Source organism: Solanum dulcamara, chromosome 1, assembly GCF_947179165.1.
Source record: "Solanum dulcamara chromosome 1, daSolDulc1.2, whole genome shotgun sequence".
NCBI lineage: Eukaryota > Viridiplantae > Streptophyta > Magnoliopsida > Solanales > Solanaceae > Solanum > Solanum dulcamara.
This window is the reverse complement of record NC_077237.1, coordinates 31,227,820-31,299,908: the sequence shown is the minus strand read 5'-3', so window position 1 is coordinate 31,299,908 and position 72,089 is coordinate 31,227,820. Positions and strand designations below refer to the sequence as shown.

Here is a 72,089-nt window from a genome sequence, read left to right as displayed (position 1 = left end):
AAAATTGGTCATATCTGTCACGACCTAACCCCGTATACATAACTGTCAAATATAGCTAAATTAAACTATGCGTAATGTGATACTCCACCCAAAAACCCCAATGGGTCAAAACCCTTTTTTTTCATATACATGTAGCCTCCTTCATTCGTACCATATCATGAAAGGGCACACAAGCCGACAAGGCTGTCATAACATAAAAACATTTACAATACGTCGTATAAGCACAACTGAAAAAAAATTACAAATAACCCACATACACATGTCTACAGACTTCTAAGAGTATTAACTATATCATATGGCGGGATAGGGACCCCGTCGTACCTCTAAATAAAACAACATATATATATATATATATATATATATATATTAAAACATCAGCACCAAAAGCTAGGCTCCGAAACAGTGGAGCACTTCCGACATAGTTGAGCGGAAATCCTAAGCTGGCGGATCCCTAAAATGTATATCTATACCTGCGGGCATGAAACGCAGCCCCCCAAAGAAAAGGGGGTTAGTACGATACATGTACTGAGTATATAAAGCATAAAACAGCATAAATGAGATTTTAGTTGTAATAGGGATGCAAGAGACAAATATAATAGTTAACGAATCACTATACCTGCACCGTGTGAAATGAGGGCATGTATATCTTCCTCACATACTATACCCGGCCTATTAGAGGACTCGGGGTTACAAATGTGTCGCTATGTTTTCATACGCATGCCTATATACTGTATCCGGCCTTTCAACGAGGGACTCGGTAAAGTTATCATTTTATCGTGTATTATGCCTGGCCCTTCATGGGATGCGGTGAATAAGCATTTCATCATTTATCATGCCCGGCCCTTCATAGGATGCGGTGAATAAGTATTTCATCATATATCATGCCCGGCCCTTCATGGGATGCAGTGAATTTATCATGCCCGGCCCTTCATGGGACGTGGTGAATTTATCATGCCCGGCCCTTCATGGGACGTGGTGAATTTATCATGCCCGTCCCTTCATGAGACACGATGAATTTATCATGCCCGGTCCTTCATGGGACGCTGTGAATTTATCATGCCCATCCCTTCATGGGATGTAGTGAATTTATCATGCCCTTCTGAGACTCGGTATAATGATCGTCATGAACTATCATTTGAGGATCAAAATGATCATCATCTCAAGTATCCTCTAAATATCATTAGGGGCCATATCGACGGAGTCTCAGGAGTCATAGACTTTTATTAAGATAATACCAAACGTCTTACGCAATCAGAGACACTTGTCATTATAATGTTCTTAGGCACAGGAGCTCATACATTCAATTAATATTCATCATATAGGGACTAGAGGGTAGTAGTTCAACTACTTCAAGGCTACAAGTCATGAGTTATATCCAGAATCTATAAATGGAGCTATCTTCAAATCCATGTTCTATAGTACCTATAGTCCAGTTTTTCTAGAAGTAGGAAAAGACAAGCTTTGCATGTACCATTTTCTATCACATGGGAGATTTGAAAAATGACTCAACTTGTTACAGGAGTTCTAATCAATAAGAAGTGAACAAGAGCCTTAACTCACACTCAGAGTTTTAAGAGTGGAATAACTTCCAACTTCGTATACATAATACTTACATCTAAGTTATGCCAAAAGAGAGGAAGAATAACTTTACATACACTACTTTTCAGCATATAGAAGACTTAAGGAATAGAAGCTTAACTACTTTAAGAGTCTTAACATTCAGAAGTGAACACAAATAATAAATCATGAATCATGTTCAGAGCTCATGAATAGAATTACCCCAGGCTTCATACACATATCATTTGTCACTTAAATCTAAGACATGCCCAAAAGAAAAGAGAGACATGCTTTACATACCTCTTATTGACTTCTCTTAACCACGTTCACATCGTCGCCCTCCAAACCTATTTAACATGGAAGAAATGCAAGTATCAACAACCCTTGGCCTTCCAGCACCTTAGGCTACACATGAGTATTCATAAAACTCAACCCCTTGTTTTCCTTCTCGACTAGTTCCTTAACTAGTTAAGGAGTTAACGGAAATTGGGCAGCATCTCCCCTATAATATGCCCTATCCGAATTTCCAATTACACTCCTAATAAATACAGCCAACCAAAAACAATAACCTGCAGAATATATATATGCAATTCACATCAACATTATACAACATAAACTCTAAACGACTCGCTCGAAACCACGATGCCAAAATAGGGTTTCTAGTTTCCATTTTGCAATACTTTCAACCACACAAATTGGAGGGTCTGCTGGATGAAACCAGCAGCACCCACACCTCTTTTAGAACATTTTCCAGCACATTAACACACCACCACATGATCAGCAGCATCCCCCACACGCACAACGCCTTATTTCGACTATAATTTAACTATAGTGACTCTAGTTTAGTTTGTTTCGGACGCCAACCTCCCTATGAAATATTCGCACTTCTAGCCACATTCAAGTTACATAATACACTCCATAACCACCCCATAAAGTCCAAATTGAAAGAAGAAATCTTACCTTACCCGAAATTGGCCAAATCTCGCCAAAATTGTGCCTCGGAACTTCTCTAGCGCGATTTAAACACTGTGGCTGCTTGCTATCCATTTTGTGCTGCACCAAGCCATGAATTTATACTAATAATACCTATATATCATCTTGTTATATGCTATATAATTAATTTACAAAATGAAATCGGGACTTACCATTTTTTCTCTCCTAGCCGTCACTCCTTTCTCTCTAAGCTTTAGGGTTTGTTTTCTCTTTGTTGCTGCTGTAGTTTGGATAAAGAACTGAGTTAGGAGTCATACATTACATATGTATAGGTGACCTTAGGAGGTGACACGTGTCATCCCCTAAAGGTGACATGTGTCTAGCCCCTATTGGGCCACCGTATACATGCGTCCATTGAGGGGCTAACACATGGCAGTGGGGTCTACCTCCCCCAAGCAGGTGGGTCACCTGCTTGCTTGAGGTTCTGTCATGTGTCACCTTTCTAGGCTGCCACGTGTCCTTTTCTTCTCTTCCTCGTGGGTTCATAATCTCATCTTATTTTAAGAGCCTATGTAATTTATGCTTCGTAAGCTTGGTACATCCTCAAGTAGCTTAGGTATGTAAGACTTCCAAGTTAGTAGCTTACGTAGGTAAATCGAGTCATATGGCTCATTATTTGGCCTCCAATTTCTTCCGGATTCTTATGACTCTTTTTCCAACCTTCTCTACTATGGGGTATCACATTCTCCATTCCTTAGAGTCGTTTGATAGTATCGTAGATCATCTGGCTCACATGCTAACTTCTAAGAAGCTTAAAAGACATTCCAAGCTTAAGAATGTGGGGTGTAACAATATCAAGCTCTACAAGATCAACGGAGGTGACTTTATGAAAAATTGAAACTGGATAATTTCTATAAACTCTTTTATCCATAACTGACTCACCTATGGGAGAATAAATGGAAAAAGGCTCCATCAATATTTTGGGGCTAATATATCAAATCTCATGGCCACATAAGGAGTAACAAAAGACAAATTTGCACCCGGATCAAGTAAGGCATAAACATCATAGTGAAAGACCCGTAACATACCGGTAATAACATTGGGGTTTTCCTCCACCTCTTGCCTATCATGAAGAGCATAAAATCGGTTGTTGCATTGACCACCCTTTGGTTGAGCTTGGCACCGTGTTGAACTTGGCCTCCATGAGCAACTTGGCCTTAAGGACGACCATCCGTAACCCTATACTTCTTAGCATGATGACCCACCTTGCCACATAAATAGCACACATTCAAACCCGCTAGACATTCTCCCTTGTGATTCTTTCCACACTTCTTGCATGCGGGGGTAGATTGGCCAATTGGGGCACCTCTTTGAAAAGGATCCTAATCGGAATCCCATAGAGGCATCCACCACGAGAGCCATAATGGTCCGTAGTACTCACCATGGTTCATGGTGGCCCCACGTGGTCCTCACCTTTGGAACCATTTGGCTGGGCAGGGACCACGATAGCCCTTCATGGCTAGTGATCCTCTTCACGGCCCGTAGGGGTCTCGTGAAGGCCACCTGGTGCCAAAATCTCTATTTTTTTCAGGAATTTCATCTTTTATTCCTTGTTTTCTATCTTTCCAACTTTTTAGGCCTTACAATATCTTCCGCTTGGGAACATTCATCCTCAAATGGGAATCAAGCTAGTATGAATGGAATAGGGAAGGAATATAAATGCCCAACAAGAAGGCAAAACATCTCAATAATGCATAAAACATGAAATCTTTAACCTAAAGCTAAAATATGTCTTTAAAACTCATTTCATGAACATGAATGCATATGAAACCATGAGAACAACTAAAACATAAGATTTGGCTTCTCATGTAGCACCCTCAACCTCTAGGCTCATCCACAACACTTTAACTGAAGTTATTTCTTTGTTTCTCAACTTTCTAACTTACCGGACCAAGATTTCAATCAGAACCTCTTCATAAGAAAGACTCTCTTTAACCTCAATGTTTTCCAATGGAAAAATGGATCTAGGATCACCAACAAACTTCCTCAACAAAGACACGTGGAATGTCAGAGGCACTAATGCCAAATTAGAAGGCAAATCCAACTCATAAGCCACCTTTTCAATCGGCCTTCAAATCTGATATGGGCCAACATAGAGAGGACTTAGCTTTCCATTCTTACCAAAAAGCATCACACCCTTCATGGGTGAAATTTTCAAGTAAATTCAATCATCAACCTCAAATTCAAGATCCCTTCTTCTCACATTTGAATAGGACTTTTGTCGGCTTCGGAATATTTTTAATCTCTCTCTAATGAGTCTAACTTTCTCCATACCCTCAAACACCAACTCGTGTCCTATTAAAGCAACTTCACCTACCTCAAACCAACCGATAGGGGATCTATATCGCCTACTATACAAGGCCTGAAATGGAGCCATCTCAATGCTAAAATGATAACTGTTGTTATAAGTAAACTCTACCAATGGTAGATGATCATCCTAATTTCCTTTAAAATCAATAACATATGCTCTCAATATATCCTCTACTATGTGAATGGTGCGCTCGGCTTGACTATCCATCTGGGTGAAAATTTATACTAAGCTTCACTTGAGCACCAAGACCCTTTTGGAAGAACTCTAAAATTGAGATGTAAACCGAGTACCTCGATGCAAGATGATATATAATGGAACACCATGAAGCTTAACCAACTCCTGATATACAATTTAGCATAGTTTTTGGCTGAATATGAAGTCTTAATAGGAAGAAAAAGATCCGACTTAGTCATGCGATCAACAATCACCCAAATAGAGTCATGTTGCCTACGAAAAGGAGGCAAACCAGTGATGAAGTCCATATTCAAGGTTTCCCACTTCCTAGTAAAAATCTCAATGTCTTGAGCAAAACCACTCAGTTTTTTATGCTCAACTTTCACTTATTGACAATTGGGACACTTACCCACGAATTCTGTAATATCCCTTCTCATTCCACTCCAATAATACACTTCCTAAATTTGGATAGATTATTATGGAATCGAGATGAATAGAATACCGCGAACTATGAGCTTTGGACAATATCATATCCTTCAAGCCATCAACATTCGAAATATACAATCGTCTCTAATATCACAAAACACCATCTCCCCCTTGGAAGAAAGCCTCAATGGCCTTTTTAGCAATCACTTTCTTTAATTAAACCAAAGTGGGATCACCATTTTGCTTTGCCTTAACATCCACAAAAAGAGAAGATTATGAACCATTTTGCATAATAACACCACCATCCTCGGAATCAACCAATCAAATACCAAAATAGGCTAATCTTGCACATCTTGAACTAGCTCTTTCTTTTCATCATCAATATGAGCAACATTGTTCATAGACAATCTATTAAGAGCGACGGCAACCATATTTGCCTTACCCAAATGGTATAGCAAACTTATATCATAGCCTTCAACAATTCAAACCATCTCTTTTGTCGAAGGTTCAAGTCCTTTTAAGTGAACAGATATTGCAAACTCTTGTGATCGGTGAAAACATCCACATGGACACCATAGAGATAGTATCTCCACAACTTCAAAGCAAATACCACCACCGCATATTCCAAGTCATGAGTTGGGTAATTCTTTTTATGAACCTTGAGCTGCCTAAAAGTATAAGCTATCACCTTACCATTATGCATTAGCACATAATCAAGACCAAATCGTGAAGAATCATAATACACAACGAACCCATCAAAACCTTCTCGTAAAGTCAATAATGGAGCGGAGGTAAGCTTATCCTTCAACTCTTGGAAGCTTTTCTCACATGTCTTAGACTATTGGAATTTCACCTTATTTTGAGTCAAAGTAGGCAAGGGCGATGAAATAGAAGAGAAACGTTCCACAAACCATATATATTAACCTGCTAATCCCAAGAAACTCTAAATATTGAAAAGTGTCAATGGACTAGGCTAATTCTTAACTGTCTTGGTCTTCTTTGCATCAACCATAATTCCTTCTCTAGAAATAATATGACCAAGGAAAGCAATTAACAACAACAACAACAACCCAGTGAAATCCCACATCGTGGGGTCTGGGGAGGGTAGAGTGTACGCAGACCTGACTCCTACCAATGTAGGATGGCTGTTTCCGAAAGACCCTCGGCTCAATAAAAGCATAGAAAAAGGTCAGACAAGAATATTAGAGTAAATAAGTAGATGACGAAAATGGTCCAAACAATAGTATAATCAAAGCACAAAAACAGTAGATATTATTATTGGATAATAACATAAATACCATAAATAACATACATCAGAGTACAAGAAATCATAGTGCGTTAATACGCCTACGAATAGGGGAGAATAAAACCACTATGTACTAGCCTTCTACCCTAATGTGTGTCCTCCACACCCTCCTATCTAGGGTCATGTCCTCGGTAAGTCGTAAATGCGCCATGTCCTGTCTGATCACCTCTCCCCAATATTTCTTCGGCCTACCCCTACCTCTTCTGAAACCATCCATGGCCAGCCTCTCACATCTCCGCACTGGTGCATCTGGGACTCTCCTCTTCACATGTCCAAACCATCTCAGTCGCATTTCCCGCATCTTGTCTTCCATCGAGGCCACTCCTACCTTTTCTCGAATAGCCTCAGTTCTAATCTTGTCACTCCTGGTATGCCCACACATCCATCTTAACATTCTCATCTCGGCAACCTTAACCAAAATTCACATTTACTAAAATTTTCATACAACAGGCAGTCCTTGAGAATTTGGAACACAATCCCAAAATGATTGGCATGCTCTTCCTCACTCCGAGAGAAGATCAACATATCATCAATGAACACAATCACAAACATATCTAAGTATTGCTTGAACACCCTATTCATCAAATCCATAAAAGCTGAATGGGCATTCATTGATCTAAACGATATAACCAAAAATTCAAAGTGACCATACCTAGTTCTAAAAGTTATCTTCAAAAAGTCACACTCCCTTACTCGGAGTTGATGATAACCGATCGAAGATCAATCTTTGAAAAGTAGCGTGCTCCTTAAAGTTGATCAAACAAGTCATCAATACTTTGAATGGGATAGTTATTCTTAATTATGACCTTGTTCAACTACCAATAATCAATACACATACGAAGAGAACCATTTTTCTTTCTGATAAAGAGAATCGGAGCATCTCATAGAGAGATACTCGGTCTAATGAAACTCTTGTCTAGCAAATACTTTAACTGATTCTTCAACTCTTTTAATTCTGTCGGATCTATTTGATAAGGACGAATAGAGATAGGCTGAGTATCAGGGAGAAGATCGATACCGAAATCTATTTCTCTTTTGGGAGGACTACTTGAAAGATCATTGGGGGAAACTTCCGGAAATTCATTAGAAACTGAAACTGACTCAAGAGTAGGAGTTTTGGAGTTAGTATCTCTAACCTGAACTAGATGATAAATGCACCCTTTGGAAATCATTTTTCGAGCTTTAAGGCATGAGATAAATTGACCCTTAAACACAGAATTACTACCCTTCCATTCTAGGACTGGCTCATTTGGAAACTAAAATTTAACCACATGGGTTGTACAACATATAGAGGCATAGCATGCATGAAGTTAATCCATACCAAGAATAACATCAAAATCGATCATATGAAGCTCTACTAGATCTACAAAGGTGACTTTATGAAAAACTAAATCTGGACAATTTCTATAAACTCTTTTAGCCACAACTAAATCACCAATCGGAGTATAGAACGAAAAAGGCTCTAGCAAAACCTCGGGACTAACAATGAATCTAATAGCAAGATAAGGATTAACAAATGATAGAATAGCACCCGGATCTAACAATAAATAAATATCAAAGTCAAAGACTTTCAACATATAAATCACAACATCAGGGGAATCCTCTAATTCATGGCGAGTATAAAGGCTATAAAATCTATTTTGCACTGACTGCCACTAAAGTAGTAGCACACTGATCCGCACGATCGGTATCTTGAGTCTGAACTTGGGGCCTAGCCCCACTCGCGAAAGTATGCATTAGTACTTTGAATGTACTAAGTATGTGAGCATGCTATATAATGAAGAACATCAAGAAAATTATAAGCAATATGCGTAAGTGAGTGCATGCATGAGAAAAACATCATATCCAACCTTAAAACCTTTATTTTGTGGGAAGATGGTCGTAACCAATATTTAAGACTATGTGAGCTATTACATGGAATCCAACATAACCCCCTACATTGGTAGGGGGAGTCTACTTGCCGGGTAGAACTCCGTCAACTTTAATTATTTCCTTAACTTTAAGTTTAATGGCAAATCGTGGATCCACTAGCCTAAATAGCCTACAAGGGCCCCTATGTTGGCGCATAGTTAATGCAACATGAGACCTTACTTAAGGACCCCTTAGGTCGAGTCCCCATCTATATGTTGTATTTGGTGCTAGGTCAATCCCACAAAATACATTTAGATATCATTATAGCATAAGCATTTAAAACAATTTATTTAATTCAAATGTGAGAATTGTCCTTTTACATTGAAACCTCTCTTTGGTTAAAAACTCTTTCATTATTCAATCATTTAATCATAAGGCTCCCATCATAGACATTTACTTCATAACTTTTATTGGAGTCAAAAGCTTTCATTTCAACTTCACCTTAATATAAGGAAACAAGGTGGGTTTATTTCAGAAACCTTCAAATGTATTTAAAGAATTCTTGCATGCATGAGAGTGATGGAAACGCAACAAAATATACACATCTTAAACAACCCAACATATATACACTTCAAAACACTTTCAAACCTTCATATATGCACATTAACAAATCATCCATTTCATGCAATTGAGAATTAATATACATCAATATATGTAAATAAACTTAAAATATATTATAATCTATGCATTTTGAGTCATTATGTAAAAGCCTATGAGAATTCATTATTTGGAATTTGAAATATCAAGTTGGAAAAATATTTGGGCTCCATGGGTGGAAGAACCCATGGATGAAACCCACATACCTTGAGGGGAAATCCCTAATAAATACTTGAGGAGGATTGGAGACTTGGAGAGGTCTTGAGATGAAACCCTAATCTTGCCTTGGAATTCTTGGGAGAGCTTGAGAAGAGAGGATTTGTAAGTCTTGAGCCTAGGTGTGTAGAATGTGGTCTTAAAAGGGTTTAGGGGCTTAGATGGGTGGATTCTACCCTCAAAATGACACCACTTTGAATTAAAATGCAGGAAAAGACCAAACTGACCCTTTTAAAATTTGACTGGAACTGGCTTCACGGGGACCCTTATCGATCTGTGGTGCTCACCATGGTCTTTGGTGGGGTCCCGTGGTAAGGTACTTGGAAAAATATTTGGAAAGGGACTGCAGGGTAGTATCTAAAGTTTCATCATAGAACACCTTCACGGTCCGTCGATGTCACGACGGGCCGTGAAAGATGGTCGTGGTGCAAGTCTTGCAGGAGGCCTAAAGAGTGACCACCACGGGGATGCACCATGGTCTGTGGAGTGTTCCATGAGAAGTCATCTGTGGATCTTTCCTTGGGAAAATTCCTTAGGGTCTTGGGAGGGGTCACGATGGAGGGCTTTAGCGTCCGTGATTCTCATCACGGTCCGTGATGCTTACCACGACCCGTGATGGATTCTATGGTCAGCTCTTGGTGCTAATTCATCTTTTGCTCCTTGGTTTAGGACCTTTCACATTTTTGGGGTATTACAGACATACTCCATAAGTAACCTTTAAATGGGCTAGGTGGATCCACTAGTTTTGTCATATTGGCATATGTAAACCTACACGAGCAACGTAGTTTGAGACTAAAGGTTGCTATTAGGATTTTCTTTAGATAACTAACTACGTTACCGGACCGAACCCCACCAAAAATGCCTCTTGGTGCTTAGTCAAATCCCTACTGAACTCATAAAAAATGATCATAAACATCATAGGGAAAGATAATAACTACTTATCAGTCCATCTTTATAAAACATCATAAGAATAGCTCATCTAGAATCAACATAGTAAAAGCATAAGATTAGCTCCTCTAACATATAACTCATGCAATGTGGGAGTACGCCTTCCATTATTACATATTTTTTTATCATAAACATCTTTAAGGACTTAACTTGCCCTATCTTTAACTTTGCTTGAAACATCATAGAATCATCATTCATAAACATGTTTGCATAAAACATCTTTAACTCATAGCATAAACCCTTCATAGAATATAGTTTGAAAATCATGATCATATCTCATAAATCATACTTGAAACTAGCATATATCATAGATCATTGAAATTCAACTTGGAATCATGCAATATGATGTGAATTATTCATAATTTCACTAATAACATTCAATATTATCATAATTGAGAAGACCTAATGAAAATCATGCAATTATGGCTTTTAATTAAAGAAATCATAAGAGAAATTAAGAAGAAATCTTTGAGATTCCATGGGTGAAATGAACCCATTGATGAAGTCCAACATACCTTGACCTTGATAAGCCCTAAGTTGAAAAGAATGAAAGCTTAACCTTGAAGAAATTCCCTTGAATTGCTTGTGGAAGAAGAAGACCTTAGAGAGGAAACTTGGGAGAGAAGGTTTTGTGATTTTAGGGATTATGGAGAGAATGAGAGGGTTAGAAGGCTTTAGAGTAGTTAATAGGTAGGAACTTAGTCCCTAAAATCGTCCTCATTCATTAAAAAGATATAGGGAAAGAACTGAAATAACCCTCATTAAAACTAAATCTGAAACTCATAACGACCCTTTACCACAGACCGTTAAAGGCACCACAGTCTATAGTCCCCTCTGTAGTGAGGGACTTAGGATTTGTAGAAAAGAATTTTGGAAGGCTGCCCACCATGAGACCCACCACGGCCCGTTATGGGCACCACAATCTGTGGTGGTCCTTTGTGTTGGTTGATTTGGACTTGTATTTTTGGGTTGCAGGGATGATTTTAGGACTTCCTCCATGGAGACCTTCACGGTCTGTGAAGGTCATCACAGTCCGTTAACATGGATCATGAAAATGATCCTGATAGGAGGCCTGTAGAGGCATCCACCATGAGAGTCATAATTGTTCGTGGTACGCACCATGACTCGTGGTGGCCCTTCGTGGTCCTCACCTTAGGAACCATTTGGTTGGGCATGGACCACGGTGGCCCTTCACGGCCTGTAGTGGGCCTCGTGAAGGCCATCTAGTGATTGAAAGGACTTTTGTCCACAAAAGTATGAGTCAAGAAGTACCTGAAGGATCAAATAAGCCGGGGAACTGCTCCCGTATCTCTGCTCGGTCTCCCAGACACACTCCTCGACTGGACGGCGCCTCCAATGGACCTTAACAACAGGAATGGCTCTCGATCGCAGTTGTCTGACATATCTGGCTAAAATGGCCACTGGCTCTTCTACAAAGGTCAGACTATCATCCAACTCAACTAAATTATACTGGAGCACATGCAACTTATCTGGAATATACTGGCGCTACATCGATACATGGAAAATGGGGTGGTTAGCTGAATGTGCTGGAGGTAAAGCTAACTCATAGGCAACCTCGCCAACTGTCCTCAATATCTTAAAAGGCCTTCGATATCTGGGGATGAGCTTTTTTCGCCTCCCAAATCTCATCACGCCCTTCATGGCGATACTCGGAGAAATACACGGTCACCAACTACTAACCTTAACGGTCGACGCCTGTGATTCGCATAACTTTAATATCTACTCTGAGCCATCCTGAGTCTATCCTGAATCACCCTCACCTGATTCAAGGCCTCCTGAAGCAATTTTGTACCATGCGGCTTAGGCTCCGTAGACTCAAACCAACCAACCGGAGATCCTCAAATTATCAACCACATTTGAAAGTTTCTTTTAAAAATTAAAAAAATAGTTAATATTGAAAAAAATATTGAATAAAGTTTCATATACTCAGTAAAAGATATAAAAAAGAAGAGAAAAGCATTTGAAATAAAAAGATGCAAAATGAAGACAAACCAAACCAACTACACCTTAATGCGTCGGAACCTATTTTCTCCACGTTCTTGACACACGCAAAACAAAAAAAAATGATTTAATTTAAATTGAATTGCAATATATACTTTTGGATCTTTTTATTTTCTTAAATTTGTATTTATAATTAAAATAAATATCCTGGATGGTTGCAGTTATTAAATTTAAAATTGTTTACAAATTCTACGATTTTGAGTTTTGACATTGTCTTAATCGGTTGAGGTTTTGAATATAAAACTTAATATAACTTTTATTTACAGTTTTAGAGTTTTAGGTTTTAAATTTTCTGTTTTCTTTCTTTTTCTTTCTCTCTATATATACAAAATATGTTGTGTCCTTTCTTTATATGTTTGATCATCAATGGTTATCAAGTTATCTTTAAATAAGAATCAATTAGAAATTTTGGTTAATTTCTTTTGAAATTTATCATTCATTGCTTTCAGGTAATAAATTATTATTTTTCTTCAGTGAATTTATCTCTTCTCTTCGTTTCTATAAAAAAATATTGAAAGGAGAAAATTTTCATCATACATGCATTAGAATATTGTTTCAATCACATAGATTTCAGAAGCCATGCTGATAAATCATGTTTTTTTTGTTTTTGACTTTTCTTTATAACGATTCATTATTTTTTCTATAGAAAAATATATATATATGAAGTTTTTTGATAATTATTTTAGAATTTTGATCAGATACTTATTGAACAACTATCCTCTTGATTGCTAATTTTTTACCAAAGACATTTCATTAGTGAAAATTTATAATAACTTGAATTAAGTTAGTAAAAAAAAATTATTTTGCTAAAGATGTTAATTATTTATTTTGAGATACAGAGGACAATGACCATTTTACTCTGATGATCCAAGTCATGCAAGTTTCTTGCCTGATTGAAGTCATATTGCATTTTATCTATTTTTTATATTCGTATTAAATCTACTTGATTTTTTACATGTAACAACTCTTAGTTTTATATACTTTATAGAAGTAATGAATGAAGAAGTTAAATTTGCATTTAATTAAAAGTGTGAACTTTTATAAATTTTACTATGTGATTCATCTGTTGCTCTTGTTGTATCTCGAATCTCTATAGACATCAAGTTCTTAGTCTTTAAAATTATTTAACATATAAAAATATTGTGAAGGTTTATACTTTGAATTAGTTATTATAAATAAATTAATTTATAGATGAAAATAATTAAAGACTTTATTGGTAAATTTAAAGAAGGTAGGAATGGGAGAAGTTGAAAAATAAAATATAAATTTATTTTAAGAGCTAAGAAATTAATAATTATTTTTATATTAAGATAAATATAATGTAAATTATAATAGTACACACAAATATTAAATCAAGTAGAAAGCAAAGTCACTTGACAATGTAAAAACAAAAGAATTACTAATTTAAAAACCCCACATAAGGAATAATAAAGAAAAATAAAATACAAAAAAGCATGAAACAATAGAAAAAAAAAGTGATTGACTATTATAATCTTAAGCCTATATTGGATTAAACAGAGAGTAAGTATAGTAGTGTAGGGTATGTTTATATGCTCTCTTTCTTAGTTGTTTGATGTGAAACTATTTTTTTATAATTGAAGGGGAAGAAACTGACACAGAAATGGAGGAATTCTAAGAATTTTATGGCAGTGGACCATATACATCACCTTTCAATATTTTGAGACATGAATTACTACTTTGATAATTGTTTCGTCGATTTAGTGACTTTGAACGACATTTACGATTTTCATTTTTTATTATTTAGCCTTTTATAGTTTACTTTTAAAGCAACTACAAATGGTCACTTTTTATATGATTTATTAGCTGAATATATATATCAAATTCAATTGCTATTTAAATTTGATTGGCGTTCTTAACCTATATTGACTTCATATTCTTTTGACGATTTTAAAAAGTGGTTCGTTTTGCAAGAATAATTTTTTTTGTAAAACTACCAATTTTGATAATTTTATAATCATAATGATGGTTATTTATTTAATTTAGAGGAAATAGCGGTTTCAGTCCGTATGTTATTGCTTAATTTCAGTTTTAGTTCATGTGTTATTTTACTATGCATATTTAACTTTCATTTATTTGAAATGTGTGGCTTTAGTCCTTCAAGTTAACAAAAAAGTTAACTATTTAACAAAATAATTATTTGATAATATGTAAAATAAAATAAAGAGTTGGTGATTTTAAATGCTTGGAAAATTATGTCTATAAAATTAAAATTATAGTTTTTTCATTAGCTCCACTTTATTCAAATGCTTTATGCTCTGATTTTTGTTCCTTAGCAATTCATTCTTCCTCTCTTTTTCAATGGTTACTAATCAAGGTCAAATACAATTACATTTGAGGGTTTAGTAGGTGGACAGACTCCTTAAGGTTATCACTGGTTGTCATGACTCGACCTAGGGCCTCGTAACACGACGATTCGAGTCCTGAAGGATCAACCAAACCTCTTAGCATAACATACATAGCATACATAAGGTAAATGAAACAAATAAACAAGATCAAAGATATAAAAGCATAATCTCGACATAGACATAAGTCTCCCAACAATGCAGAATAAGAGACGAAATAGACTCCAATGAACATCTAGCATGCCTCTACTAGTCTAGATGGGGACATAAGACAATCTCCTAACTCACCCAATATGAAAGATAAAAGAAGTAATAAACTCATACGAAATGAAATGCCCCATCCTGGAACATGAATACTCACCAACAATACAAAAGTGTTAGCTCTAGCCACGAATGGGAGGAGGATGAACATTATGCCGGGCCCTACATTATGATACAATTTAGGCAAAAAATATGTGTTAGTAAATGAAATGCCTTAAGTATGTGAGAAAATACATGAACAATAAACATAGGATATAGGCAATATGAATCATAGGATGCAAGACCAAAATCATTAAAACATGAGTAAAGTCATAAAAATATTAAAACATTTATCTCATTGGTCAATGCATCAAAACATCATAATCATCATAAGTACTTACATATGTGGGAGATAACCGTAACCGACATTAAGACCATGTGAGCTATTACATGGAATCTAATGATCCCCACATCGAGAAGGGGGGAGACTACTTGCCAAGGTAAGCTCCGTTCAATTAATATCATCATGTGATATATATGGATCCACTAGCTAGGCCATATTGGTAAACCTACGGTGACAACGTAGTTTAAGAGACTAGAGGTTGCTACTAGGGCTTAGGTTGAGCCCCCACCTCAAAGTCCACTCGGTACTAAATCCCCACCACGGATCCACACCACGAGCCGTGGTGAGGCATACGGCCTATGATGGCCTTCGGGGTCATCACCTGGTGCCTAAAACTGCACTTTTTTCAGGAAATTAATCTTTCGTTCCTCGTTTTCTGTCTTTCCAACTTCCAGGGTCTTACAATGGTGTCTTAACAACTTTCACTCTTTAAAAAAATAACATTTAATTTTTATTTAATTTAATATTTTATCCACATAATTTTTCAAGCATTTAGAATCACCAATCCTTCAATTTATTTTATTTTATATATTTCAAAATAATCATTTTATTAAATAATTAACTTTTGTTAACTCCAAGGACCAAAATTGTACAATTCAAATAATTGAAGGTTAAATGTGCCTAGTCAAATAACACATGGACTAAAACTGAAATTATGCAATAACACAAGGACTAAAATCGCTATTTTCTCTTTAATTTAATTTGAGTTCTTATAAACGTTAGAATTTATAAATCTTAGTTATTGACTTCTTATTTACAGTTTTAAAATTCAAATTTTAATAATTACCTCATCTCTATCTATTTTTATGGGATAAAATTTCTGATAACCTTAAGCACAAACAAAAAGTAAATTCTCACTAAAGATTTTTTGCTTAGTTAAAAATAAAAACATATATTCTTCTAAAAAAAGAAATATTGAATTCATGAAAAGAACAAGCAAATATTAAGATAATATAGAAGAACTTATTTTGAGAGATTTTCAAATATTCTTTAAATTATAGTATCTTTATTTTTTAATCATTTTATACTTTCAAATTGTTTGTATCTAATTATGATATTTGGAGAACATCGAAAAGTTATTTGATGTTGTTCTTCAATTTTTTTTATTAGATATATTGTATTGCAAAATAAGATAATAGTTAGGTATTTGATGATTTAATATGATCTAACACATTAAGCAAATACAATCCCAATTATAATTTAATTTAATATTGTCCGCACATTGCGTAGGTACTATACTAGTTATTAATTAACGTGATACATAGATGTAAAACATCTAGGACTCGTTTGGTAGAATGTATAAAAATAATGCTAAATAGAATGCATTAGTAATGCTTGTATTAATTATACTTGCATTAATTATAGATATAATATTTTTTATGCATTATTTGGTTTAGTGTATTAAAAATAACATGCATTGCATAAAAATATTTATTTATAAAAATATCCTCAACAATTATGGTGGAAAAGATGTAAAAAGGATTTTGAGAGATAATTAAGTTTTTAATCATGCTAATACATGCATTAAATCCCTTTACATTATTAATACCTAGAAATTTATGATAATAATAATACACACTTTAATATACAACAACGTGTTATACAGAATATGAAAAGCGTACTAAATAAAGTAATACTGATACACTTAATTAATGCACACATTAATTCTAATAATTCACTCTACCAAATGATCCATACATTTTTTTATAGGTATACTTGGGCCTTCACTAATTATGTGACGACTTTTTAGGAAAAAGATGTTCCTCCTACGAAAACAACCCACTTTAACTAGTAAAACATCAAATATGTGTTAAATCATAAATGTATGTTTATAGGCATAGAGCTTAATTTTCCCCGAAGAAAAAGGGGGAAGTTAAAGAAAAGAAGAGAAGGGAAAAAGTAGTTACATGCGGAGAAGAGAACAGGAGAGGAAAATCCAAATGATTCATAGCTTCTATGGCGATTTGTTGAGCTATTAGAAATTGATCTCACTTTTCCCTCTCTGTCTCTTCTCAAATCGCTTTTTTATGACCCTAGTTTTGTCATGATTGATCCGTTTTTGAGGTGAATTGTGTATTGAGAAGAATTTCTCAACTTTTGAAGTTCTAAAACCCCTTCAGGTACGTTTAGTTTTTGTTTCTTAAATTCTTGTGGTTTTCTCTGTTTCTTTTCATTTTTAAAGCCTATATTTTCCATGCTTATTTATTTTTAATTTTTCTCTTCTTATTACAAGTTGGAAAATATGGGTGATTGCTATCGTTTTTTCCAGAAGAAGAGTTAGCTCTATGTTTCTTGTACGTGTGTGTTTTTTCTGAAGCATTAACAAAAATCTAACCTTTTGACTAATTCTATGTATCTATTCAATCAGTAAAAGATTTTTGATTTCTGCAACCTGTTATATAGATAAAAAGGTTGGTTAGCATAGCTATTCATTGACATGAAAAATTCAAAGTTGACCAGAAAAATGCCAACTTCTTGATCAAATTTTGGTGTTTCTGTTCAATATTGGTAAGCAGGTAGTTTAAATTGACTGGAGTTGAGCTAATCAGACAAAATGGGAGTACCAGCATTTTATAGGTGGTTGGCTGATCGATACCCACTCTCGATTGTGGACATGGTAGAGGAAGAACCTAAAGAGGATCTTCCGGTGGATGTTTCAAAGCCAAACCCTAATGGCATGGAATTTGATAACTTGTACTTGGACATGAATGGTATCATTCATCCTTGTTTTCATCCCGAGGGAAAGGTGAACAAGTCTTTCTTTTTGAAAGTTCTCCTATGAATTTATTTGGTATTTGATATACCTAATTCTTTTACGCTCATGCACAATGCATGTGAGAATTTGTTTTTTACAGTTGTTTGGAAAATAGTTTGACTTATATAGCTTTTCTATGTTAAAAGAATGTTATTCTTGTCTGACTGTAATTTATTTAACTTAGTCATAACTTCTAATGGAGGATAATGAGTTTCTATATTATAATATTAGTCATAGGATCTACATTAGAAGCTATGACTAAGCTAGAAAAGAATGTTATTTGGACAACTATGCCTGTCATTACAAGAGCACTCTCCTTGTGCTGTACTTTTCACAACTAATTAAGATCTTTTAATTGAGGAAATTTTGGACCAGGAAACTGTCATCCAGGTTTAATATTCTTTTCTCCTGCCTAAGTATGTAGGGTTTAGGATAGGAGAAATAACAAAAGGACCTTCTTGTTCCTCTTTCCTTTTAGAGGACTTTCATTTTAATTGGAAGATTATTGGCAAATGTCACTAAAATTCAAAGGACCTCACTGGCTCACTTTAAGTACACAATCATTCTTTAAGGTGGAAATTTTCTAGCTGAAAGTCAAAATATTTTCTTGGAATGTAAGGTGGGTGGGTGGGTGGGAATGGGGAAGATAAAAAGGGGGTAGTCAGGAGACTATTTCAACAATGGGGGCTGATATTTATGTTCTGGTGGAGACATCCACCAAAACTGGCAGGAACATAGGTGAATGTATTCAAACAATTAAGGAAAAATAGATGGATGGGGGAATTTCATGCTATAGGCAGAAGTGATGGTATTGTAGTAATGTGGGATATGAGGGTGTGGAAAGGAGAACTGGTGACAACAACAAACCAAATGGCAGCCTGCAAGTTTGAAGGCATTAATCAGGCATTCACCAGGTTTCTTTCAGTTGTGTGCCTCTTGTGATCTAATTATTAGAAGAGAACTTTGGCAAGAATTCATCAACATCAAAGAAGAGTGCAGTGGGCCTTGGGTAGCTTGTGGGGATTTCAAGGCCACAAGATATCCAAATGAAAGATCAGAAGGCACATTATTAATTACAAGGACAATGATTGAATTTCTCTGAGCGGATCAATGAGATGGAGTTCATTGACCCTCCTTTATTTGGGTGGTCCTTTACACAGAGAAGAGGGGACAATCCCATGTCAGCCTCCAAAATTGATATGTTCTTATTCTCTTCCCAATGGGATGATACCTTCACCCAGATTAAACAGTGCCTCTTTCCCAGAATAGGTTCATACCACAATCCATATACTTGAATTTGGCGATTTAAATTTGAGGAAGTCTTACTTCAAGTTTGAACAATGGTGGTTTAGGGTGGAAGAATTCTCAGATAAAGTTAAAGAATGGTGGGCATATTTCAATATAACTGGTACCTGCTCTTATGTCCTAGCTTCCAAGCTGAGAATGCTCAAGTGGAAGCTAAAGGAATGGAAACTAGAGTATAAAAACAATTGGAGCCAGAGGAAGGAGGAAATGTAAGAGCCTATTTGGATTGACTTATTTGAAGTGCTTTTAAGCTAAAAGAACTTTTAAGCATGTTTGGAGTGTTTGGGTAAACTAAAAAAAGTGCTTATAAGCACTTGCTTTTAAGTTAAAATGATAAAAATAGGCCAAAAGTCACAAGTCAGAGTTTCTAACTTATGACTTTTGGCTAAGTCAAAAATCAAAAGCCAATCCAAACAGAGTCTACATCAATTATCAGATTAAAAGACTCAGGACTTGAGATTAGAGGATGAGTTACTCCAAAAACTACATCTTTCCATGGAGTTTGTAGATGTCCCAAAAAATGAGGAATTAACTTGGAGGCACAGATCCAGAGTGCCTTGGCTCAAACATGGAGATAAAATACTAAGTGCTTTCATAGGATTACTACAACCCACAAAAGATTTAACACTATCGACAAGCTGGTGGTGGAAGGGGTTGCAGTAGCAAATCTAGAAGCAGTGAAAGGAATTATAATCAATGACTACCAAAATCTTTATAGAGAAACAAAACAGTGGAGGCCTGTTTTTAGTGTACATGGGGTGGGAAGCATCACACAAGAGGAAAAGGAATGGTTGCAGAGATAGTTTGATGAATAAGAAGTTTTGAATTGCATAAAATCATGTGCCAATGAGCTAGGGCTGTGTATCGGTCATTTCAATTTTGAAGTATATCGGTTTGACTTCTTGGCTATCGGTTTATACATATTCTAAACCGTTATAATACCATGAAGATATGGGTATATCGGTTTTTGATTGTTATCGGTTCAGTTATTAGTTTAACTGCTTAGATTTAACACAAAAAAATCATTGGACTTTGTAGAATAGCTGAGAGTTTGAGACAGTAAAAAATGAAAGTATGAAACTAAACCATGCCTTTATATACCGAATGGTGTAAATATAATTTATTAATTTACTATCAGGTTACTAGTTAACCAGTTAAGAATAAACCTCAAACCATTAAAAACTGACAACCCGATATAAAAAAAATTAAAACCGTTACCGAAACTGCTAAACCAATAACCTATTACCAATAAGCCAGTAACTTTTTTTTCAGTTCAAGTTATTGATTTTAATTCGATTTTGAACAACCCTACAATGTGTCCCTAGACTAGATGGTTTTCCTATGAGCTTTTTTCAAAACTTTTGGGAGACTGAAGACAGATTTCATGAATTCAGTGAGACAATTTCATGAGATAACTCAACGTGCCCTCAAAAGACAAAAGAAGTTCCTAGAACAACACACATATACACAATGAACAAATGGGACAAGAGACTAAAGGGAAGAGAAAACGCTCACACTCAAAGGATTTTCCATGCCACAGATGCAAATGCCATAGGCTTGTCCTTATTTTTGGATGCCACTATTTTGGATTGTTCGGTTGAGATCACATAAAGACTTTTCTAAGCTTGTAATGTAGGGTTGGGGATGTATTGGATATATATTTGGATATTAGTGACTATGCGCTCCTTGAACGCTATATCATATTCCCCAACCTTCTTTTGCTACTTCTTTTTTTCCCCTTTCTTTTTGCTTTCTACAACCCTGGTACGGTATTTTTCTGTTACTTTTCTACTCTTTTTTTAAAATTCTTTTTCAGTTTCATTTCTACACTTTCTATCTATATGCATTTTTTTCTACCACACCAGGTCATGGTCTAGACACAACTACTATCCTCCCCCAACTTAGATTTAGAACCCCAGTTATCACCGATTTCGCAGCGTACCCCCACATAGGCTTTTACACCTCATTATCATTACGTGTGTCAAAGGAGGAAAGGGTGCAAAATAGGATATTCCTTCTTCTGTACTGTACCAGCTGAGATAATAGAACTGATCGGTGAGTGACACTTACCACTTCATTTTTCACAGCTTTCCTCTTGGCCATCAAATCCTTAAGGTACTTTGTAAAACCTAGCATTTTGTGGAAAGACATCCAATGAATGGAATATTCAGGGATTGCTTCAGAATATCAAAATATACTTTTCGAACTTGGCTTCATTTGCCTTCTTGATCTATCTCTGAGGGAAATGGGGGAGAGGGTTTCAGAATCGGTGGTAGAGGGTTTAGAGCCTCTATCACCTTTTCCTCAGCTTTCTCATTGCTCACATCTCGAGCCTTTACCTTCATCACAACAACCTATTTTTCAGCAACTACCGATGTTCTTAACCTGTGCATCGTCCTATACTACAGTAGCTTCAGCTTTGGCCCCTGTTTCACTCTCTTGTTGGAGCAACTTACCACTTTGAGTAGTTATCGCCGTATAATGAGATGTGGAAGCTTCCCTGACCGAGGGCATTGTAATGAAAAGGGGGATAACCTTATGCTCTAGGTGTTTCCTATGTGGGGAAACCTTAGAAACTGTAAACCATATATTTCTACACCGCAAATATACTCAGCAGCTTTGGAGGATTTTCTTGAGCCTTAAAGGCATAGCCTGGACTATGCCTAGGAGAGTTACTGAGGCTGTATATAGCTGGGAGGAGGCAAGTTCCCTTGCAAAAGACAAAATTAGATGGAGAATTATCCCTGCTTCAATTTGGTGGGCAGTCTGGAAAGAAAGGAATTTCAGGTGTTTTGAAGGCATAGAAAATACTGTGCAGGAAGTTAAACTAAACTGCATTTTGTTGTTTAGTTTTTGGTGTAATTACTTATACTCAAAAGACGCTGCCTCTATAGTTTATGTTTTAGACTCAATATAGAAATAGAGTAACGGAGTTTGGAGTGTATTTGTATGTAAGGTTTGAGTACAACCCATGTACTCTTGTGATATAATACAAAGTTAAAAAAAAATGATTTTCCCAAATACACAAGAGTTATTATGAAGAACGATCAGTTTATGCCACATAAATTCAACTTATTCCTAAGCAAATTTATTAAACGAGGGTTAACACCTCGAGTTCTTGCTATTTACTTCTTCCAAATCCTAATTCACTTTTCCAAGTAAAGTTAGGGTAATTGGCCTATGTTAATGTTTGCAACCACTAACCAACAATTAAGAACAAGAAGTAAACAAATATCGAAACCCCCAAATCATGTATTAGCTCAAAAAATCCATGAGCACAACACCCATATTGGGTTCACAAACTTAGTATTAGATTTAACTACTCATAATTCTGAAATAAACGCAAAGTAATAAAGAATTCATAATTTTCTTAACAATGATGAAGAGAACAATCACAAGAAAATTAGTATTCTCTCCTTGAAAAACAACAAGACAAAGTATACTCAATACTCTTAACTCATTTTTATCAATTCTGCGGAAGATACTGTACAAAAACACTACAAAAGTATTTATATTGGACCACAAACTCGGAATCAAATTTTGACAGAATTACCTGCCGGCACCATTTATGGACCGTGAAACAGAAATACGGTCCATAAATCTTCAGCCCTCCATAAATGGCTTGATACTTGTCCCAGACAGTCCACCGTAAATCCATCTATGGCTCGTGAATTTGACATACGGTCCATAGATGGCGACTGTAGATGGTCGACTAGATGTTCTTTGCCAGTGTGGGGTTCCTTCTCAATGACTTACGGACCGTGGAATTGACATACAGTCCATGAGCTATGTCGTGGCTTGTCTTCCCAGGGTTGTCGTCTTTTATTTTACGGATCGTGGATTGACATACGGTCCGTATCTTCGAATGTGCTTGAGCCTCTCTAATTTTTGAGCTTCTGGATGCATACTGCCCGTAAGGGAGTTTAACGGCACTTTAACACTTCAACTCCAAGGCTTTGGGTTCGTCTACTGTTGCATGTACGGCCTGTACGTCAAATGTATGGTCTGTAGCATGCCCAATATGGGGTCCTTTGCTCTGTTTTCCTTGTTTTGACCAATTTTCCTCCTAGTACGTACAACTCAACATTTTAACATTAGAAACACATAAAAACGAGCTAAACGTCAATAAAAACTCATCTAAAAGACATCAAATGTGTCGTAATTCTACGACAAATCATTAATCAGCTGCTTAAGTGAACTGGATTCAAGTTAATGCTATACACTACTGTATGAGATAAAATATAACCAATAATGTCTGCAGGGTAGACAAAGCAGCTTAAAGTAAATGATTTATGTGAAAGCTCACAGTGGAACAAAGAATTTCTTGGAATTGAAGTAAGACAAGACAGGATCTTAGATGAGATTCAGCAGCAATGTTATAGTGAAACTTATCTTGATTTGTGTAAAACTCAAAATAGGATGGAGGAATTTAAGGCATTTACCTGGTCATTTGTCTGTGGTATCTGTAAACAAATAACTTTTGACATATCGGCGATCTATGAAGTACTTAATCCAAAAATAGTTTTTGATGAATGTAATTAAGGTTGTGTTGGATGATGATGAATCACGTCATTTCATGCTTGACATGGGCAAACTTACATCCGAAATAAGAAAAGAATGCAAGATGTCCAATCAAATTACTATATAGATTGGTCATTACTACCTTAAATCTGGACTTCACTACTTTTTTTTTTTGATTGAGAAATAAAAATAAAAATAATTTCTTGTTCCAATTACGATGTATATCTCCCTATATCTCTACTGTTTTAACTTTAGTTGGGCACTACCTTTGTATCAAATTTTTTTCTCCACCTTGCAGCCTGCACCAGCTACGTATGATGATGTATTCAAATCAATTTTTGGCTATATTGACCATCTTTTCTCATTAGTGCGTCCAAGAAAACTCCTCTATATGGCTATTGGTACGTTGTGGTCGTTGATGTCGCATATCTTTACAACTTCAATCTTTAAAGTCTTAACTTCAATATGTATTTCTTAGATGGAGTGGCTCCTAGAGCTAAGATGAATCAGCAGAGAACCAGGCGTTTCAGAGCTGCTAAAGATGCTGCTGAATCTGTATAATTTTTCCTTTTATGCATGTGGTTTAACATTGTAAATGTATGCATTTCATTCAATTTTTTATGACAGGAAGCTGAAGAAAAAAGGTTAAGAGAAGAGTTTGAGATGGAGGCTGCTATTTTAGTGCCTACAGGAAAGCCTGAGACATCTGATTCAAATGTTATTACTCCTGGTACTCCATTTATGGCAGTACTATCAGTAGCTCTTCAATATTATATACACTCGAGGTTGAATAAAAATGCTGGCTGGCGGTTTACCAAGGTTGTTCCTGTTTAATCTACTAAAGTTAGCTTGCTTTAGTATGATCTTTTAGAGTCGGAGGATTCCTTCTGTGGAGTAATCCTTTCTGGTTCTTTTAGAAATGCAATTCTGGTTTTCAGGATATCCTGTCTCTCCTAACTTATTTACTGGGCTGCATCGGGTGATTATTTGTAGGTTATACTTTCTGATGCCAATGTTCCTGGCGAGGGTGAACACAAAATTATGTCCTACATCCGCTTGCAACGTAACCTTCCTGGCTTCAACCCCAATACCCGCCATTGTCTCTATGGTCTAGTGAGTGAAAGTGTTACATTATTGGTTGATATCTTCTTAAATTCTGTTAATCCTTTTTATTTTTTTTTCGGTACAAGAAATTGACATGTTTTTGACAGAATCTAGGTTCATCCTTGCTATTTTGCTTTCAACCAGTGTTGCCTCCTTTTTTTAATTTTGTCTTGATCATCTGACGTCTTAATTTCTTCATAATTATCCAATTGACTTTGTTTAGGATGCGGATCTTATTATGCTGTCTCTAGCTACTCATGAAGTCCATTTTTCAATATTGAGAGAGGTCAGTAGGTACTACTACCAAGTGGCTGCGCTTTCAAATTAATTCATTCTTCAAAAACTGAAAGTCTGATCTTCTGTTCAGGTGATTACTCCACCAGGTCAGCAGGAGAAGTGTTTTGCCTGTGGTCAGGTTGGACATCTTGCAGCTAGTTGTCCTGGTACAAATGGAAACCATGGCAAAGATGGAATGGCTGTGAATTACACACCTATTCACAAGAAGAAATATCAGGTCAAAAATTGATGCCTCTTCTATAATTTCCGATTTGAAGTATCATATCGTCTAATACTTGGTCCATCTTGTTGATACCTCTTTTTACCATTCGCAGTTTCTCAACATCTGGGTACTGCGAGAGTATTTGCAATATGATTTGGAGATTTACAATCCTCCATTTCAGATAGACTTTGAAAGGGTGGTGGATGATTTTGTTTTTTTGTGTTTTTTTGTTGGAAATGATTTTCTTCCCCATATGCCAACACTGGAGATTCGAGAGGTATGCAGTTATCCTGATATAAGCCTTTTCTTCTAGGTTAAGTTTCTGGTAATAATGAGCTTTCTCTATATGGATATTGTACTCTGATTGTCACATTTCTGGTGATAATGAGCTTTCCCTTTATGGATATTGTACTCTGATTGTTAAAGAATCTTGGGCATGTGAAAATTCTTTTTCTGTCGAATTATTACAACTGCTATTCCTTCCTTCTGTCCAATTGCTATGCAGCTGTTGGTCATTCTACTTATTTGGTTTCTGGTAATAATGAGCTTTCTCTATATGGATATTGTACTCTGATTGTCACATTTCTGGTGATAATTAGCTTTCCCTTTATGGATATTGTACTCTGATTGTTAAAGAATCTTGGGCATGTGAAAATTCTTTTTCTGTCGAATTATTACAACTGCTATTCCTTCCTTCTGTCCAATTGCTATGCAGCTGCTGGTCATTCTACTTATTTGGTTAATGTTTCCTTTATCTTGTAAACTTTTCTAGGGTGCCATCAATCTGCTGATGTTCATATATAGAAGGGACTTTACAACAATGGGTGGTTATCTTACGGATGCGGGTGAGGTAATTTTCTTTCTTACAATGCAACACTTCAAATTTCTCTCAAGGCTCAAGTTATATGTGATGTAGTGCAGCATGCTTGTATAATATAGATGTTTTCATTGTTCAGTTAGATGAACTTTTTGTTGTTATACCTACTTTTCTAGTGCACGTACTTTCTGATAGTTTGATTATTTCAGAAAATTTAGTTCATTTTATTTTCTTCATGAGTCCGCACCCTTTGCATAATCTGTAGTATGTTTATTATCTGCATTGTGAAATGTCCATGGTTAACTGGTTAAAGTGATGCCTGGGGAAAAAGAAACTTGGGTTAATTTCGGGGAAAAAGAAATGTCCATGTAATGATGGTTTTAAGAACATGCTCTATTAGCCAAGTCTAATAATTGTAAGCACGCATGACAAATATATGAACAAAGAAATTGATTTTTTTTTTACAATAAAGTAAAATATCAATTGTTTGGTGTCGCCTCTTCAAAAGAGGCTCATTGGCAATGAAAAGTATGCCTTGCGTGTTGATGACGACACTAAAGCGCACATTAAGTGAGGCGACGTGCTCAACACGATCTTGCTTCTGGGCTTAAGCACGCTTTAAGTGCACCTTTGACAATGCTGCTATTGTATGTAAAACAATTTTTTATTTATTTTTATCAATTGTTTCATTCTCAATTTTTTAATTTCTTTTTGGGATCAAGAATTGTATGTTAAACAACTAAAAGACGTTACAGGACAACTCAGGTAATATATCGGATAGTTCTTATGTTGCATCTGCTTCTAAGGGCCCGTTTGACCATGTGAGATGAAATCATGATATGAAATCATATGAGATGAAGTTGAAGTTTTGTTTGGACATGCAATTTAGATTTTTAAGTTGTATTTTTTGCTCATAAACATAAAACTCCCATAAGTTGTGAAAACTATCAAAGTTCCCCCAATTCTTCCTACAATCTTATCGAATAAGCAAAAGTTCATAACAAAAGTATAATACACTATCATAAAGTTATTTTGAAAAAAATACAACATTTATTGATCGAACTTTAGTTTAATAAAAAGGTAAAATTGAACATGAGTTGTAGTGTACTACTCTTTAATATAACATTGTGATAGTGTACAACATAATATTTATCTACCAACAAAAATAACATTTTTGTAAAGGATTTCTCAAGAGATATGTGGCGGAAATGAGATAGCTGTGTAAACAAATTATATTTACTAAAGAGACATGTGATTGAAATGATATCAACTATAAATTTGGTTTACATATGAAATAAATTGTTGGTAGATATAAAATTGTGGTTTTTTTTTTACAAAATATAAATTTGTGGGTTAATTTTTGTATTTGAAAAATGTGAAATCATGGTATAAAATTCTCAAATCAAGCTTTTTGGGGAATTTGGGATTTCATCTCATGAATTCAAATCATGAGGTGAAATCGCATGTCCCAACTCTGATTTCATCTCATGATTTCAAATCACGAGGTGAAATCACATGTCCAAACGCCTACTAAATTTCACCACTTTGATTCCAGGAATTCGCTTCATTTATATGACATGGTTACTTGAATATTAAAGTTAATATATATAAGATTTTATTATGTAATCATACAATACACGACTAGCTTTGAGAGTGTGTTTCCTTTTCGCTTTATCTAGATAAGTTTAGTTTCTCTGGGTTGACAAGGTGAGAAATCCTATATTTTGGTTGAGTAATATGACCATCCATTCACAGATTTTTTTGGATAGAGTAGAACATTTTATTCAGGCGGCAGCAGTTTATGAAGATCAAATCTTCCAAAAGAGAGCTCGGATGCAGCAGGTGATCTTTTCAATTCCTTTTTTAAAATTGTGGCACAGACCATGACATAAAATTCAATGAAGAAGAAACTTTTAGCCTGTTTCTGATTCTGCAACCATGCTTATAGTGCTATAAGATATTTATTTGTCAGGCATATCAAATATTGTTTTTCCATTTTAGTTATGCTCCTTTTTATTAGAAATCCGGATGGGTTTTTATGAGTTGCTTTCCTGATTTCTTACTAGTCCCACACCTTCTTTATGCTGAATCTTGGATTGTACTTGCATGCAAGTGACACGAGTTACTTTACCAAGTTTCTCTGTTGCAGTAGTCTGCTTTGTTTTTTTATTGGGCTCTAAAAGTCGTGTCTTTGGTAGAAAAGCATGATTATTGTTTAACATGATGTACGGCTGCTTTAGTCATCATTTTCATTGTTATCCTGATCATTGTTGTTGTTGTTGGCATTCTTGTTGTTTCATTATTGTTATTATATGTAATTTTATATTATTATGATTCTTTTTCTCATTGCAGTCAATAGAAAATAATGAAAGGGCGAGAAATGACGTTAATGCTCAGCCACATCCTCCGGCAGAAGACAAGGTGATTTGTTTCTGATACTAGAGAAAAGTTTATTGAAGTGATTAAGTGACAGTCTGTGTCCATTCAATTTTGGATGTCAGTACTTTGTTCCTAAATGAATAACGGAGTCCAGCAAATGAGCTCCACACTTTCTAATTATGGGTTGAACATCAATTCCAGGTTTTCCCAAAAGTGAAGATTATACATGTTTATAGCTATATTAAAGTACTGTAGATTTTTTTCTTTCTCTTCGCCACCGTTCACCGGCACCGATAAGAGTAAAGCGATCGATTGCAGAGCTAGCGGAAAATTTTGTTGATTTTCCGGCAGTCCATTCTCTGATTTTCAGGATAAGGTAAAGAAGTAAATCCCAGAATGGCACAGGGACGACAGATAAAGAAGATTGTTACACCGGAGGTAGTACAGTCTAGGACGAGCAGTGTCGATTTCGGGGAAGTTACTGCACGGGAGGATAAGCTACCTATGGAACAGTGGCCACCTCTAGCTAAAGAGGTGACACCTAAAACCAATGGAACAGTAACAGCCTCCATTAATTTGGAGCACAGTACTGCAACGAAGAAGGATCTAGATGTCAAGGAAGGGGATAATGCTGGGGTAATGCCCAAATTACGCAGAGGAAACTGGAGCTTAATGATGAACCTAAGCACAAATGGGATAATTTCTTTGATACTAACAGATTGTCGGCTAAGAGTATGGGTCTCAGCTATGTGGCTTCGATTATGAAGAATGGGGAGAACGTAGTTGTATTGAACAAAGAGGAGGTAGATAAGGCTATGGAGGAGTGGAAACAGGCCTTGATTCTATATGTAGTTGGGGATTCCCCTACCATAGCTGCTGTGGAAAGATACATAGCTCTCCAAGTGAATACTCTGCTACCATTATGATGGGTACTTCTTGGTTCGATTTGCTAATTTGGATGGTAGGAATGAGGTACTCTACTCAGGACCTCATCTGTTGAGCAATCGGCCTATTATTGTGAAGGTTTGGAGCCCTGAATTTGATTTTAACAAATTACTGCTGACAGTGCCAATTTGGGTGAAATTCCCCAATCTTCCTTTAAATTGCTGGAGTATGAATTCATTAAGTCGGATTAGTAGTGGGATTGGTGTTCCTCTATATGCAGATGAATGTATTACTAAAGTAGATCGAATATCCTTTGCTCGAGTTCTTATTGAAATGGATGTTGCTAGAGAATTACCTAAGAAGTTGAAGGTGGAGGATCCTAATGGCAGGGTATTTGAGCAAGCAGTGCAGTATGAATGGTTGCCGGAGTATTGTGCTAAATGTATGTAGGTGGGTCATAAATGTCATGCGAAGGAAGGGATCAGACCTCCAGCACAACCTAGAAGGGTGAATAAATGGCTGCATAAGAATTATATAAGCAAAAAGCGGGAGGTGGAGATACAAGCGGCTAAGGAGCCAACAGAAATACCTCAAGAGGAAGTATGGAAACAAGTGCCATCAAAATCGGCAGCCAAAGCTACCGCTAAGCAACAGACTCCTCACTCAGTACTGATGCAGAATGGCTGTGATACGCTGAATGTGTATGAGCATGGTAGTACAGGTGTTGGAGATGGACAGCATATGCACAAGGAGAGTGTGGGTGATGGACTACCTACCAGTTTACTATGCAGTTAGTCACTTGGAACAATAGAGGAATCAATAAACTTCATAAGAAGAAGGAGCTAAAACTGTTAATGAAGGAGAATAATGTTAGTATTATAGCTATATTAGAACATAATGTAAAGGAAGGTATAGCAAATAAAGTGATTCAAAAAATTATTTCAGGTTGGAGATATGAGGAGAATTATGTTCACTGCTAAGGGTAGGATCTGGGTGCTATGGGATCTTCAGTATGTAGAATGTGCTGTGGGAAGTAAGTGTGATCAATACATACAAGCTAGAGTGAGAGTCAAAAGTAGTGTCCTGAAATTTATGTTTGTTGCAGTTTATGGGCTACACACAATTCATGATAGGCTGAAACTTTGGGAGGACCTGAGGGACTTGGCTGCTAATACTCAGGGACCTATGCTGTGTACGGGGGATTATAATGCAATACTACAAGCAGAAGATAGACCACAAGGTAGTCCAGTGAAGGATATGGAAGTGAAAGATTTCAATGACTTTATGATAGATGCTGGGATGAATGATTTGAAAACAGTTGGGGGATCATACACTTGGTCTAATGGACACACTTGTAGTAGGATTGATAGGGCTATAGTAAATGCTGGTTGGATGATTCATATGCCAGCTATGGAGGATAATATTCTAAGACCAGGGATGTCTGATCATGCCCCTCTGAGAAAATACTTACAAAGCCTTCAGATTTTTTAATTGCATTGCAGATCATCCAAAATTCCTACAACTGGTCAAGCAAGCTTGGCAAGGACATACTAAAGGAGACATGAAGACAGTCTGGTAGAAGCTCAAAAGGTGAAAACTGCACTTAACAGTGCTGAATAATATTGAGTTTAGAGGGGTGAAGGATAAGATTCAGCACATTAGAGAGCAACTTTAACAAATACAAACAGATATGATTGACCATAATATGGTGCATGCTAATGGGACAAGAAAGGGTATTGAGACAGCAATTGGAGAGGTGGAGTTCGGTTGAGGAAAGTGCTATGAGGCAAAAGTCCAGGGTGTGATGGCTGAATCTAGTTGATGCTAATACAGGATACTTCTTTGGTCATATGAAAAATAGATTAGCCCAGAATACTATAGCTAGTCTTACTACAACTGCAGGCATCACTGTACACTCTCAGGAAGCTATTGAGAGGGAGGCAATCGATTTTTATTAGGGATTACTTAGACAGGCTACTACTTGCTTACAAGTATGGATACCAATATAATGAGGAGGGGTGGAATACTAAATAGAGCTCAGTAGCTTCAGCTAGCAGCTCCAGTGACAAGGAAAGAAGTGGAAGTGGTTCTACAGGGTATCAGTGCTCAAAAAACTCCAGGGAAATATGGATTAAATGTTGAGTTTTTCAAAAGAGCATGGCCAGTGGTGGGAGGGAGATCACACATGCGGTCTTAATTTTCTTTGACACTGGTGAGATGTACCAGCCTATCAATTGTACTGCTGTAACACTCATATCTAAGGTGGAGAATCCAGCTAGAATTAGTGAATGCATGCCAATCTCATGTTGCTCAACAATATACAAAGTTATATCTAAAGTAATCACGACTAGGTTTAAACTGGTCATGGAGACTGGTGGATTCTACTCAATCAACATTTGTACCAGGGAGAATGAGTCATGAAATTGTGAAAGGATATGGGAGATAGGGGATTTTTAAGAGATGTATGGTGAAGGTTGAGATGAAAAAAACATATGATTCTCTGGAATGGACATTCTTGGAGCAGATACTGGTTGAGCTTAAAATGCCTACTAAAGTCATCCACTGGATAATGCAGTGTGTTACAACAGTCACTTATTTCATTCAGATCAATGGACATAGTACAACACCATTTAAAGCAAGGAGAGGGGTAAGACAAGGGGATCCTATGTCCCCCTATCTATTTGTGTTAGCTATGGACTATTTGACAAGAATTTTGAAGAGCTTGCAGGCAAATCCTGCTTACCATTAACATCCTAGATGCAAAAATTAGAGGATAGTTCAACTGAGCTTTGCTGATGATTTATTGATGTTCTACAGAGGAAATATCAAGTCAGTGAAATGCCAATGCTTTATGATATTTTCTAAGTCTTCAGGTCTGGTTGCAAATATAGATAACAGTAGTGTCTATTTTGATGGAGTTAAGCAACAACTACAAGAAGAGATATTGGAGGAATTGCAATTTGTTAAAGTGGAGCTTCCTTTTAGATATCTGGGAGTTCCTTTGAGTACTTAAACGATATCCATAGTCCAATGCAAACCACTTTTGGAGAAGATTCTAGGCAGGATTACAAGATGGACCACTAAATTCTTATCTTATGTAGGTAGAGCTCAACTCATCAAGAGATTCACGGAAGAGGCAGTAGATATCCTAGAATAGCTACCAGATTACATAATTTGAACATGTATCCATAATATGTAGCTAGTTTAGATATGACTGTTAAGCTTTAGCAAGGATGGAGTTTATGTCCATACCTGATAATTTTTCCTGCTTTTTAACGTTTACTTGGTAATTAAATTTTACTTACCAAAAAAACGTATTGTAGATTAAATTTTTGAACAATTACTAATATTAGGGAACATCCAAACAATTATAGCAAAAAAAAAAAGTTGTTGGACTCCACATACAATAATGGTGTCTTGTAAAATGCATAGAGGGAGTAGATCAGGTGTGCTACCAATGCATAAATCCTAGTCAATTTTAAAAGTTATCAAGTAAATGATAATATCTTTATTCTAGCATGGCCTAGGATGTGCCCATCTTTTTATCTCTCATAGCATCCGTGTATTTATTAGATTTGAACTCGTTGCACAAAAAAATCTACTTATTGAAGATCTCCAAATATATTCGTTTAGGTTATGGAATTGGACAACTATGATCTTTAATGCTCCTTTACTTTGTTTTGGTGTTCCAATAATTTCTTGCCTTTTTTTTTTTGTTGAGAAAGTTAACTGGAATTATAAACAAAGAAGTACACCAATAGTGAACTCCTATAGTAATTACATCAAAAGTATAGAGGGAATGTCAAAAAGAATCTAAACACATATCTCCCTCATAAACTATCTAAAAATAGGGTGATGTGCCCCGGATCCTTAGGTACAATATGGATACACCAAAAGTAAAAGGTCACTAAATAGTTCATTTTAATGCTTTGGAATGTGATGCTCTTGTTCTCATAACATCTCTGATTTCTCTCCCCCCATATTGTCCACCAGATGCAGACAGCGACAATCTTCCATCTCTCCTTGTGTCCGGACTAATTTCCATTTCTATTCCAACATGCTAGAACTTCTAAGTATTCGTAGGCATGGTCCATCTAATACTCATCAGGTTAATGAAAAATTTCCATAGTTTCTCAGTCACTCTACAGTGCAAAAAAGATGGTTTATTGTCTCTGTCTCAAATTCACAAAAAGAAATCTGGAGCATAACTGTCTCTAATGATCTCTCTTGACGACCATTTGCTCCTCCTGACAGTCTCTGCATATGAAATCTCTTTATCAAACATCCTATAATTCTTATTGACTGTCTCATTAGCTTTGTAATAAATGAACTTTTAAATTTTGGTGGCCAAGTCCCACCAACCAGCATTGATTGAGATTTCTGGAACAATTAATACTCCTCTGTTTTGCCTTGAATGCTGATAATACTTATATATCTCCCCTTATTAAAATTTCTTGCACAAAATACACGTGAAACATGCTCCTGTCTTCTCCATCTTCTAACTGCGTTTCCTTTCACCTTTGATGCCTCCTTAAGGATCGAGCAGATCCATTCCATCTACTTCTGACTAAAGCTTGTTCTGCTCATCATATTTCTTCCTCTCTCAGTCCAGTCGTACCACATCTCTGTTCGTGATACATCTCTAGCTATATCGTAAGACTTGAAACCCATTACAAAGAAAATCATATCATCCTCCATTGATAAGAAATAGGAATAAAGGAAAGGAAAAGGAGTACGTCGGAGAGAAAGAAAGAAAGGAAGGAGAAGGGTTTCCGGTGATAGGAGGTCACCGGAGGGGAGTTCTACCCTCCTAGATTAGGAGAGAGATTTTGGGGATGCGTGCCTGGGAGAGTTATTTTTCTTTACCATTGCAGATATGTCCTTAGATTATAATTGTTGCCTTTATTTTTGACTCCTTGTTATTTCCGACTCTCCATAGTTGTGCTTCATAAAATTAAGTTTTATTGGATAGCTCTTGTCACTTCTTCTGTCTCTTCAAAGTTCAATCAAACATCTAGTCCCATCATTTTTTTTTGAGAAAGGTAACATTTTTATGAAAATATTCAGCACAAAAGTTGTGCTTAAAACCATCGTTACAACTTTTACAAAGAAACCAAAAATATCCCCAAGAGTAAATCCTTGTTCTTTTTACCAAGATTCTATTATGTCATTTACAAAATTCACTTTACACCAAAAGTAAAGCAAAGTAGACAATTTATCTTCAGAGTTTGACTGGAAGTGATGATTCCTTCAAAAAATCTTGAGTTCCTTCCTGATAAGAATCGACTTACTTTAAAGAATAGAACAATCAATAATATGGAAGCGAAAATATGAAGATTAAAGACAGGAAATTAAAGATAGGCGAAATTCGAGAAATAAATCCCCAAATCTCAAAAGTAATGACTAAGAACCCTAATTGATTGTAGTAGACCTAATTAGCTGATTAGGGCTAATCATGTTTACTAGCAGATTCAATTCAAGAACTTAGATGAAAGGTGATCTTGACACCTAATTGAATAATTAAAGACAATTGTTAGTATAAGACTAATTACCTTCTTTAATTGATTGAGTAAGAACAATGGATATCAAGCATATAATTAATCTTACCTCTTAGAGGAATCTTTTTCGTAAGGTTGTAAGATAAATCTCAAGTAACCAATACACAAAAGTGTAAAGAAAAGAACTCTCAATAATATTAATAATGTTGTGTGTGTCAACAAAAAAATAATTATAATGTTGTCTGGAAAATACAAAAGAACTCCCCTATATATAGGGGTGAAAAACGTGTACTCCCCCTAGTAACTTTAGGATTCAAATCCTACTCTACTATGGACAACAAGTCCTTTTATGGAAATAAAAAGTAGTAAAAACTAATTAGAAAACTAGGAAAACATGTAAAAACTTACTAAAAGAAATAGTAGGAAAACAACTAAAATTAGTATCACACTTCTTCCCACCACTAGCTAACAAAATAAGGAAAGAAGTGGCACTTTCGGAACCAAAAATACACACCAATTTGGACGCATTTTGGGGCTTCAGGTGGTCCCCAATCCTCCTCCTCTTGGTCTTGGACTTGGCCCATGATATATGTGTAGCACTTAGCCTTATCTTCGACACAATTCTTGGGCTCTTCTTCCACAACAAGCATCTTCTTAATTTCCAATTGAAGCCTTCTAACCTTGGCTTGCAACTTCTTCAGACCTTGATGATGGTCTTCTTAGGGCTTCTATAGCTTCATCCTTGCCTATGGAGCTATCACTTTCATTCCAAATAGTCCACCATATGCACCCCAATATGTTTTTCCACCATATCCCGATTAACAATTCCTCAATTGAAATTCCAGCAGCCCAATAAGTCCTCAAATATCCTAGCCCGTAGGCATGACCCATTTTAGGCCTTCAAGAAACAATTTCCATGACATCTCAGTCAATGCACAAAATGGTGATTGTTGTTCTCTGATTCCTTCTCACATAAGTAGCATTTAGAGCATAATTGTATCCCTCTTCTCTTTAGATTCCTGTGTCAAACAAGCATCTCTGGCAACTAGCCACAGAAAGCATGCTACTTTTTAAGAAATCTTGATTCAAACTTGAATATGCTGATTTCTCTGTGGACTTTCCTTTGGTCTGTCTTCCCTTCATCAATTTATCCCTCTCTGTGTTAGCCCCTCTGAACTGCTGTAAATGATTCGAAAAATCACTCAGCCTTGTAATCTCCCAATCATTTGGTGGTCTCCTCAGGAGTGTTCTGGAAAGTGAGAGCGATGAAGCGAAGCGATGCGAGCCTGTTACGCTTCGCAGACTAGAAGCGATGAAGGTGAAGAGAAGCGGTCGTTTCAAAGGCTGAAGCGATGAAGCAATGAAGCGAGGCGAAGAACAAGAAGTGTCGCTTAATTATTTTCAAGTCTTAAAAGTCGATGAAAGCTGGAAAAAAAAGAGCCGCACCTTTTATTTCAAGAGATCCAGTTTAGTTTGACTACTGGTCTGAAAAAAAGAATCGCAGACTAGGGTTTTCAGGCATTCTTCTCCTCCAGTTAATTTCTCTATCTTTCTTCTTCTTCTTCTTCTTGTTTCTTCTTCTTCATCTTGTTTCTTCTGCTTTTCCATGAACCTAGGGTTATTTTTTTCTTCTGTCTTTTTGCTCTGTTTGCTGCGCTGATTTCTTCTTCTCCGTCTTCTTTTTCTTCCTGCTCTGTTTCTCTGCTCTATTTTATAAGAGTAATTAACTGATTATATTGCTACAGTGATTTTTTAATTAAAAAAATTGGACTTCTTGCTGATTTTTTTTAACAGTGAGTCAATGATTATTATATATTGCTACAGTGATCAGAAAATAATGCTGATTCTTTTTCTTAAATCTTAACAGCAATAAAAAATGAGTGATCCAGCCTGGAAAAATTAGATGTTGAACCATGAATCACTTTGATAGTGCTTGTGATATGGTATATGGAGGATATTTGATGTCTACTTTTTAGTTTCTAATTTGAAATTTTGCTTATATATATTATCTTTATTATTTTGGTCTCTTTTCTTTTAACTTACGCTTCACTTCAATGAAGCTTCACGCTTTGCTTCACGCTTTGCTTCACGCTTCGCTTCACGCTTCGCTTCACGCTTCGCTTCACGCTTCGCTTCACGCTTCGCTTCACGCTTCGCTTCACGCTTCGCTTCACGCTTCGCTTCACGCTTCGCTTAAAGCGTGAATCAGGGCTTATCGCTTTTTTCCGCTTCACGCTTCCCTGAACACTGCTCCTCAGGGTGAAGTTGACTCCAACATTCCTCCACAGTGGCTGCAGAGTTTATCACCGGATTATATATATCAGAAAAGGATTATTTGAGAGGCCCATGCCAAGCCAATTATCATCTCAAAATAAAGTCTTCCTTACATCTCCCACCTTGATGTCTACATTGGCTGGAAAAGTTGGGCAAAGATTCCTTATATTTCTTCACACAAATGCTCCATAAGCAGAGGCCACGGTTTTTGATACTCATTGCCCCTCCACATCATATTTTACATTGATCACTTCTCTCCATAAATCTTGATCCTCCATGTTAAACTTTCATTAGCTACTTCTTGAGAAGGCTGCTGTTCTGGTTTCTCAACCTTTTTTATCCCCAAACCTCCCGAACTCTTGCTTCTTATTAAATTGTTCCATTTCACCAGGTTGTAGCTTTTTTTCTGCTTGTTCCCTTGCCAAATAAAATTTCTCCTCAAAGCATCAAATCTATTTTCAACTTTAACGTGCATTGGAAATAAAGACATCATGTGTGAAGGGAGAGCATCCAGAATGCTATTGACAAGTATTATCATGTCTCCCTAGGAGTGAAGGGAGAGCATCCAGAATGCTATTGACAAGTACTATCATGCCTCCCTAGGAGTGATGCTGGCTTTTCCTTAATGCTGGCCTTTTTTCACATCTTTCCAACTTTTCATATCTCCACAGATTTGTTCTTTGTTCCCTGTGCCAAAATTTGAATATCTGGCACTTCATTAACTGGGAACATAGAACTCTTTTCATAGTTAACATGAAGACTAGACGCTGCTTCAAAAATTCCACTTTAGCATCACTGATCACCAGGGTTTCATCTGCATACAATAAATGACGGATCACTAGGCCATCCCCTATCCTATTTTCTACTTGAAACCTGTCAGTCATCCATTTTGCTTATCTTTCTTCACCATGCTGTTTAGGCTCTCCATTGCTGTGGTAAAGAGGAATGGAGATAAGGGATCTCCTTAGAAAAAGTTGAGACTTAATCACCTTGATTCCCATGCTTGAGGGAATTTTACACTTGAATTTCAATCTAGTCCCCAATCCTAACACATTTTGCGTGGCTATATGAATTGTTTTCATCTGTTCTGCTCTATTCAGTCCATATCTTTCCAATACTAACTTATTACATTTTAAGGCAATTTGGGGTTCTCTCAATCTCATACTTACTGCATAAGAATAAATAACTATTTAATCACAACTAATTGATATTTTGCCTATAGGGATCCTCTGCGTCTATTGTGTTTTGTTCTAACTTCTAATTTAGGAGGTATTTTCACGACTGGGAGGTGATTGACTTTCAAGGATTGTTGGCTTTATTACATAAGCAAGTCACTATGGTAGATAATCTTGATGTTTGGGGTGGGGTTTGACGAATAGTGGTATATTCTCCATCAAGTCTTTTTATGAGAAACTTTTAGTTAGGGGGGAGGAAGTTTTTCCTTGTAATGCAATTTGGATACCAAAGGTGTCTAGGAGGCGTTTTTCTCCTCACTTGGTTAGCTACTAGAGTGGTGATCTTGGCAGTGGACAATCTTAGAAGCAGAAGGCTGTCTGCGTCAGCTGGTGTCATATGTGCAAGGAGGCGGGCGAGGACATGGATCATTTTCTTCTTCATTGTGGTTTTACCATGAGATTATTTTTACCATGAGATTATGGTGGGATACGTTTAGGTGGTTTGGTACTTCATGGACAATGCCTTGAACTGTGAAAGAGTTGATATTAAGTTGGAAGAGCGGGAGGAGGAGGAGAAGACGTAGGCCATGGAATGTGGTTCCACACGCGTTAATGTGGGTTGTGTGGAGAGAGAGAAACATGAGAGATTTTGAGGGGGGTAGAGTCAAGGTTTTTATCAATTAAGGAGGAGTCTCCAATCACTTATTTTCTGTTGGTGCACCCATAGAGTTCCCAATTGTATAGAAGATTGGGTGGAGTTTGTAGAGAATCATTTCTTTTTGTAAATTTCTCTAATTTTTGGTATACCCCTTGTTTTCGGTCAGTTTTTTGGCCATGTTTATGAATGAAAATACCGTTACTTGATAATTAAAAGAAGTTAAATATCCAATGGTTTTGAGAGATTTTAGGTCTTCTGTATGATTTTAAAATCTTCACTTCTACGGCATTACTATTGTTGAATGGTGTGTTTACCTTTACCTGATCAAAGCAAAAAAATATTATTGAATAGTCTGTTTTATACTTGAGAAAAAAGTAAGGTTAGTGATGAAAATCTTAAATTTGATGAGAAACCCCTGAAGCAACAGAATGTACTGAAATAGAGAAGAGAAATTAATGAAGAAATAAAGAATGTGCTAGATAGAGTAAACCCTATGGTAGTCAGAGATCTCACTGAAAAACTGCGCCCAATATGGTTGGAGTTTGTGTCCAACTTTGTTGCTTCTAGTTCAACGCATTGTAGGAGTTGTATGTTACTGGATTTTGAAAGTAGAACTATATTTATATCATGTTATTGCAGAAAGAAGTTTGATTGCATGTGTGCTGCATATGTAGAATAAATGTAATATTTTTTTTGATGACAAGAAGAATAAATGTAATTCGTTTTATGAATGCCATCAAATGTCTATTACCTTTTAGGTGAAGCTAGGAGAGCCTGGATACAAGGAAAGGTATTATTCAGAGAAATTCGATGTCTCAACTGCAGAGAGTATCCATGAAGTCAGACAAGATGTAGTAAGTTCCAATATGGTCTACTCTTACTGCACTCCTTTCATAATCTGTTCATATTATATTCAGATGGATTGCTTGTCTCTACTTCTGGGTAGTATTCCCTCTGTTCCATTTAATATACCAGTGTTTTATTGGGCATGGGCACGGAGTTTAAGAAAGAAAAGATGCACATACCAAAAGTGCCCTTAAAATGTACGGGTTTTAAAAATGCCATATTTTCATGGGTATACCAAAAGTATAATTTAAACATGCGTTAAACATGCCATGATGTCTATGTCTATAAGAGCATAGCATTATGGGTAAAGGAGAAAATTAAAAGTTAAAGAGTTTTTAAATATAGGAAGATGTCATTTTTTTGGTATAGACAAACTGAAAGGGTGTCATATAAAATGGAGCATTGCAACAAACTAAAAAGGGAAAGAGTGCTATATTAAATGGAATAGAGAGTGTTGGGAAAGAATTGCTAACTTTCACTCTTGGCATATGATTAGTAGAGTGCTGCTGACTCTAAACTTAATGACTAATCACATACCATCACCACTGGACCAAGCTATAAAGTCAACTATAATCAGATAACAACATACCCAGTGTAATCCCATAAGTGAGGTCTGGAGAGGGTAGGATGTATGTAGACCTTACCCCTATCTGTGTGGTAGGAAAGTTGTTTTCGGTAGACCCTCGGGTCAAAGGAGTATAATCAAAGCCGAATTGAAAGGAAAATAACTACAACAAAATAGTGAGATGAAGAAAGCAAATGGATCAACAAGTAGTAGTTAAAATCGAAGAATAAGATACTATGCGAATAAAAACTAATAATACTAAATAGGAAAGATGGAAAGAGGAGATTAGCCCTCTGTCTCCCACATAAAAGTGCTACAACTAGACTACATACTACATTTCTACCTTAATCCTCGCCATCCATACCTTCCTATATAGAGTCATGTCCTCAGTAAGCTCGAGATATGTCATGTCCTGTCTAATCACCTCCCCTAAATTCTTCTTTGGCCTACCACTACCTCTACCTCTACCTCTCCTAAAATTCGTGTAAAGAAATGGATCTTGAGCCTAACTCAACCCCAAAAGCTAGCTCATGAAGGGAGGATTATCCAAGTCCATATAAGTAGATCACCAGTTCATCCCCTACCAATGTGGAACTCTAATCCACTCTAACACCTCCTTCACGCCCAGACTCAACTTGAGCGTTAATCGAGAGCCCAAATGGGGATGGACCTGGTAGGAACAATGATTTCCTCATCAGAATTTGAAGAAAAATACATGGTTGGGGCTGGAACTGGTAGGCGACCTGATCGGCAAAAAAGAAGTCCCGAAAAAGTGGCCAGAAAGAGACTTATGCGCCCAGGGCATGGTGTAGATCTCGTTGGAGAAGGCTACTTCCGACGGCGCGTGGAGGGTTTTCTGTCGCTGGAATTTTGTGGGTTGTTGTTGCGAGTGGCTGGGGGACATCGTGGTGGTATTGGTTTTCGCACAACACTGACGGATATGAGGTTGATGCAAAACAACCCTAGAAAGTAGCTGAAATTTGACACGACAACTATTTTCACCTAATTTTCATTCACCAAATGTTTCTCACCAATGCTCTGATACGATGTAAAGAAATGGAACTAGGCCTAACTCAATCTCAAAAGCTAGCTCATAAGGGAAGGATTGCCTAAGTTCATATAAGCAGACCACTAGTCCATTCCCCAACCAATATGGGACTCTAATCCACTCTAATAATCATCCTCTATAGACAACCTCTCACACCTCGCACCTCCTAACTGATGTATCTACACACCTCTCACCCTTGGACAAATTTTTAGTAAGTAAGAACGCTAGAAAGTGTGCTCTTAATAAGCACTTCCTTCCCACCCTTGGACAAATATCTTTTATGCCATGCTAGTCTCTCCTTGACCCTCTGAATAACCAGATTCCATGCAATGTGATCCTTTTTTGAAGCACCTAATGGTGCTCCAATGTATGTCGCCGGAAGAGCCCCAACCCTACAATTCAAAACTCGAGCAAGTGATCTAATGTCATTCATCTCCCTAACAGGAAATATCTCACACTTCCTCAAATTAATTATAAGTCTTGGCACCGCCTGAAACCAAGTGAAAGTTTGGCCTAAATAATCTAGCTGGGTCTCAACTGCATCACAAAAAACCAAGGTATCATTCGTGAATAACAAATGAGACACTGATATTATTCCTTCACCCCAACTGCATCCAAACTCAAGTGAAGTAGACTCCCGAAACAACACTATCGGTATCATGCCTAGAGCTTCCATAACTAAAATAAACAATATCGATGATAGAGGGTCCCTTTGTCTCAAACCCCTTGAGCTCCAAAAAAATTTCAGATGGATTACCATTCACCATCACAGAAAAATATCATCGAAGAAATGCAAAAGTAGATCAATTTCCTCCACTTCTCCTCGAATCCCATTTGAAGCATAATAGAATCTAAGAATTTCCAATTCACATTATTGTAAGCCTTTTCAAGATCAAGTATGCACAACACACTTGGTACTCCATACTTTCTTCTTGAATCCACTACTTTGTTTGCCACCAATGTTGCATCTAGAATGTCTGTCCCTCACAAAAGCATTTTGTGAAGTAGAAACAGTCTCATCCATCACCTTCTTAAGTCTAATAGAAAGCACCTTAGAAACAAATATTGTAAATGCTTCCCACTAGACTAATAGGTCTATAATCCTTCATGCTAGTAGCTCCCTCCCATTTAGCAGTAATGAAAATGAACGAGGCATTCAAACTTCTTTTGAATTCATCACTATCTTGGAACTCAACTATAGAATCCATCACATCGGTTTTGGCTATATTCCCGGAACAACAACACCAATAACAACATACCTAGTAAAATCCCACAAGTGGATCTGGGGAGGGAAAAGTGTACGCAAATCTTACCACTACCTTGTGGAGGTAGAGAGGCTGTTTTCAAAAGACCCTCGGCTCAAGTGTAGCAACTTTAGGTATAAAGAAGAAGAAAACAGTAATGAAAATATAACTAATAAGAGAAGCAGTATAAAGTCTAAAAGAAACAATACAAATAACAACAAAATAGTGCAGTAGCCGAAATCTAGTAACAAATGATGATAGATATCGAAAACTAAAACTACAAGAATATAGTAAGTACAATGACAAACACTAAACAAGCAAGACAACACTCCACTATCTACTAACGTTCTATCCTAATACACGACCTTCACACCCTCCTATATAAGGTCATGTCTTCTGTAATCTGAAGTTGTGCCATGTCTTGTCTAATCCTTATGAGGTTCACAAACAAGCTCTACTTCTTCTCATTATGTTCACAAATTTTCTCTCTCGAGTCCAATTAACGAGCCACAAATAGTATTTGAAAGGTGATCAAGCAATCAAATAATTACAATCAAGAAGTAACTAACTCAATAATGGAATAACAAGTATAAACAATCATCAAACATCAACCATTATGTCAGCACCAACAACTGTAGAACTATGAAGTTTAGCTACTCATGATTCGAGTACAACGAAAAGAATTCATGAATAGCATGTCTTCGATGTTGAAACTAGAATAATGAAAAGTAAAACAACAAAAGAAAGTTCACTCTTTTCTCTGTGTGTTTTTCTTCCTCCTTCAAAAACCTTGTTTGAGATGTATATATAGAGTACCCAAAAGCTCATGGACGAAGATATCCTTAATTCGATGAAGTACAATTAGTCAAAATTATCCTGCCACGACTTGGGTTGTGAGTCGCGGTGGGCCAATTTTCCAGGAATCAAAACCATCTTGCAGGGGCTCTCCATCCAAAGTTGCCGTGACGCGGGCCACTTAGCGCCTCGAGTCGCAGAGGCTTTGCTGCTGCTCATTCTCTATTTTCTCGGTCCTCGTGCACGTATACTTGGTCTTTTACCCCCAAACTCGATCTTGGTTGAATTTATTGGACTTCTACTTAGACTTCAAAGCTCCAATACATCCATTTTAGCTCCAAACTTCTTCATTTTAATCCTACACATAAAAAAAACCATAATACGCTCCAAGTGATAAAATCCATATTATAAGGCAATTAAAAGTACTAAATGTGAGGCACATAATGACTAGATTATTCACATATCGGGCCTAACATCAATTACCAACTCTTACATTACAGTCCCTGCATTACTAATCAGTGTATTGCTGATCCCTCCATAACTTGTTTGTAAACCAAGTGACCCCTTAATGTTGCTGTAAGATATGGAAAGAGAAAAATGAACAAACGTTTGGAAGATAGAGAGTGACTTTGTATATTTGAGGAGTAGCCTCTTGTTTTTGGTTTCCTCTTAGTGCATGCATGATGTCTAAGGTTCTATTGATTATTGTATGTCCTTGTAGAGAACCATATTATGTTGTATGTCACTCTACTTCTTGGTATAGGTCGATCTACAGTGATAATTATGGATTTTACCGAACTCATTCATTTGGCTCAAACTTTATATACACATGAAAAATTGTAAAGAAGCGGATAAATGTGTTGAATAACCCATACTTCTGAGAGTGATAAGTCCAGTTGCAAAAATCTTTGGGTGAAAGAAAATTAATACAGTTTCTGACCTATAATGCATCTACGACTTCTTTCTTTTTTCTTATCCACAGCGCATTATGTTAATTTACTCTTGCTGCACATTAGTGCTTGCAAGAATTTTGGAATGCAATATCTTGACCTCTTAAAACCTTTTTTTAGACACCACTAGTGGCTTGTTTTCGTACACCTATGAAATTATGCACTTGTTTCGTTGTATTCGAATGAGCCTGTTTTGATTTACCTTTATGAAGCACAAATTGACTGTGTTTCACCATCCAACCCATTGCGATTGAGTGGAAGCAAGAATAATTAAAAAAATAAAGGATGAATAAGTAACTTCTAGTTCCAAAGAAGTACAATAAATTAAAATAAAGACAATAAACATCTGGATAGGTAGTTATCTACAGTCTTCCACTTTACCTGAGCTCTCTCCCTTTAGAGTTTTAAAAGATTCGTTTGTTGCTCCACAATGCTCATTAGTGGAGTAAGTGCCCTTGTGCTTAGAGATACCATTTTCCTCTTTGTGAACTCTGTGGTTTTGGGGCCTGTATTTACAAGTAATGATGCTGTAGTCATTCATGTCCAACTAGGATAGATGGTTCAGGAGGGAAAGATCTTTCGTTTAGGGAAAGGACAATTCCCTTCTTCACACCTTCCTTTCTTTTCCTGTAGCTAGTAAGATGATTGTGAAATTGAGTTCTGTTTTCAAAACTGTTAGATGATTAATCTCAAAATTTCAGGTTCAGCAGTATGTGGAAGGATTATGTTGGGTTTGCCGGTATTACTACCAAGGTGTTTGCTCGTGGCAATGGTTTGTTGTTTTCCTGGATTTAAATAAATAGTATTTTCCACTTCATCTATATGCCTTTCTTGTGTAGCTATTGTTGCTTCATTGAGTACATTGTGGTAGATAGATAGAGCTGCTGTTTTATGCATGCAGTGTGCCACATCTATAATGTTGATTACTGTTTGACAATTGTACTTATCCTTGTAGGGATGGTCTGTACGACTCCTATTTTTTATTTTTTTTGATCAAGTAAACAGTTTCATTAATCAGCAAGGCCAAAATCAGCCGCATACTAGAGGTATACCAAAAAGTAAAGTATCTACAAAAGATATGGTTATCTACAAAAGACACCCATTCCTCTATACAACCAGGAACTACATGGGTGCACAAAAAATAAATAAGGGATCAGAGACACTGAACCAAACTCATTTCTACCCCTTTAAATGCTCTCCCGTTTCTCTCTCCAAATAATCCACATCAGAGCTAGAGAAGCAGCATTCCAGGCCCTGCACGTTTCAGTTAAACAAGAAGTCCTTTACAGATCTAGGCATCACCAATGAAATACAACACCAACTAATATTATCCCACCACAGTTTCGTGGCCAGGCTGCAATATAGAGGAAGATGATCTACATCTTCACCCGTTTCCTTGCATAAGCAACACCTCCTTTTGTAGTAGACTCGTCAAATTTTTTTATTATCCATATAGTCATTCTTTTTTATTTTTAAATTGGGTGTGAGGGGTTTGTGGTCTAGGGGTACCTCTCTTTTTCCTACTTTTTTTACACATTGTTTTTTGTGTCGGAAGTGTTTTTTTGGTGATAATGATAGTGTCTGAGTCAACTTGCGAGCACCAGCACATGTATTTTTTGGGATTTCAATCCTGGTCCAAGATATGTATCCACTAAATTGACCACTAGGCCAGGCGGGTGAAGATAATAAAAAATGCTCTCCTGTTTCTCTCTCCAAATAATCCACATCAGAGCTAGAGAAGCAACATTCCAGGCCCTGCGCGTTTTCCTTATTCTTCCAACTTTCCAGTTAAACACGAAGTTCTTTACAGGCTCTGCACGTTTTCCCTATCCTTCCAACTTTCCAGTTAAACAAGACTTCCTTTGGAGATATAGGCATCAGCTATATAATACAAAGCCAACTAATAATATCCCACCAATGTTTCGTGGCCAGGCTGCAATATAGAGGAAGATTATCTACATCTTCACCTGCCTCCTTGCATAAGCAACATCTCCTTTTGTAGTAAACTAGTAAATTTTTTTATTATCCATATATTCATTCTTTTTTATTTTTAAATTGGGCGTGAGGGGTTTGTGGTCATTCTTTTTTATTTTTAAATTGGGCGTGATGGGTTTGTGGTCTAGGGGGACCTCTCTTCTTCCTATTTTTTTACACCTCATTGTTTTTTGTGTCGGAAGTGTTTTTTGGATGATAATGGTAGTGTCTGAGTCAACTTGTGAGCACCAGCACGTATATTTTTTGGGATTTCAATCCTGGTCCAAGATTTTCTATCCACTAAATTGACCAGGCCACTCCATACAATAACAACAACAACGTACTCTGTATAATCCAACAAGTGGGGACAAGACCACTGCATACTTGATTCAAAGTTATCGGCTAATTCCATTTTATATGACAGCGTTAGATTGGACACAATTTAAATTGCTATTTTACTGGATGGATTATACTAGTGGTAGTGGAAAAGTTATTAAAGTAATGTGTGAAGGTAGTTTGATAGAGAAAACATCACATCAAAGTTCAAAGTTCGAATAATAAAATGAATTTGAATTCTGAAAAGTTTTGAAAGTCGTAAGGTATAATCTTAGTGGCATGGTATCAAACATTTTTGGCTGTCCCAAAATTGGAAGAGTTCATATTATTTGGGACAGAGGGAGAATCTTAGTACCCTAAACATCTCTTTGTCCTTTCTAATTTTCTGATAGTTGAAGTGGGAATGTGCACTTACCATATCACTTTTTTTTTTTTGAAATGGTAACTTTTCTGTCTATATATCCACAGGCCTATTTGTACTTACAATATCACTTTTCTTTTTAGGTTTTACCCGTATCATTATGCTCCATTTGCTTCTGATATCAAAGGCCTAGCGGACTTGGAAATTACTTTTTTCCCGGGGGAACCATTTAAGCCCTTTGATCAGCTAATGGGTGTTCTACCAGCTGCAAGGTTATCTTTAGGTTCTTTATACTCCGTTTTGAAGGAAATGTCAAAAGAAACATCTTTTATACTGTGTTGACTGTTTCTCTAAGTTCGTGGTTATTTGTGATTCTTTCTTTTTGTCTCCCTCTTCACCTGTCCTGCAGTGCAAATGCTCTTCCTGAAAAGTACAGGATGCTAATGATGGATCCATCATCACCAATTTCTGATTTTTACCCAACAGGTGTGACGTCAGCATTTTACTGTAGTTCAGTTTACTGTATTTCTCTTATGTTCAGAAGTCAATCATTCACCATAAATTCCTTTGTGAGTGCAGATTTTGAACTTGACATGAATGGGAAGCGTTTTGCATGGCAGGTAGTTTTACTGCAATATTCGTATGTCTAGTGGTTCTCGAGATTATTATAGATGTTTACTCATTTGGAAGTTTGATATCTCTGAACTACTTGTTATTTCCTCTGTAAAATAGGCTGTTGTAAAATTGCCGTTCATCGACGAGAAGAAGTTACTTGCTGAAACGAAGAAGCTTGAAGACACATTAACGGTATGAAAGAAAAGATTAATTTAGACCTTTTACTGTCTTGGCTCTTGTTGTTAATAGTATCTACTTTTAAAATTGTAAAGATGGTGAACTTGATTGCCTTAAAGAGGACAAAAGAGAGCAGTTTAAGTACAACTAGTTTTTCCATCTTCTAGTTATGTTGCCTCCAATTTGGTTTCTCTGATTATTCCGTCCTTGCTATAGGAATCTTTTTCACGACACACATGCAGTTCTAGTGTTTTTTTTTTGGATAAGGTAAACAATTTTATTGGCAATTGTGGAAATTCCGATATACCAAAGAGAACCTACACCAAAATATGGTTCTCGACAAAATAGATCCAATCCTCTATACAAATAGTGACCTCATTAGTACACCAAAGAAACTAGAGACAACGTACTGCTTTGCATTTTTACAAAATTTTGTTCCAACCCTTCAAAAGCCCTCCTAGTTCTCTCTCTTCAAATAACCCACATGATTGCTAAGGGGGCAACACTCCAAGCCCTTGGTCTTCTCTTCCCCCTCTTGTTGGTCCTACTTTGTAAAACCTCCTTCACTGTACCCGGCATCACACCATTGCATCCCAAACAAATTAAGGCCCACCCTCCATAACCTATTAGCCACTTTGAACTTCAATAGAAGATGATCTACATTTTCGCTCAAGCTGTTACACATGAAGCACCAACTTGATCCTCTTCTTTATCAGATATTCTGCAGTTAAGATCACATCCCTTGCTACCGACCACACAGAAAAACACACCTTTCTCGGTGCTCTAGGTATCCGAATGGAGTCATGAGGGAAAGTACATTCCTCTCTCACCAATAAACACTCGGTGAACAAACCGTTTCCACTCACCCACCAACTCCAAGCATCCGAATTTTGCTGGATTATCCAGCCCATACAAAATCTTGGTCAATTTGTGAAGTTCTCTCCCATCCTGAAGGTTCCTTTTGAATCTCAAATCCCAGTGAATTACCCCCTCGTGTGACCTAGGAATCAGCTGGACCGTCATCTCTCTTTTGCAAAACACAAGGTATATGTTAAGGAAGACTTCCTTCAACTCTCTCTCCCCGCACTGCTTATGTGCCCAAAAGTTATTACTGCTTCAAGTGATAGTAGATTTGATTGACGAGTTGTTGAATTGGGACTTGGATTTCTCTCTCTCTCTCTCTCTGTCTCTCTTTTTTTGAGATTAAGGTAACCATTTGTATTAATAAACAAAACTCAGCTTCCAAAACGATGCTCAGTTGTCAGACTTTACAAACATTGAAAAGTATAAGGGGTCTCCTGCTCTCCTGTCCAAAACCTATAAGCTTATGCATTGCTACACCAAAAAATACCAAACTAAAGTAATGTATCCTAATTTTCTTGATGGGATTGCTAGTTTCTTCAAAATATCTTGAGTTCCTCTCTTTCCAAACTATCCGCCAAATGCACCTACCACTAATCCTCTTCACTACTTCTCCCCACATTCTTCCAATTGCTCAGAAGTTCTAGGGTGGAGCTAGGCATAACCAATTTTATCCCCAATATACAAAAGAACAGAACACATGCCATAGATTTGTAATTGTCTTACAGTGTAGGAGAAGTGCTCATGCTTATCTCGTTCTAGTGACTTACCGTACGAGGAACAACAGAAACTTCCACTACAACTCCACCTCAAATCCCCTAATGCCTATCAAATAAGAGTCCTACCGAGGATCCGGTGTCTAAGGTGTCTAGGATTTCTCCCAAAAGTAAGTAGGAGTGATCTTCATTGGCCTTGCTGTCCGCAGATCGATTACTCTCCTTTGAAGGTGAAGCCCGTTTGAAGGCAAGTCATGGTATCCGTTTACTTTCACTTTTCTGTTCACATGATAGACATCTTGAACAAATGTGGAAGACACTTCTTTGTAAGTTTTCTTGAGGTCGACATGCTTTGCTTACCACCAACCTAAGTTGCTCGGACTTGGGTGCGGGTTTCTGAGACGGATGTGAATCCGAGAGTTGGATTCGGCAAAATCTAAATTTTAAGATTCGGGGATGCGAATCCGAGTATGGATACGGGTGCGGGGATTTGGCTAAAAATATTCAATATTATAAAAATATAGTTATAAAGATAAAAATATTCTTCCCCTCAGAAAAGATAGAGAAAGTCATTCAAGACCTTCAACCAACTCTCCTTACAGACCATTGTTACTGTCTACCATAAGTCAGAACACAACCACTTGGATATTTAGCATCTCTTTGTTTGGCTTGAAACATGAAGCTACGAATATTGACCAAGAGGAAAAGTATCTTGGTCAAAGTATCTGATGGGGTTGACTGCATCCCGCACCCGCACTCGTTTGATGTATCTGATGTAGGTTGTCCATGGAGTCTTGGTCAAAGTATCCGATGTGGGTTGACCGAATCCCACACGTATCCCGCACCCACACCCGTCTCATGTCGACACGGGTGCGGCAACAAATATGAAGAGTCCGCGCAACTTAGCCACCAACCAGACAAAACAAGATACCTTCACTGGAATTTTAACTCTCTAAATAAGTTTCCAAGGCCAAATCGCAATCTGATGGCTTCTTTGGTTCATATGCCACTGAACAGACTTCACTGAAAATTTTCCCTTGCTGCTCAACATCTATTTAAGTTTGTTTTGAGTTCTCAGTAGTACCGCTAGAAGTGTCCAATGGCTGAAGCATTGAGGTAAAACTCTAAATTTCCCAAACATTGAGAGATCTTCTGAAATTCAAATCCCAACCTAATTAACTCAAGATATTATCTATCTTAGCATGATTTTGGAGACTTTTTAAATATAGATCAAGGAAGGTGCACTTCAAACCATTAAGATCAATCTAGTGATCCTTCCAAAAATCCGTCTTTCTTCCACTACCCACAATGATCTCTCCACTTTGCCCAAAAATTCTTGCCACTGATTTCTAATGGTTCTCTCAACACTGGTACCATAGGAGCTTCTGACTTCTCAGGTTATTGTCAGACAATGTAGTGCAAACGATGGGTAGCGATTTTCATACGAAAAAGGCGACTACAATGGGAGACGAAGGTGATGTGTATTTTCCATATAAATGTAGAGCATGCAAGACAATCAGATGATGTTAGCAAGATGCTGTACTAGCTAGGTTAGAATAGCGCTTGCCAAAATTTAAGTTAGGAAGGCGAGTGATAGTACAAGCAAGCTAACACGCGGGTGAGGTTGAAGGGGTCTTGAGCATCCTTTGGATTATCGCAGGCGCAACCTTCGACCCCTTCATTGAAAACTTCTTATTTGTTCGACTACTCTCGGGGCTTGCTACATTTAGGCATAAGAAGCTCCACTCGGGAAAATGAATGCTTCATTTTAGATCAATTCTTCATTGCAATCGCTTCGATCCATCCCCTCAGTGAAAAACTGTAATACGCCCTAAGGAAGTCCTACCACTAGACTTCCTTGTATTCAAAGTGAATTGTCTATATTTTCTCCAACAGGGTTATGATAATTCACGAGAAGTGATTGGGCGTATTGTATGTGCCAATTGGCATTTAGCTAATAAACCTGTGGAGATTGAGGTTCCATAGAACCATGCATTCCTCACGGGCTGGGTCTTGTGTGTCCAGTATCCTATCAGATCTACCAGCAGCTGGTTTAAGGAACAATAAGTTAAGCAAGGGCTAGGAAATTGATAAAAGAACCTGACCAAAGTCCGTCTTGTGGTCAATTCCGTGGTCGGAAGAATTTCTTTCTGGGAGTTATCTTTCCCTTCTCTCTCCTCTCTTAGAAAACGTAGGTTCAAGTCAAACTTTTGGCTTGCAGGATCCAACCATTTTCCATTCGATGTTTCCGTGTGATGAAATTTCTCCATAGTGCCATATCATATGTTGAACTTCCGTAGCCATTTTTGCAGAAAACTTTTATCGTGTAACCTCAAATTCTTAATACCTGTAGCACCCTGCTTCTTGCTTAGAGTTAGGACTTCCAATTTTGCTAGATTCATACTTCTATTCACCTTGTTGCCTTACCCAAAAAAATCACTCCGTAGCTGCCAAACTTTTTTTCTACCCTTCTAGGAATTTTAAAGGCAAACATCATGCAAGTGTGGAGAGCATTCAACACTGAGTTAATAGGTATCAATCTTCATTATCTTCAAAAAATAGGTGTCAATCTTCCTCCTAAGAATAAATACTGGATTTTCCACCTTGTTAACTTTTTATCACATCTCTCAATAATCACATTGAATATCTTTTTTTGACTTATTCTTAGGCCCCCAAAGGCATCCACAAATATTTTGTCGGAAAAGTCCCCACCTGGCAGCCTAGATTCCTTGCAAGAAGCTGCAAATTTTTGTTACTAGGTTGGCCGGATATAAGGAGCTTTTGTTCCGATTAACATGTAAGCCAAAGCGACCTTAAAAAGTAGACATGATTATGGCTGGGCATGGTATGGAAAATATCGAATTACCATCGCGAAACTGAAATTTTGATACTGCGTTTTCAATATTTTGGTATTTGATATGTGTGAGAAATATAGGAGAATATTATTGAATTTTGTCCCTACATTATTATATAAAAACCCTATTTATAAACACTACACTAGAATCCTTTACTAAGTAGACTACTATTTACTATTTCTATTCCTATTACTATTCATATTCCTATTCCTATTCCTATTCTAAGTAGGATTGTACATACCTATTCCTATTCTAACACTCCCCCTCAAGTTAGTGCATACAACTCATATGTACCTTGCTTGTTAGAAATGTAATTAATACGAGAACCGATGAGGGGCTTGATGAGATATCTGCAAGTTGATCACTCAACTTCACAAAGTTGACAATCAATCTCAATGTGCTCAGTCTTCTCATGAAATACTGGAGTTGATGCATAATGGCAGTCAATCTCAATGTGCTTGGTCTTCTCAAAGCAAGTTTGAGAAGATTGTTTCAGACCATAGAGTGACTTACACAATGGACATACAAGGCTACTAAACTCCGCCTGAGCAACAAAACTAGGTGGTTGCTCCATGTAGACTTCTTCACAAGGCATCGGTCATCGGAAAGTGCTCAAAATCTGATGTAAAATATATGGATCGTCTTGGAATCAAGAGATGAGTAGATCTTAAACAAGAAAGTCATCGTAAAATTGGCTGTAACATGCTCATGCGTTGGATTATTAGATTTGATGGCTGAAAGTGGTCACAATCTGAGGAATAGATATGGATAGAGTCGGAATGATGACACGATCCTATTGAGAAAGAATATATGAGTAGGGTTGAATGATGACACCACCCTACTGAGAAAGATAGTTATATGAATAGGGTTAGAATGATGGTATGACCCTATGCAAATAAGATTTGAGTCAGCGGAAAGATGCATGGAACTACGCAAATCAAATTTGAGGAGTCACTAAAAAGACACATGGTGCTATGCAGCTCAGATATGAGAAAGTGGTTTGCTAAAATCCACGGTACTACGCAAACTATATATGAGAAGTAGTTCGAAGAGATTCACGGTGCTACGCAAATCAGATATGAGAAAGTAGTCATTGGAAAAATTGCACAGTGCTACAGAAATTAAATATGAAAAAGTAGTCACTGAAAAGATGGCACGGTGCTACACAAATTAAATTTGACCAACTCCTCAAATTGCTTGATGCGGCATATTCATACTATGAGAAATATAGGAGAAAAATATTATTGAATTGTGTAAGAGCAATATTACGCAAAGATCTTATTTATAGACACTAAAACAACCATTTTTCAAGTAGGATACTAGAAACTATTCCTATTTCTATTCCTATTCTAAGTAGGATTGTGTACACCTATTCCTATTCTAACACTCCCCCTCAAGCTGGTGCAAACAAATCATATGTACGTAGCTTGTTACAAATATAATTAATATGAGGACCGATGAGGGACTTGGTGAAGATATCTGCAAGTTGATCACTTGCCTTCACAAACTTTGTAATAATATCTCACGAGAGTATCTTTTCCCGGGCAAAGTGTTAATCAATCTCAATGTGCTTAGTCCTCTCATGAAACACTGAATTTGATGCGATATGGAAGGTTGCTTGATTATCACACACAAGTTTCATATGATCGGTTTCTCGAAATTTTAGTTCTCTCAGCAACTATTTGATCCAAGCTAGCTCACAAGTTACTACAATCATTGCTCGATATTCTGCTTCTGCACCAGATCGAGCAACGACACTCTGTTTCTTACTCTTCCACGACACCAAATTATCTCCTACTAAAACACAATATTCAGATGTAGAATGTCTATTAGAGGGTGATCCTGCCCAATCAGCATCTGTATATCCGGTGATATGCTCATGGTCGTGATCCTCGAAAAGTAGTCCTTTACCGGGAGTTGACTTTATATATCGCAGAATACAAATAACTGCATCCCAAGGACTATCACAAGGAGAAGTCATAAACTGACAAGAGATGTCAGGTCTAGTCATTGTGAGATAATTCAACTTTCCAACCAGCCGTCTATACCTTTCAGTATTACTGAGTGGCTCCCCCCTATCTTGGAAGGAGTTTAACATTTAGATCCATAGGAGTGTCAATGGGTTTACATCCCGTCATTCCTATCTCCTCAAGAATGCCTAAAGCATACTTGTGTTGAGAAATAACAATACCTGATCTAGACTGAGCAACCTCAATACCTAGAAAATACTTCAATCTACCGAGGTCTTTAGTCTGAAAATGCGGAAAGAGATGTTGCTTCAAATTAGTGATACCATCTTGATCATTGGCAGCGATAATGATATCATCAACGTAAACAACTAAATAAATACACAGATTTGGTGCAGAATGTGGATAGAAGACAGAGTGATCAACTCCACTATGAGTCATGCCAAACTGCTGAGTTACTATGCTTAACTTCCCAAACCACGCTCGAGGAGATTGTTTCAGACTATAGAGTGGCCTATGCAATCAACATACAAGGGTACTAGACTCCCCCTGAGCAACAAAATCAGATGGTTGCTCCATATATACTTCTTCCTCAAGATGACCATGCAAAAAAGCATTCTTAATGTCCAACTGATGAAGAGGCCAATGACGAATGACAACCATAGATAGAAAAAAACGGACAGATGCTATTTTAGCCACAGGAGCGAAAATGTCACTATAATCTAGCCCAAATATCTGAGTATACCCTTTGGCAACAAGGCAAGCCTTTAGTCGATCCACCTGACCATCTAGGCCAATTTTGACTGCATAAACCCAACGACAACCAACAACTGATTTACCGCCAGGAAGGGAAACAAGCTCCCAAGTACCACTTGTATGTAAAGCAGACATCTCATCAATCATAGCCTGCCTCCATCCTGAATGAGAAAGTGCTTCACCTGTAGTCTTAGGAATGGAAATAGAGGAGAAAGATGATACAAAGGCATAATGTGGTGAGGATAAACGATGATAACTCAAGAAAGTATAATGTGGGTTAGCATTTTGAGTGGATCGTATACCTTTTTGAAGTGCAATTGGTTGGCTAGGAGGAGGCAAGTCCGCATTAGGCGCAGGCTCCGGCATATGACATGAATCATCTGGAACTACAACTGGACGTGGACGACGATGATAAGTCAGGAGTGGTGGCACTACAACTAGAGATGTAGGAGAGACCATAGATTCCTCAAAAGTCGGTACAGGTAAGACCTGAGGTATGGTTAAGACCTCAGATACATCAGGATGATCAGAAGATGTATAGTAAGGTTGAGATTCAAAGAATGTGACATCGGCGGGCATATGGTATCGATGAAGTTCAGGTGAATAACAACGATATCCTTTTTGAACTCGAGAGTAACCAATAAACATACATTTGGGGGTACGAGGGGCTAATTTACCTTTCTTGGGGCTAAGTGATGAACAAAACATGTGCTCCCAAAGACTCGAGGGGGGATAGAGTAAAGACATGACTGAGGAAATAGTATGGAATGTGGAACCTGATTCTGAATAGAGGATGAGGGCATTCTATTAATTAAATAACAATACGCAAGGACTACATCTCCCCAAAAACGCAATGGAATATGAGATTCAATGAGAAGAGTGCGAGTGGTCTCTATGAGATGCCTATTCTTCCTTTCTGCTACACCATTTTGTTGAGGGGTGTACAAATAAGATGTTTGGTTAATAATTCCATGGTGAGTCATAAACTCCTGAAATTGGGAGGATAAGTATTCTAAGGCATTATCACTACGAAAAGTACTAATAGAAATGCCAAATTGATTTTGTATTTCAACAATGAAACTTTTGAATATAGAAAATAGCTCAGAACGATCTTTCATTAAGAAAACCCAAGTGCATCTTGAATAATCATGAATGAAACTAACAAAATAACGAAATCTTAAGGGTGAACTAACTCTACTAGGACCCCAAATATCATAATGAACTAATGAAAAAATAGACTATGAATGACCCTCAGTACTACGTGAAAATGTAGCATAAGTGTGTTTCCCAAGTTGACACAACTCACAATCTAAACAAGACAAACTAGGCACTATCTTTTGTAGCTTGGATAGACTCGGATGTCCCAAACGTTTGTGAATTAGGTTTGGAAGATCTGTAACGGAGCATGCTATGAAGGAATTTGAAGAGGTAAGATAGTAAAGGCCTTGTGATTCATGTCCTGTGCCAATCGTCTATCCCGTACTGCGGTCCTGCATGAGAAAAAATCATCAAAAAAGAATATGCCACAATGTAAGGCACGCATCAAACGACTAATGGATGCCAGATTAAAAGGAGAGCCAGGGACATAAAGAACAGAGTCTAGAGTGACGGAAGATAAGGGTTTGGCTATTCCAACCCCTTTTGGTTTTATTTGGATCTCATTAGCTAAAGTAATAGCTGAAAGACATTGTGAATAAACAATATCAAACAAAAGTAATTTATTACCAAAGACATGATCAGAAGCTCTTGAGTCCATGACCCATGATCCAAGAGTACTAGATTGTGAAACACAAGCAAAAGAATTACCCGCAACAGAAACATCAGGTTGTGCAACCGAAGCTACTTGTGGTGACGTTTGCTTACTTGCTCGATATTGGAGGAACTCATCATATTCGGTATGAGAAATATGAGCATTATTGGATGATTGATTAGGCTGAGCCATATATGCTATTTGTGGAGATGTCTGCTTACTTGCACGATTTCTAAGGAACTCATTATATTCCTTTAGAGCAATAGTATCATAATTGGGTGGTCGACCATGCAAAATATAACATATGTCACGAGTGTGCCCAAGTTTATGACAATGACTACACTTGGGTCGAGGTTTCCCAAAACACCCTCCTCCTCGCCGATTCTCCCCGTAGATTGATATGTTCGTTTTTCTATGGTTTGAGATGCAAGAACAAAAGAGTCAATGGTGGGTGATGAGGCTATTTGTGACTGAGAGGCAAGACAAGACGAAGTAGAAGATAGAATAATCCATCAATTGTAGGAACTATAGGACTGGCTTAAATCACATCACGTACTGAATCATGGTCAGTAGGAAGTCCAGCAAATGTAAGAACTAGAAACAACGTCTGTCTATGCTCTTGTTGTTTTTCCACATTCGTAGTAACTGGCATCAATGTTTCAAATTCATCTATGACTGCTTGTACCTGTCCCAAGTAAGTAGACATATCAGATTCTTGTTTCTTTAAGTTGGTCATTCGAGATATCACATCATAGAACTGAGATATGTCATTAGTGTATAAAGCACACGCATTTTCCCAAACTGAATAACATGTCTGGGATGGGTGAAACAAGGGCATCAACTTGGAATCGATAGATCACCATCGGAAGTCACATAATTGAGCATCAACCTTCACCCATTCTGCTTTGGCTTTTGCATCTTCCTCGCTAGCCTTCCGCTTATCATCTACCATATAAGTATTATTTGTTAAGTGATCTTGAACTCCTTGACCCTTGCACCATAACTCAACCAAAGAAGCCTAATGTTATGACCTGCCACTTGATCATGAAGAAGGGAGAAGAACCTAGAGTCTTGGAGAGGTTAGTGGAAGACTCTAGATTCTTGTAGAAACTTGTAGAGAAGTCTTGAAAGAATTGGAATTCTCTAGAGGGTGTAGAGAATTCTAGAGTAGGGACTTCTTTGTAAATATGGAAGGACTTGTATAACAATTTTTATTTACACTTGAGCCCCTTAGGAGTAGTATAAATAGAGGGGGCATTCATTTGTAGCAAACCATCAAGAAATCAAGCATTCTTCTAAGTAATACAAAGTCTTTTTCATAAAAGCTCTCTTCTCTTTCTTACAATCTAGCGTTCCCTTAGCGATCTAGTCTTAAAGGCTTAGTTGAGCTTGCAAGATCGTGAAAGATTCGTGAGTAAGTTGTCAAGTGCCGCACGAAAGTCTTAGTCGAAGTCTAAGTTCGTGACACTAAGCTAAATAGTTTGAACTTTCCATTAATAATTCTGAAGTGATTATAGGGGTTGAATTTCCAATCCCCATATTTTTGGAACAAAAAATATCACACCAAAAGACATGGTGTGAATTTTGTCTTGAAAACAACAAGAAACACTGGATTACATAGATTTGGTAGTCGGAAAATCTGGATCTCACCGGAAACAGCCTGGAATTCGCCGGAACTCTAATTCCGATGATTGAATCTGGTCAAAAATTGCATAGATCTGGTCGGAATGGCTGGACAACCACGAGTAAAACAAAAATTGCTCAAAAAAATGACCGAAACAGCCCTAAAAAAATGACACAAATCAGTCCCAACAGCCACCGGAAATTGATACACGGTGACTTGTTTCTACCCTTGAATTTTCTCACCAATGCTCTGATACCATGTGAGAAATATAGGAGAAAAATATTATTGAATTGTGTAAGAACAATATTACACAAATACCCTATTTATAGGCACTATAAAACAATCCTTTTTCAAGTAAGATACTATAAACTATTCCTATTTCTATTCCTATTTTAAGTAGGATTGTGTACGCCTATTCCTATTCTAACACATACACAAACAAAGTGAACTCTCAATTTGATCAGAAGAGTCTAGAGAGCTCTCACATTGATGGTTACCGAACTCTCAATTTGGAGGGGGGTAACATGCTCACCAGGTTCAGACTATAAAGCTGAAATTAAGTCATCTGAAAAAAGTCCTATCTACATTTGGAAAACTATATCAATTTCAGTCGATACCAAGCTTAAGATGTCTAAACATATTTGGCAATTAAAACAGATTTATTAGCGGAAAATTCTAGGCTGTAATACAATTAAACCGCACAACTGTGCTAACTAGAACCAAGTGCAACAGGAGAAGGATCAGCCAGCAATTAGTAAGTTGCTTGGTCTCTCACAGAGGTTCGCCTTCCTGAATAACTTGGTCTTTAACCCACATGTAAATAGGAACCAAAGAATAGTATGTTGCTTCCATTGCCCCCAGAAGGAATCGCAACATAAAGACAAATGGATTTATAGGTTTTGTCACATCCTCTGCCTTTGGGCCAAGCTGCAATTATGCATACAACAAGGTATATATACGAACTTGTGAACACTTTTTACCAACTATAGAAAGAAAAAGAGGCGAAGACGTCTTCTGATACCATGTGAGAAATATAGGAGAATATTATTGAATTGTGTCCCATACATTATTACACAAAGACCTTATTTATAGACATTATAATACAATCCTTTACCAAGTATGACACTATGTACTATTTCTATTCCTATTACTAATCATATTCCTATTCATATTCTAAGTAGGATTGTACATACCTATTCCTATTCTAACAATATGCATAATGTCTCCTGAGAATTAGAAATCAGTGGCCAAGAATGTAAAGTAATTCTGCTACCAATTATCATGATTTACGACATGCATTGCATATTCTCCATACTTAGTACATCACATGTACTAACACATAATTTTTATCTACATTGTCTCCCGCACGTGGCTAGTTGATGATCTACTCAGAGTTAGCTTTGATGAGTCCTCATTATTCGATGGCAAACTCGTCATGTTATTTCCCTATTTTCAGGCTTATGTTCTTTTATTATGTTTGGTGAGCTAGAAACTTGTCCTATGCCCCATCTAAAGTTAGTAGAGGCATGTCTATACTGTATGAGTATGTTTAAGTCATTTGGCGTTTATATTTGATTTCTCATATTATCGAGATTCATTATATTGAGGCATTTCTCGCATTTTAAGTTTTCTTCTATTTCATGCTTGAAATTGTCATGTTATGTATGCTAAGATGCTTGATTGGAGTCCTTCGGGATTCTAATCGCCGTGTCATGCCTAATGCCTAGCTTGGGTCGTGATAATTGGCCTACTGCCTCAATGAATTCACCAAAACTCTTGGTGTAATTAACACAATTGAAAGGAAGCCCTGCATCATACATCCATCATACAACACGATCCCATAAAACCTTCCTAGAAGCCTCTAAATCAATAGGTCCACCTTTTCTCTTTTCATTTGGTTTTTGCAAGAAAAAGAGATTGAGAGGACCTTGACATTGCTAGCGGTGGATGACCCACTTCCAATAGTTGAAGGTTTCTTTTGACATTTTGAGGGAGGCCCCATTGACATATTCACTTCGACTTCATCATCATCCATTTCATCATCATCAACAAAATTAACCATGGATGCTTCATGATTCATTTGAGTTTTAAACTCATTTTTTTCATAAAATATTCTTTGATTTCTTCCTTCACACTATCCGGGACCTTTGGACATACTTTTACATCTTTATAACCACCAATAACATGCTTCTTGTGACGAAATATTCTGCCATTGTATGCCATATCACAAAAGACATGTTTGACTCTTGTGTTATTGCCCATGGCAGTTCCATACGCGCAAGATGGATCCCTTTTTTGTGCCATTGAATAAGAAAATAAAACTTCCAAAGAAAAAATAGAACAGTAACTCAGTAACTCAGTCATAGAAGTTAGAAAAGCAAAAAAACAAAGGAAAAAAGAAATAAAGACAGAACAAAGCAGCTGGCAGCAAAACAAAAAAAAGAAGAAAAAAACATAGCATACACATGGCATTACAAACAGAGCATACAAAGAACCTCAAATCAGAAAACAAAAGAACAGAGTAACGCTACTTAAGTAGCATTACAAACTGAAAATTGAAAAAAAAAACCTGCTTACCTTCAGCAGTAGTCGCGCAGAAGAGAAACAGAAAAAGAAGTGAAAAAGAGAAGAAGAAGAAGAGAAGAGGAGAAGAGAGGAGAAGAGAAGAGAAGAAGAGAAGAAGAGAAGAACTAACATTCAGCAGCAGTTGAAGCAGTCACAGCAGCAGTCGATGAAGGAGGGAAAATATTTGGATGAGGGTTTCACACAGTTTCAGCAGTTCTTCTGCTTCCACGACAAATTTGCCTACTTGTGCCATATAAAAACCACTAGCAGGTTCATGTATCATTTACCCTGATGATATAACAAAAAAATGCTTCCCCTAATCTCACATGATAAAGCAAAGAGAGAAGAAAGATAAAAAATATTAAAAAGATAGAATTGAACAACCGTACAGGCATAGAGAAATCTCTGGTCAAGGATAGACCAAGAGCCCTTTTGCATCATATCTAATGGACTCCGGTCGGGGTGAAGGCATCATTGAGAAATCCCGTTTATGCCGTTCACCTGCTGCATGTATTCGATTCCTGGGCAGCACGATTCCCTCTCATAGCAGGTGTATAAACGATGGGTCCGCCGGGTTGAGAGGCCAACGAACTGGGTGTGCTATCTATCGCTAAAAATTAACTGTAAGTATTTTTGCATAAATTTAAAAAAACCCTAGTTAGCACTTTATTTCAATTAAGCGAGCTTTTTCTCGCTTTTATAAAAAGCGCGCTTCTCACTTTTGGGACAGAAGCGCACGCTTCTTCAATATTGCCTCGCTTCAAGGCATTAGAGTGCCAACTTGTCGCCTCGCTTCGCTTCGATTCTCGCTTAAAGCGAGCGCTTCAGCGCTTTTTAACAACACTGAGTGGAGAGAATGACTCTATTCAACACCTTGGAACAAGCCAAGAACCTCACCTATGAGGAAGCCAAATTGATATGGAAGATGGATAAAGATGGCATGTTCAAGGTGAAATCAGCCTACAAACTACTAGACATTTCAACCAAAACCAAGGAGTTGTGGCCTTGGAAGATGAGCTAGAAAGAGAAGATACCACATAAGGTGGTCTGTTTCACTGGCTTATTGCAAGACGAGCTGTTTTGACTCAGGACAACTTAATAAAAATGGGAAGACAATTATGCTCCAGATGTTTGTTTTTTATGAATCTGAGACAGAGACAATAAACCATCTTTTTTTGCACTATAGAGTGACTGAGAAACTAAGGAAATTTTTCATTAACCTGAGGGGTATTAGATGGACCATGCCTAGGAATACTGCAGAAGTTCTAGCATGTTGGAATAGAGATGGGAATAAGTCAGGACACAAGGAGAGATGGAGGATTGTCCCTGCATGCATCTGGTGGACAATATGGAGGGAGAGAGAAATCAGAGATGTTATGAGAACAAGAGCATCCCATTCCAAAGCATTAAGTTGAGCTTTTTAGTGTCCTTTTACTTTTGGTGTATCCATACTGTGTCTAAGGATTCGGGGTATATCACCCTATTTTTAGATAGTTTATGAGGGAGATAGGTGTTTAAATTCTTTTTGACATTCCCTATACTTTTGATGTAATTATAGGAGTTCACTATTGGTGTACTTCTTTGTTTATAATACCAACTAACTTTCTCAAAAAAAAAAGTCTCCTGAGAGTATTTTTCCTCTAATGAAATAGCTACGTGTGCATAGTCAGAAAGGAAAGAGGATCGAAATACATAATTACAAGAATTAATCAAACTATACTATATTTATAGGACCCTAAAATATTCTAGAATATCTACGAGATTCTAACAAACTACATACAGTTTTATAGCTTTCCCATGTTCCCTCGAAATTACTACGGCAGAATACTCTATGTTTCACTGTGGCTATCTCTGATTGTCTCCGTTTGTATGGCGCTAGAAATCACTGATCGTAGTATTTATATTTATTGCACTATTTTAACCTAAATAGCTGCTTAAAGCTGCAATGGTTGTAGTTTAACATGGAAGTTCATTGTTCTTTTTCCACGTATTAGTCCTTAAACAATTTTTTTACCTTCCTTTGTATGTTCATAAGCAAACAATGATATCAAACATTAAAATGATTTTTCATGGGAGTTTAGTGTGGTCACGAGTATCCATTGAGCCCTTTTTGTTTCCCTAGAGCTTAACTGCAGTAAATCCTGGAAGATGGTGTATTATTTGTAATGCACATTAGAGTTGTTCTTTTGTTATTCTCATTTTGTATTTTTGCAGGACACTGAGCAACTAAGGAACAGTGTAATGTTCGATTTGCTCTATGTTCATCATCACCATACTTTGGCCCCATTTATAAGTTCGTACTATCATCACAATGATAAGGTTCCCTCGGGGGCACAAAGGCCATGGCTAATTGACGTAAATCTGAGGTTGATAATCTGGTCTACTGCTGAAATCTTCAATCTTTTTTTATGCCGATTGTTTACTAGTTCCTCAAGCTCTCTTTTGTTCCCTTTTTCACAGTGGTGGAATGAATGGATTCATTTGGTTATCTGAGAGGAATGGCCTGAGAGATAGGATTCCTTCCCCACTTAATGGAATAGAAGATATCTTAAATAATAGGATTCTGTGAGTTCCTTTGTGGCAATTCTAGACCTCTACCCTTCTTTCAAATTGTGATTATGACATGTTCAGTAATTCAATTGTTTGAGAAAGTACCTCTTTTACCTTCTTTTTTCTTTTGTGGCCAGAAATATTACCTTTCTGAATCCAGTACCTCATAAGCACATTCCGCAGCCTCCAGAAGGAGTGTTTATGCCCAAAAAGGTTTGTGAAGGATCCATGATTTACTTAGTTGCTGTTGTACATTTGTGAGCATTCATAAACAAGAATAACCAAATCATAAAACTGCTTAACCATTAATTTCATGACAGATATATAATCTAACAGGTGTATGGACTGTAATTAGTTTTTCAATCTCTTTATTGGAATTAGCGTGTATCTTAGTAAATTGGGCTCTACTTCCAACTTGATCTAGTTAGTGTTGTTATTTAGGTTGTGTTTCTTGCTATTGATTAACATATGCCCTCCACTTTTTTACATTAAAGAGAAGCCTACTCTTTGACCTTTTCCTAATGTAGATGCTTGAGTTTATTCATTTTAATGTTTCTTCAATATGAGTTAATCTGCTGTTCGTTTTTTCTTGTATTTTGGCACACATCTTTTGCTGTTAAAGGCCCAGTGCCTGGTTGAATAGGCTGCATTGCTGCTTTTAGGAAAACTAGTCTCTCTACACATTTATCTGATGTCATTATTAGAAAATTTAAAAATACTGCAAAATGTTGAAGTTTGTCGTATGCATACTTCAAATTTTTTCTTGAGTTATAAAGACATTTAGACACACATTATTTGCAAATCAATTTATACTTCATAAATTTATTTATTATTTCAATCACACTTTTAAATGGGAATCTTTTAAGCTAAAAATCTTGTTTGGGTATCTCAAATGAAGTACTCCCTCCGTCCAATTTTATGTGGCATCCTTTCCTTTTTAGTCTGTTCCAAAAAGAATGTTACCTTACTATAATTAGAAACAATTGAACTTTATGATTCTCATTTTACCCTTAATGATATGATTTACAGCCATACAAATACCTAAAGATTGTTTTAGACTACAAGTTTCAAAACTCTTCTGTTTTTTCTTTAAACACTGTGCCAAGTCAAATGGTGCCACATAAAATAGGATAGAGGGAGTAATATTTTACCTAGAGAAGTTTAATTTTTTCTCCAAGTAAAATTCATGTCAAACACAATTTCATCTTCAACTTTAACTCCAAGCATTTACTTTTCAAAAGCTCCAACCAATTATTGTCCAAACAAAATCATTTGAAATAGATAAGTAATATAGATATTTGTAATTAACTGTAATTTTGTTTTTCTTTGTTGGTTAAAGTTATATATTTTACAAATGTTAAAAGGTGCTTTTAAAACTTTAACATGTGTATTTCAAATTATTAGGAGTGCTATTTTATATGAAAGAAAAGGCTAAATAGGAAAAAAGGGGAACTGACACAATGATGACAACAGTATAACTCCAAATTCTCCTTCACTTTGCATTTGTTTCCCTTTTTTATTCTTTTCAACTTTTTTTTCTTTGTGAATTTTGATAGCTATGAGCAAAATATTTCTCCCTATAATTCACCAATCTTGGAAAAGAAATAAGAAAAAATATAGTTTATAATGTGAACCTTTCAGTGTCATACAATATAATAAAAAAAGAATTCATAAAATTATGCATAAAATTGTCAAGAAATGAATCATTAAAAATTTATATGCTTAAGAAAGACTAATAATTTATTCTTGTAAGACTAAAATATTGTCAATTCAAATCAAAACTAACTCTCCCCTCAACTTGAGAAGAATATACCTATATGATTCTTTGAGAAACTTGTAAAGTTATCTATCAAAGTGGTAAAGGTATTTTACCGATTTTGTTTAAATCCAAGTGAAATTTTATTACTACTTTGAATTTTGTAAACTACAAGGAAGGAAGAGGGTGTAGCAGGGCCTTCTTATATAATGAGAGCATTTGACATGGAAATTCATACAACTGAGAATCACATTAACATTTACAAAAACAAAAGAAGGTAATACAGTTGGGAATGCATGGTGGTTCATAGATCATGTTGCTAGGCCTTCTATTCTTGACTCGGAATATGGATAGTTGCCATCGATCTTCATTGAGCAGTCCTTTAGCTTTACTAGAAGGGAGTCAAAAATAGTGTAAATATAAACTTCCTCCAGTTGGTAAAGAAGCCATCATGTCTGCAAAGGATTTAGAAAATAACCGAGGAAAAAGGATAATGGTTTGGTGAAAGAATAGTAAGATTTCAGATCTGATGAAGTGTTGATAAAGAAGATTGAAGCTGGACCAGAAACAAAGAAGAAGAAGATTGAAGTGTGAGAGAGCGCCATACGAAGACCAAAGTGATACCTATTGAAATGTCCGTTGATATTCTTGTACCATATTTTTTCCTGGTGCGATTCCAAATGAACTTGTGTTAGTTTCAATCTATTAAAATGGTGCAACTAAACAACGACAACTATTCAGAAGAGGAAAATAGACATATGTATCTATTTGTAGGTTTTTAAAAGGTATTTAGATAATTAATAAGACGACAACTTTTGAACGCTTATATGTTGGGTTAGGTGAAAAAGGTGGGATTAAGAGATTGTATAGGCTCACCAAAACAAGGGAGAGAAAAGCTCGTGACTTGGATCTGGTAAAGTGCATCAAGGACGAAGAAGGTGAAGTGTTAGTGGATAAGACCTCTATCAAGCAAAGGTGGCAAGCTTACTTCCACAGACTCTTAAATGAGAAAGGTGACAGAGACATTGTACTAGGTGATTTGGCGCACTCTCATAGTCTTCAGGACTTTGGGTACTGCAGGTGTTTTAGGGTTGAGGAGGTTAGACATGCTATTAGCAGAATGAGGAGGGGGAGGGCGCCGTCCGATGAGATCCCGATGGACTTTTGGAAGAGCACTGACAAGGAAGGTTTAGAGTGGTTGACTAGGTTGTTTAATGTTATTTTGAAGATAGCTAAGATGCTCGATGAATAGTGGAGTACTATGGTTTCATTGTACAAGAACAAGGGTGATATCCAAAACTGTAATAACTATAGGGGTATCGAATTGCTAAGCCACACTATGAAGATATGGGAGAGAGTGGTGGAGATGAGGGTGAGGAGACGAGTGTCAATTTCAGAGAATCAATTTGGTTTCATGCCGGGATGGTCGACTACAAGAATCCATCTCATGCGAAGACTGGTGGAGAAATTTAGAGAAAGAAAGAAGGATCTTCATATGATGTTCATAGATCTTGAAAAGACTTATGACAAGGTTTCGAGGGATGTTCTCTGGAAGTGTCTGGAGGCTAAAGGTGTCTCAATGGTGTATATTAGGGAGATAAAAGACATGTATGCTTGAGCCAAGACTCGGGTTAGGACGGTGGGAGGTGACTCAGAGCATTTTTCTGTTGAAATGAGACTTCATCAGGGATCGGCGCTGAGTCCTTTTCTTTTTGCCTTGGTGATGGATGAGCCGACACGATCTATTCAGGAGGAGGTTCCATGGTGTATGCTATTTGCAGATGACATAGTTTTAATTGATGAGACTCAGAACAGAGTTAATGATAGGTTGGAGGTTTGGAGACAAACTCTGGAGTCCAAAGGGTTCAAATTGAGCAGGACCAAAACTGAATACTTGGAGTACAAATTCAGTGTTGCGAGGGATGAAGAGGGTAGGAAGTGAGGCTTGCCACTCAACCTATCTCCAAAAAAGGAAGCTTTAAATACTTTGGATCCGTCATCCAGAGTAGTGGGGACATCGATGAGTATGTCACGCATCGCATTGGGGTAGCATAGAGGAAATGAAGGCTTGACTTTTGAGTCCTGTGTGATAAGAAGATACCAGCTAAACTTAAAGGCAGGTTCTATAGATTGGTGGTTAGACCGTTGTTGTTATATGGAGTAGAGTGCTGGCCAGTCAAGAACGCTCATTATTCAGAAGATGCATGTTGCGGAGATGAGGATGCTGAGATGGATGTGTGGACATACTAGGAATGATAAGATTATGAATGAGGTTATTCGGGAGAAGGTGGGAGTGGTCTCTGTGGCAGACAAGATGAGAAAAGCGAGATTGAGATGGTTTGGGCATGTGCAGAGGAAGGGGGTCGACACCCCAGTTAGGAGGTGCAAGCAGTTGGATTTGGGGGTTTTGTGGAGGAGTAGGGGTAGACCAAAAAAGTATTGGGGAGAAACAATTAGACAGGATATGGCGCAACTCCATATCACTGAGGACATGAACTTAGATAGAAAGGAGTGGAAGTCGCGGATTAGGGTAGAAGGTTAGCAGGGGTAGAATGTTGTCTTGCCTCGTGACAGTTTAGAGTGGTCTTAGGTCTAGGCGTGTCTTTTTAGTTATGATGCTATTGCATTTTGATTATCACAATATTTGTTATTATTGTTCTTGTCTTGTAAAATCTGCATCGCGTTTCGCTTAAGCCATTATGCTATATATATTGTTTTACTCTCTAATTTTGTGGAATATATTTTCTCTCTTATTTTGTGGCTGAAATTTTGAGCCGAGTGGTAAGGTCTACGTACATTTTGTCGTCCCCAGACCCTACTTGTGGGATTTTACTGGGTATGTCGTCGTCGTCGTCGTTGTTGTTAGATTAATAATAAGGGAATATTAGATAGATTGTGAGAGCAGCTTTTTAACTTTGTACTGCAGATATTGAGAGCTGTTGATATAAAACCTTTCCCTGTATTATGGCATGAAGATCATGGAACCCGGCGCCAGCTAGGCAAAGAAAGGTAAAATCTGACCTCCTTTTCCGTATCTTGTGGTATTTGGGTGTGTTTGCTTTTCACAATGTTAATCTACAACAAGTAACAACAGAAATTTTGTGTTGCAAGTAATGAGCTTGTGAATGTAATCAAGTAATCAACTAATGATATGAATGGCTTGTCTTTTGTTTTATGCAGGGGTTCTGTACCCGGGGCAATAGCAGGGACTTCACTGGGAGAAGCAGCACATCGGTTGCTTAAGAACACATTGAATATCAAACCTGGTGGAACAAATTTTGGAGTGTTGGATCAATCATATTCTCGAAATTTTCCAGGCAACCATGTTTTGAATAGGCCAAGGCCAGCTGGACCATCTGGCTATGAAGGTGGATTCTATGATCAAATGAGTCATAGGAATTTGTCTCCGAATCACAGGCCACGATTTCCTGGACCTGCTGGCCGTGCAAGTGGTTTCTTTGAGGACCCTACTTATTTCCCTTGCAATTTTATGCCTCGTGGTGAATCTGGGAACCCCAGATATGCTCCATCCCCTTATGAGTTACAAAACACTAGGCAAAATTTCAGGATGCAAGATAGACATTCATATCAAGATCAATATTATAGCATGAGAAATGAAATGTCAGTGTTGACAATCGAAAGTGGTGCAAGATCGATGCCTTATTCGACTGTAGCAAGAATGCCAAATTTTGGACAACTATCTAACGTCTGCCCACCACCCCCATTCACACAAAATGTGGGTCCTCTTCCTTCACCTCCTCTGCAGTGGATTAACAAACCTGCAAGGGGAGCTACAGTAATGCACTTAAAGCATCAAGAAACTTCAAAAGGGACGGCATACGACAAGCAAGTCAAGCAGGTTTACCAGATCAAAAGCCGGCCAACTCAGAGTTCCCAAGTACCAGAATACAACAGTGATATTTGAGTTATTTTGAGCTTTGCTTTTCCTGTTGATAGTCAATCTCATCGATATAGTGAAGGGATATCTAAATCCTCCCGTGAAAGATTTTTCTCGTCTCCTTAACATTATAGATGCAGTATTTTATATTTGGTTGTAGTAAATATGGTGGAGTCTGTTCACGCTCCCCATGTTATGAGTGCAGTTTGAGGTCTGGCTAGTATGTTGTAGCAAATGACTTGAAAAGGTTGAGCAATAGATCTTGTTGACTGCATTTGCAAAACAAAACCTGCATAAGTATAGGAGATGCAAAGAATCAGAATCCCCAAACATACAATGGTCTACTGGTTAGGTCAAGCAGGCTGTAACACTGTTCTGTCAATTTATTCCTTTCATATTTCAGCATCCAAAACAAGAATTACCGTAATTCATGGATTCTTCTTTGTTTCTTTGGGGTTGTTGAAGGTTGTTAATATTATACTTAGATTCTGGTTTAATTAGACTGTGCAAGGTCAGTGCTAAGATATTGTTATGACTAATTTTTTTTTTTTTTTTAGCAAGATATTAACAGGAATATTCCTTTTCTTTCCAAGTCTTCCTCAAGGCCAACGCACATAATTTTCATAATCCAGCCCAAGCATGCTCTTTCTGACTTGCATTTCAGTCATTTTAATCGCCTTTAAACAATTGTCTCATTTTTCTCAAGTAAAAAAGTATACCAAATAGCATGGTTTTGAAATATAATTAGCGTGTGAAATGTTATAGAAAAATAGTTAGTTTTCAGTTATAAAGATATTTTTGCCCTTCACTGGAAAACGTTGAATATTGCCTTTTTTCTTCTCATCTTTTTTCAAACTTTGGGGCAATGTTAGATGTTTCACTTATACAAGTTTGAATTTCTTTACTGTCTTAGAGTACAAACTTGTACAGTTGAAACACCATCTTTTCCTTCTAATCATCCACCGTTAAATGATTCTAATATGGGACTACATAATTACTCATAAAAAACTAAACTAATTACTTGCCGTATCCATATCGACTGAAGCTTGTTTTAGCGCCAAAATAGAGCCTTCAAAGCATGACAAAAATAGAGCGCTGCTATTCCATTCACATGATAAACCCACAATTTCTGCTTTGAGCTCTGTAGATTTAAAGAGCAAAGCCAAACCGAATTCAAAATTTGAGATCAAAACAATCTCTTCTGATTTTGACATTGGGCAGTGTGAATTCAATTTTAAACAACTCTAGTTCATTTTTGAACTTCATTTATGGAGATTGCTCATCATGAATTGAATTTTGTTAATCACAACAGTTGAAAAGGCCAAATGATGTGAGTTCAACTCACAGTGAAGAAGAGAATTAACAATATAGCTAAGAAGAAGATAAAACTAAGAGATTCTCATTTCATGCCCATATTGAATTATACCTTGACTTATATATCCTTCTCCTCCAGACTGAAATACCTAATCCTAAATAATCCACTATTCAAATGTGTAATTAAAGTAACTAGCTACGCACAACTAAATGAGAACTAAACTACAATAAACAGAAGTTGTCAACCACCCTAACTAACTCATCCAAGCTGTCTCATACTCCTCCACAAGCTCTATGTACAACTCGTCACTTCCAGAACATATCAATACTCCCTGCTAGAAAATTTCCCGTCCTCAAGGAAGAAAGGAAGGAAAACGAGCTTGGAAGGCATTATAATCCTCCCAAGAAGCCTCAGAATCACGCTAGTGCTCCCATTGGACCAAAACATGAGCAATAACTTTACTCCCTTTCTATACCATGTCTATCCAACTACTTAATAGGTTGAGGACAAATTAACCATCGAGTGAGTGATCTGATCAAGTAGCTCATAACAAGGCTTTAACAAAGACACATGGGAGGTGGGATCAAGTAACAATTCAGGAGATAAAGCAAGTCTATAGACCACAAAATCTATCTTCTACAAAATGAGATAGAGACCATAATATTTGGATGACAATTTTTTAAAATGCGCAACAATCATAGTGATCTATCTATGAGGTTGAACCTTGAGAAAAACCCAATATTCCACCTGAAAGGTCCTGCCAGATCTTTTTTTATTGGCCAGTGTAACTGTGTTGTTGAGTTCGGTGGAAGTGAAAGCACAAAAGCTGTAATTTAAACTCCCTATTCACCAAGCTCCTATTCACTGTAGGTACATCCGAATCTCCATCCATGTATGATAAGTAGAGAGGGGGTGGTTGGCCAAACAATCCTTCATAAGGAATAGTCTAAGTAGAAGAATGAAATGTGGTATTATACCACCACTTAACATAAGACAAGTAATGTACCTAGTCGATTGGAGACTCTGAACAATAACATATGAGATATGTCTCAAAGCACCTATTTACCACCTCATTTTGACCATCAGACTGAGGGTGGTAAGCAGTGGAAGTGTTCAGTCACACCCTATATAACAAAGATCTCCTGCCACTCCTTTCTAGTAACAGTAGGATCTCGATCACTGACTATGTCCTCAGGCATTCCATGTAACTTAAAAACATGCTCCATAT

General features: G+C 37.0%; 1 protein-coding gene across 2 annotated transcripts; it reads left to right on the top strand.

Moving 5' to 3' along the window:
• The first annotated feature begins 17,285 nt into the window (after positions 1–17,285).
• On the top strand, positions 17,286–70,046 carry LOC129903540 (5'-3' exoribonuclease 4). Of its 2 annotated transcripts, XM_055979096.1 has the most exons (23): positions 17,287–17,587; positions 17,984–18,213; positions 24,347–24,449; positions 24,527–24,603; positions 24,676–24,867; positions 25,042–25,161; positions 25,376–25,438; positions 25,520–25,666; positions 25,764–25,928; positions 26,424–26,501; positions 28,224–28,310; positions 28,821–28,889; positions 40,096–40,191; positions 45,487–45,557; positions 47,600–47,728; positions 47,866–47,942; positions 48,036–48,076; positions 48,189–48,263; positions 63,557–63,708; positions 63,803–63,907; positions 64,030–64,105; positions 68,575–68,657; positions 68,829–70,046. In XM_055979096.1, the coding sequence occupies exons 2-23, from the start codon at positions 18,022–18,024 to the stop codon at positions 69,571–69,573; spliced, it is 2,943 nt and encodes a 980-aa protein (XP_055835071.1). In that variant the 5' UTR covers positions 17,287–17,587; positions 17,984–18,021; the 3' UTR covers positions 69,574–70,046. The 2 variants fall into 2 exon arrangements, with proteins under 2 accessions (XP_055835074.1, XP_055835071.1); XM_055979099.1 differs by lacking the exons at positions 63,557–63,708; positions 63,803–63,907; positions 64,030–64,105 and having other exon boundaries at positions 17,286–17,587.
• The last annotated feature ends 2,043 nt before the right edge of the window (positions 70,047–72,089 follow it).

Bases quoted from the DNA above. Each gene is read 5' to 3' on its own strand.
- LOC129903540 (XM_055979096.1), top strand. From the start codon at position 18,022: ATGGGAGTACCAGCATTTTATAGGTGGTTGGCTGATCGATACCCACTC. The intron at 25,439-25,519 runs GTCAGTAGGTAC...TCTTCTGTTCAG, and splicing joins ATTTTTCAATATTGAGAGAG to GTGATTACTCCACCAGGTCA. The intron at 45,558-47,599 runs GTTTGTTGTTTT...TTTTCTTTTTAG, and splicing joins GGTGTTTGCTCGTGGCAATG to GTTTTACCCGTATCATTATG.